This window comes from Astyanax mexicanus, chromosome 22 (assembly GCF_023375975.1).
Source record: "Astyanax mexicanus isolate ESR-SI-001 chromosome 22, AstMex3_surface, whole genome shotgun sequence".
NCBI lineage: Eukaryota > Metazoa > Chordata > Actinopteri > Characiformes > Acestrorhamphidae > Astyanax > Astyanax mexicanus.
The window spans coordinates 4,428,580-4,500,289 of record NC_064429.1 but is presented as its reverse complement, the minus strand read 5'-3'; the positions used below and the strand labels follow the sequence as shown (position 1 = coordinate 4,500,289).

Here is a 71,710-nt window from a genome sequence, read left to right as displayed (position 1 = left end):
TCTCTAAAAAGTAAAAAAAAAAAAATTTAAACGTGTTCTAAATCGCATTAAATTAGTAAAAAATAGTTGTTACTTTGCCTAAATGGCTCTAGCACTACTGTTATTCCAGTGCAGTAAAGAAAGCCACTGAGAGAGAGAACGAGAAAGAGAACAGTTTGGGAGATGGTACTCACTTTTTAAAATATAATTGGTTAGACAAACTTACTAAGTTGGCAACACTGGCTAATAACTCAATTGTTATTACTGCTGGTGAGTCATTATCATTTTATAGTTTAAGGCAGGAAAACCCCAGTCACTACAGTAAACACTCATTTCTAATTAGTTAAAGCCAGAAACTCTAAAAAAGATGGACGTCGTGTCGCCGTTCCCATTCATTCAATGAAAATGAAGCTAAAATCTTCCTCCATGTTGGCGATTCTGAAACCCGATTCTGCGCAGTAGAGACCAGAGGAGGTAGAAAGACTGTGGAGAGCAGCCTACTCATTTAAATAACCCCGCCCCTGAGGACTGCCTCATGGTCACAGACTGCAGAGCGGGGAGCGGAGCTGACTGGAGCTGACTGTCTGTTATTGGTCCCACCAATAACCAGCCCTTTTACAATAACCACGCCTTTTTTGAATAGAGCTGAATAACATTTTAAAAAACAAATTCAGTGGGGATATAAAAATTTGGCAATATAAGCAGAGGTTACACTAGCTGTTGCATTTAAATAATGGAGGTAGAATTACAGTATATTAAAAAAACGTGAAAGTTGTCTGTTTTGCCTGTTTTTGAAAGCCCGACCTGTGGTGGCTTCACTTTAGAGAGACGATGCTCCGTCCAGCTACAAAAATACAAATTTTGGGTAAGTTACTACACTGTGCTCAGTGACCCCATGCTATAAGCATAGTCGTCATTTAGCTATTTCTTATGTTTTTGCTAATTCTATGCTAAAAACTCATTGCTGTTACTTTTTATGTTTTGAGTAACAGGAATGAGTGCCAGTAACATGAGTGATTTTTTATTTTTTTTTTGTCATAAGATTTTTGTCATAAGATTAATTTATTTGATTAAATAAAGCTGCCTGAGACTAGGGCTGCCACGATTAGTCGACTAGTCACGATTATGTTAATAGTCTAATAGACTAATTTAATAGTCGATTAGTCGTTTTTTTTTTTTTTCTTTGTTTTTCTCTCCAAACTGCTGCGACTGCCTTTCTGTCCTGGACGCACATGCGCAGTAGTGGAAACCGGGGTAGGTAGTGGACGACATCTCAGGACATTATACAGACAGGCTCTGGTTTCATGGCTACCCCGCTACAGAACTCAAAAGTGTGGGATCACCAAGAAAATAAAAGTGAAACGCGTGCAATGCAATATCTGCAATGAAGAACTTGCCTTCCTCGGCAGCACAACCGCGATGCACGAGCACCTGAAAAGGAGGCATGTTGTGGCTGATTAAATGACGAAGAAGCTAAATTGCTATTTAGCTGCTAAAATTAGCGTAAACAGAGCGTTAACTTAGTACTTAACTTACTCATCTTGATAGCTTTAAAACAGAGGTCACTAATAGGCGGACCGCGATCCGGATCTGGATCCAGACGTTGTCACAAATGCCGTCCCAAACCGATAAACTACAGAGAAGGATTTCATTCTGACAGTGGCTTCTGTTTTCAGTGCTTTTCGGTGCAGTAAACTCACAGATCAGTCATGTGTGGTGTAAAATCACCAAACGCTCTCCTCTGCCAATCAGATCTGTGCAGACCGCTGCCCTGTGTACGGTAATGTACACAATATCTGGACAGAGAGGCATTTTTTATTAATATACTTTTTTTTCATAATAGTTCAAACAACCTCACGGTCAAGATGTTTCATAAATGCCAGTGCCTTATCCTTATTTTACACAGTTGTTTACACTTTATGCTAAACAGTAAAATAATTGTCTGTTACAACAAGCTGCATATTTCATTAAAGGTTTAATGAACTATGATTTTAATTGTTTTTATTTTTAGTTAGCATATAGCTGAAATCTAATGTTGGTTGTATAATAGCAGCTGCATTCTATTGTGATAAACTGTGTTTTATATTCAATTAACGTATGATCCGATTAGTCGACTAATCATAAAAAATAATTGGTGATTAGTCGATTATAAAAATAATCGTTTGTGGCAGCCCTACCTGAGACTGACCAGTTCATGTTTTGAAAAGTTAAATGTATGTGTTATTAGATTAAGAGTAAAAAAAAAAAAAGATTTTTGAAAATGATGTTTAATTTGGAAGAGGTACAACAAGAAAAAATGGCACTTATTCAATGGAATGGCCCTTAAATGAACTGTCTAAAGGATTTTATGCAACAAACTTCTATAAGGTTTATACTTAAGGTGTTTTATGCAGCCGGGCACTGCTGCTAAACAACACACAACCCTCAAATCCAGAGACTAATTCTCAGGGTGTACTCACACTAGGCCCGTTTTGGTTGAATCGTGCCGGAGCACGGTTCGGCCCCCTCCCCACTCCCCCGCAGGCCTGCACTCACACTGCGCTAAACGATCCGTGCCCGAGCACGCTTTCGTCAACAGGTGACTTTTGTTTTGAAGAACAGTATGCGCGCGCAAAACAATGGAGTTCAGGATTGTACTGTTGTTTTTGTTTCTCTGGAGTCGTTTTGGGCGTGCAAATACGCAACTGAACCAGAGATTCATTGATTGTGCAACACAACGATTTACTGCTAATCGTGCTGCACGTGTAAGAAGGTTTTTACACAAGCAGCAGACGTCCAGGGAGAAATTTGCAGCTTTACTCGCGGGCTACAATTCACGTTTATCAGTAAGGTAAGAGACGTACTTGCTATATACATAAATAGTGACCAAAGGAGCGAAACATAAAACTCAAGTAATAATAAAATGTGTTTGTTGTTTAGGACTTGTAGATAGTAGTCCTAATTTATTATGGGTAACACTAACCATTATGGTGCTCTTTAGAACCCTTTTCAAAAATATTATATGCAGAATTGTGTATAAAACGTCCTCCGTTTACAGTAGCGTCGCATCACTGACGTCATCTTGATCCGTGCCCGGGTCCAAGTGAACCGTGCTCGGGCCCACCTCTTCAAGCGGGCCCGGGCACGGTTCAGCGTACCGTGCCCGGGCACGGTTCGGAGCGATCACACTAGCCAAACGAACCGTGCTTTGGGAGGTAACCGTGCCCGGGCACGGTTCGGATTGCCTAGTGTGAGTACACCCTTAGAGACACAACAATTCTGCAGCTGTAGGCTCATCCAGCCATTTCTTTTTAGCCTTTTATTTTTAGTTTTGGATTGTAGCTTTTAATCCTAAATCCCCTCATGTTTTGGTGTGTGTGTGTGTGTGTGTGTGTGTGTTATGCAGGTGCTTTGCTTGTCTGGAGAGGAGCTTCTAGATGGTAAGCTTAGCATAGTTAAGCTAATTAGCAAAACAAAATAGTTTAAGGTTCACCAGCAAAAAACTTAGTTCTGTATTAAATTACAGTTTTCAGCAAGATTACAGCTTTTAATCACAAATCCCCTCATGTTTCTGAGGCTGTGTGTTGTGCAGGGTGCTGTGCTAAACCTGTAAATAAACCCCAGTGCTAAACACTGTAGCTACATCAAAAACATAATTAGCCGTACAGCTAGCCGTTTTAATAAAAACAAATATCTATTTTTGTGATTTCTCTAATGGTGGAATGTGCACTAAAGTGTTAGCTGGGTAGCTAAACAAAAGAAATACCCACACAAAAATCAATTTTAATAAAATGCTGATATACTATTTCTAAGTTTGTGTTGCTAGTACGTTAGCTTGGAAGCTAGCTAGGTAGCTAGGCAGTTCTGTTTGTTTGTGTTGCGTTATCAGAAAGCCCAGATTAAAATGAGCCATAGAAAAACTGAATTATCACTAAAAACACGTTAAAAAAAAAACATTTAAAAAATACTAGAACTCAACAGAACCCCCTGGCTGAGCTTATTTAAGCTGGACTGGTCAAAGTGTGGTTAGTTCTACTTACATTTTATATTAATATTTTTGGATAAGTCACAATGATAATTTAGTATACTGTATATACAAACACCTGATATGTATCTGTTAACACCTATTATATCCACTTTGTCAAGGTACAGTTTGTTTTTCTTTTAAAGATTTAAAACCACACTCACAAACCCATAAATTAGGTCCACAATTATACTTTTTTTTTTTCGCACTATAATGCATTGCAGCAGCATTAGCATTAGCCGCTAACTGTGCTAAGCACTAGCTCTTTCGCTATTTAGAGAGTATATTGGACTGTAGCCTGCACGTTTACCATGTTAAAACAAGCTACATGGGACAAAACTGCTAGCTAATATTGCCTTGGCTTAACAAAACCCTCAGTGTAGCACCATCAGGCGGCATTTACTAATGCTAACCATGGCTAGTGCTAGTGGTTAGCTGCTAATGCGAATGCTGCTACATCCAACCTTAGTGGAATTCTGGAAATCAAACCTTACTGTAAATAAACGAAAGCTATTTACTCACCCAAATAAACAGTTTTCAGGAGAGAAATCTGTTTAGATTGACATCCAGCGCTCGCTTGACATTGTTTGAATTACTGTTTTTTTTTTAAATATTTTATTTAAATTTTACAGCTTTGCATACAAATTAGAACTTTTACAAACAACCATCTTCCCATCTACTCTCCCACCCACTTATCTTCCTGCCCACTCAACCACCCACTCACCCCTACCACCCACACCCCCCCTCCCCACAGACCCCATCCCATTGGTAGTTCTTAAAAAAAAAAGAGAGAGAGAAAAAAGGCAGCACACTTCTTATGCGTTTTCCCTTTAGGCATTGCTAGTTTGGTCTTGTTGGTCATCTACATACGTAAGAAGGGGGTTCCAAATCTTCCCGAATTTAGCAAACTTCCCCTCACGTTCATATCTTATCTTCTCCATATGCAGTGTACTAAGTAGTTCAGAAACCCACGTCTCGTATTTGGGTGCCGTTTCTTTATTCCAGACCAGTAAAATTGTCTTCTTGGCTATAACCATGCCATGTTGGATTGCTTGTATTGTACAATAATCATCATGTTGTTCTATAGCTGATGACCAGCCAAGAATAGCGACTAGAGGATCTGGGGAAAGGGAGATTTTATATGCTGTGGCATAGCATTAAAACACTTGTAACCAAAAATTCTGTAAATTAGGACAGGACCAAAACAGATGGGCTAAGGTGCCATTTTGACTCTTGCATTTAGCACATAAAGGAGACACATCTGCATAGATTGAATGTAGTTTTGTTTGGGAATAATGTAATCTATGCAGTACTTTGTACTGAATTAACTGATAACTTGTATTTATAGAACATGACTGAATACTTTGTAATGATTTTGCCCAAAAGTCATCTAATATTTCCATTCCCAACTCTTCTTCCCACTGCTCTTTTAAGCTTTGGGTGGATGGAATGCCCATTTTTTGAAAGTGGTCAACAAACCTTGAAACCAACCCCCTGCTGTCTGGATCTATTGTCAAGAGTGAATAAAAAATATTCTGAGGGCTATATTTTTCAAAACACTCAATATTGGCCTTGACATAACTACGTAGTTGTAAATATTGAAAAAAATGAGATGCGGGTAGATCAAACTTCAATTTTAATTGAGAGAATGAGGCAAAAATACCGTCAACATATAGTTTTTCTAAGTTAATAATCCCTCTTGCTTTCCACTTTTGAAAGACTTTATCTGTTAGTGATGGGATGAAAGCATGATTATAAGCAATATGGGCCATAATACAGGTTTCAGGGAGAGCAAGTGCTTTTTTAATTTGGTACCAAATTTTTAATGAATTTGCTACTATAGGATTCTCTTTCATAATAGGACCAAAATGTTTTCTACCTGCAAACAATAAAGATGGAAGAGAAGCAGCTGTAATATTCTGCTCTATGACTAACCACGCTGGGGTGCAAACATGGGTCTCGTCCGGGAAAGCATTAGTCCAATAAATTAGCACCCTTGCATTCGCTGCCCAGTAATAACACTGAAAACAAGGTAAGGCTAGTCCCCCTATGTCTCTGGGTTTGCAAAGATGTTTTTTGGATATACGATGAACTTTGTATCCCCAAATAAAAGGCATAATCATAGAGTCCAAATTTTTAAAAAAGGATTTTGGTAAAAAAAAATTGGTAAATTTTGAAATAAATACAAAAATCTTGGAAGAATTACCATTTTGATTGCATTAATCCTACCCATCAAGGAGAGTGGGAGTACTCTCCAAGTCTCTGTGTTACTTTTAAGATTGTCAAACATTATCTTGTAATTTAAATCATAAATCATTTTAAAGTCTCTTGGTACTGTGATACCAAGGTACTTTATTTTATCCGTAACTTTAAAGGGTAGCACATTCAGAAAATTTAAATTGGCACTGTCATATAGCGGCATATATTGACTTTTTGCCCAATTCACTGTGTATCCAGACAGATGACCAAAATATTTTATAAGTTTAAGCAAAGGCGGTATGGACTGTTCTGGATCACAAAGATAGAGAAGGACATCATCTGCGTACAGAGAAATCTGATGTTCTATCCCACCAAGGCGCACAGGAGTTATGAGTGGGTGGCTTTTAATGGCCAGTGCTAAAGGTTCCATTGCTAGAGCAAAAATTAATGGACTCAATGGGCAGCCCTGACGTGTGCCTCAAAAAAGAGAAAAAGAGGGAGAACTATCATTATTAGTAAGTATAGAGGCCTCAGGGCAGAGGTACAACATTTCAACCCATGAGGTGAAGGTTTGACCCAGTTCAAATTTCTCTATGACAGCTAGAATATATTTCCATTCGACTTGATCAAATCCCTTGTTTGCATCTAAAGCTAGAATCGCTACTCTATCATGTTTTTCATGTTTTTTATATACAATATTCAGGAGTCGACGTACATTAAAAAAGGAAAATCTTCCGCTTATAAAGCCAGTCTGATCCTGATGTATAATAGAGGAAATGCATTCATTAAGTCTACCAGCCAGAATCTTGGTGAATACTTTTAGATCACTCCCAAGAAGGGAGATAGGTCTATACGATGATGGATCCACCTCTTCTTTATCCTTTTTAAGAAATAAAGATATATTTGCCAAGTAAAGCGTCTCCGGTAATTTATTATTTTTAATGGAGTCCTGAAACATTCTCAGTAAGAGTGGACTTATCTGCTTACAGAAGGCTTTGTAAAACTCAATGCTAAAGCCATCTGGCCCGGGTGCTTTGCCATTTAAAGAAACATTAATAGCTGTAGACACCTCATTTAATCTTATCTCTGCATTTAATTTTTCCCTGGCCACAGTGTCTAGTTTTGGTAGATTAAGAGATTTAAGGAGATTTGTAATCACTGAAATATCTGTAGTGCTCTTAGAGGTGTACAGCTCTTGATAATATTCCTTGAAGCATTTATTGATCTCTGAAAGTTTAGTGGTCAAGTATCCTGAACGGTTTTTAATTTTTAAAATTGCTCTGCTTTTTTGTAGGCCACTAAGCTGGTACGATAAGAGACAGCATGGTTTATTTCCTAGTTGAAAGTGCTTCTGTTTCACCTTCAGTAACAGAGTTTTTATCTGGCTTGATAATATATTATTATATTCGTATTTCAGTTTCATTTTACTAGCGAGAGTGGATTGGGATGCTGATTTTCGAAATTCCTGCTCAAGAGTAGAGAACTGCAACTCTATCTCTGATAGTCTCTTGCGTTTCTGTTTTTTCAATTCAGCTTCACAAGATAGAATGTGACCTCTCATAACTGCCTTAAAAGCCTCCCATAATGTTGAATCAGATGTTTCCCCTGTGTCATTGAAGTCAAGGTATTCCACAATACGCGCAGAACAATATTCCTGAAAACCCTTTTCGTGAAGTAAATTAGGATTAAAACGCCAAGAATATTTAGCTTTTTCAACCCCAAAGTCAATAGATACACTTACTGGGCAATGGTCGGATATCAGTATGCTATTATAGTCAGAGGAAGAGGCTAATGTTGCTAACTTAGAGTCAATTAAAAAGTAATCAATTCTGGAATGTGTCTTATGGACATTAGAAAAGAATGAGAAATCTTTGCCCGTGGGATTTTGAAGTCTCCAGATATCAACTATGTTCAACGACTGAATAAGCTTATTTAGAACAGTGGTTGAATTAGAGGGGCTACCAGCGGGTGGAGATTGTTTCTCCATAAAGGGATCAAGAACACAATTAAAATCTCCTCCTATGACTAAATGTGTTGTAGCCATATCAGGTAACAATTTGAAGACTGACGGAAAAAAACTGGGGTCATCAAAATTTGGAGCATATAAATTCAAAAAAGTAACATGCCGAGATAAAATAGTGCCAGTAACAATTAAATATCTACCGTTAGGGTCCTTTTTAGTGAGGAGATGTTCAAAGGGTATATTTTTTCGTATTAATATGGACACACCCCGAGCTTTTGTCAAAAATGTCGAATGATACATTTGACCGATCCATTTACACCTCAGTTTGTGAGCATCAGAATGTTTTATATGAGTTTCCTGTAGAAACATTATATCCGCGTGTAATGAGTTTAAATGGGAAAAAACTTTAGATCTTTTAAGAACACTATTTAACCCACGAACATTCCAAGTCACTATTTTTAAGTGTGAGTTAGGGTTCACCATTATAAACTAAGCAAGTAAGTTGTTATATTTGTAATAAGTAGCGGCTGAAAAAAAAAAAAAAAACCCTACATCCCTATCCAGTATGCCCAATTCAAACATAGAACGAGCACTACAACGACCCATAACAGCTGAGAGACTGCTGTCCAGCATAAACAGAAAAACTTGAAGCTTCCTCAGCTCCTCTCTCGCCTTTCAGATAAACATTAATACTTCACTTACAAAGCAGAAAAACGTGAAACACAGTGATCTTACTTTAAATCAGGTTCCAGAGGCAGTGATAATTTGGTGTGTTTTAGCAATCGTTCATCTCAAATAAACTGTCCGATGGTTTTCCCATGCACTCCTCAAAGTTCAAAGACAAATGTGAAGACACTCTTACCAAGATGTACCGTATACGTGAATGTTCAAGGTGCCAAATTGTCGACGTATTCCTCAGCATCACGAACCGTTGAAAATATCTTGGTCGTCTTTTCGTAGGTGAAGATGAGGCGCGCTGGAAAAAGAAATCCGTGCTTAATTCCTCTGGCCTTCAGCTTCTCCCTCACACCGTCAAACTGTTTTCTCTGGCTCGTTATTTCCTGAGGGATGTCGGGGAAGATACTGACGCGTACTCCGTTGAATGTCAGTGGGGTTTGTGCGCGCGATATGCGCAGTATTTCCATTTTCACTGAGTCATGATGTATCCTTGCGATCATCGTACGCGGCTTCGTATTCGATGGGGCTCCAATCCGGTGTGCCCTGTTTACTTTCACCCCGTGGGGGAAGTTTACCTGCCCAAGAACCATAGGTAGCATTTCGGACACGAACCGCGTTGGATTGCCCTTCTCGGCGTTCTCTGGAAGACCTACAATTCTGATGTTTTGCCTTCTCGACCTTCCCTCCAGGTCAGTGATTTTTGATTTGAGATTCTTATTCTCGCCCGTTAAGTTGGCACAGAGCTGTTCGAGATGGGAGATGCGAGTATCATGCCCGGAACAGGTCTCTTCCAAGCTTGTCAGACGGGATGAGTTTGTTTCCAGAGCTGTCTGAACTGCAGATAACGACACCTCTAGCACATTAAATCGAGCGTTCATAGAAGAGTCCAGCTTTTTAATCGCCAAAAGAATGTTTTTAGCAGAGAAATCTTCTCCTTCCCCCTGCGGCTCCACTGATTCGCCCTGAACACAGACTCAGTTAGCGGCGCTAGCATGGTCGCTAAAGCTAGTTAGCTTGGAGTCCGTTAGTGAGTCTTCCTCGTCGCTGGGCAATGTAGTTAGCGCTTTTTTCATGTTTTTCTTAGATTTACTCATTCCTGACGTTTCAGCAACTTGTCACCACTGCGTTCGTATAAAAAAAGTGAAAATTTCAGGATTTATTTCAGTAAAGGCGGAGAGGCTGATTAAAGTGCGACTTACTCCATGAGATGCTCACCAGCGCCCCCCGTTTGAATGATTGTTTAGCTTAACTTTACTTAACTTAGTTACCTTCAACCACCAGCACCCAGCAGTGAGACCTGCTGAATTAGAAGGAAAACATGGCAACACATCTGTTCCTTAGTTTTGCATAATTGCATTATAATCCGGTACGTTTTATGTATGAAAATAGTTGGTCATTGATAGTGCGCCTTATAATCCGGTGTGCTTTATAGTGCGAAAACAACGGTACTATACACACCCCAATAATAATATACACACGTGTTATGAACATTTAGCTGCTAATTTTCACCACAAATATTATTTGTGCCTAAATTTCCTTCGGGATAAATAAAGTATCTATCTATCTATCTATCTATCTATCTATCTATCTATCTATCTATTGGGTTATAAATATTAGTGGGTTATAATATTATTTATCACCACATGCTTTTGGATGTGCTGGAAGTGAATTGGTCATATTTTCGTAAAGGAAAAATCATGTAATAAAAATACAATAATCCCTAGGAAAAACTAATCCCATCCGAACAGGGCTTTAAACAGTCTAACAAGGCGGCAGTAAAATTGCCATTAAGGTTTGCATCCTTTTAAAGGCTCAAACTTCAATCTATTAACTGGAATAAAAAATAAACTGCCACTAATTAAAATCTATGCTAGGTAGGTTAGCATTTTCTACGGTATACAATGTATATGATATAGGATGTATATAAAGGGTCCTTTATTTAAAAAAAAAACATTTTGATGATGTAGAGACTGAGAACTGTGTTTTGGGACACAGCTACTGACTACTTTCGGATGTTTTCACACCTTAAAGTCTGCATTAAGGTGCCTTTGTAAGATTGTATATACGTTATTCATTCTGGTTAGTTTTGGTTTCACACTGCAGTTTAGTTAGCAGAACTTTACTAAATCCTGTCATCATCAGCTAAGTGGGCGGAGTCTCTAGATACTTCATACTAATTGGTTTGTAAAATATTGAGAGATGCTTTGTCAGGTGTTGTGCTGAATTTTAGCTCTATGTCAGAGTCTGAATCACCTTTGCATGTTCACTTTTACCCCGCGGCAGAATGAGTTAAAGATTCTCTGCAGATTTCTTTTAGTTTTTTATAAACAAGGTAAAAAAAAAGTTAATCTACTGTTACAGTAAAAGCTAAGCGTTTGTCTTTATACCGCTGTATGGTGCATCTGCACACTAGGGCCGCAACTAATGATTATTTTGGTAGTTGACTAATCTGATTTTTTTTTTTGATTAATCGATTAGTCAACGATTATTTATGCCATGTCCTTCATCTAATTTAAATGTATGGATGTTGTTTAAACGTGTAAAGTACTGATATTTGGTGAGTAAATTTTTAATCTTTGGGCACTTTTGTAGACACAGACTAAGTTGAGTGTAAACTGTGTGAGTGAGACATTTACCCTTCATCTCCCAATGCGCTTCTGTCCCCAGCACTTTGTAAAATATAGTACTGTTACAAATTAACGATTAGTCGACAATGAAATTTGTAGCCAACAAATTTAAATAATTGACATTGTATATTATATCGACTAATCGTTGCAGCCGTACTGCACACCAAGCGGAGTCGGATTTCAACATAACATTAGATCTTTGTTCTTCTGGTTTGTTTAAAGACTGACTCAACTGCCTGTAATTGGTCTAAATGTCTAAACCATCTATAAAAGTGTTTTTACACTGCAGAGGAACCAGACCATGCTTCAATAGATCCTGACCGAGAACACCTCTTTTGGTTGAACCAACTGTGGTGCTTTGCTCGGACCGTAGTTCACGCCTCCTTTCACACCTTCGACTTTGGTTTGGACCCCAAACTGAATAGTCTGTAAGTCCAGACCAAACAAGTTACTGTAAGTGTGAAAGCACACATACATTTTTATTATCTTAACCACAGTCCACAGAAACTACTTCACAAGTGGCAATCATCAGGGCCCAAGCATATTTACAGTTGACTGGCTGTATTTATGACAGAATTTTTTTTTGCTTCCACTGAACTCATTAATGACCACAATTAAATTAGCAATATGTCTTTACTGCATTTTAATATACTTTTCTTAGATATGCTTTTCTGATATTTTTTGTTTGTCATATATCTAAGGTCAAGAAGAACTGGTCATGAGCCCAATCATACTGTAACACCTTAGCCCATGTCTGTCTTCTGTTTCTCCCTTATTTGGTCTCTTGTGCTCCTGCCCCTCTGTTTACCTGTCATGTTTCCCAGCCATGTGCTATTGTTGTGTTTTGTACCTGTCTCCACCCTAGCTCCGCCCCAGCCCTGCCCTATAGCAATTAGTGTTCTCACCTGTGTCTTGTCTATAACCCCGCCCCCTTGTCATCCTAGCCCAGGTGTTTCTCACTCTCCTCGTGTATTTAAGCCCCTCTGTTTGAATGTTCAGTGTCGAGTCTTTTGTATCTTTGTCTCCTTGCTGTCCGTATGTCTCCTTGCTGTCCGTATGTCTCCTTGCTGTCCGTATGTCTCCTTGCTGTCCGTATGTCTCCTTGCTGTCCGTATGTCTCCTTGCTGTCCGTATGTCTCCTTGCTGTCCGTATGTCTCCTTGCTTGTATCCTTGCTGTCCGTATGTCTCCTTGCTGTCCGTATGTCTCCTTGCTGTCCGTATGTCTCCTTGCTGTCCGTATGTATCCTTGCTGTCCGTATGTCTCCTTGCTTGTATCCTTGCTGTCCGTATGTATCCTTGCTGTCCGTATGTCTCCTTGCTTGTATCCTTGCTGTCCGTATGTATCCTTGCTTGTATCCTTGCTGTCCGTATGTATCCTTGCTTGTATCCTTGCTGTCCGTATGTATCCTTGCTGTCCGTATGTATCCTTGCTTGTATCCTTGCTGTCCGTATGTATCCTTGCTGTCCGTATGTATCCTTGCTTGTATCCTTGCTGTCCGTATGTATCCTTGCTTGTATCCTTGCTGTCCGTATGTCTCCTTGCTTGTATCCTTGCTGTCCGTATGTCTCCTTGCTTGTATCCTTGCTGTCCGTATGTATCCTTGCTTGTATCCTTGCTGTCCGTATGTATCCTTGCTGTCCGTATGTCTCCTTGCTTGTATCCTTGCTGTCCGTATGTCTCCTTGCTGTCCGTATGTCTCCTTGCTGTCCGTATGTCTCCTTGCTGTCCGTATGTATCCTTGCTGTCCGTATGTATCCTTGCTGTCCGTATGTATCCTTGCTTGTATCCTTGCTGTCCGTATGTATCCTTGCTGTCCGTATGTATCCTTGCTTGTATCCTTGCTGTCCGTATGTATCCTTGCTGTCCGTATGTCTCCTTGCTTGTATCCTTGCTGTCCGTATGTCTCCTTGCTGTCCGTATGTATCCTTGCTGTCCGTATGTCTCCTTGCTGTCCGTATGTATCCTTGCTTGTATCCTTGCTGTCCGTATGTCTCCTTGCTTGTATCCTTGCTGTCCGTATGTATCCTTGCTTGTATCCTTGCTGTCCGTATGTATCCTTGCTGTCCGTATGTCTCCTTGCTTGTATCCTTGCTGTCCGTATGTCTCCTTGCTTGTATCCTTGCTGTCCGTATGTCTCCTTGCTGTCCGTATGTCTCCTTGCTGTCCGTATGTATCCTTGCTGTCCGTATGTATCCTTGCTTGTATCCTTGCTGTCCGTATGTATCCTTGCTGTCCGTATGTATCCTAGTCTTAGTTTCTTAGTCTGTGTTTCTTAATTTGATATTATCCTAGCCTTGTTCTTTGTAAGTTTATTGTTTTTATTTATATTGTTTGTTTAATAAATATATATATATATATAATTTGCACGTCCATCCCTTCTCCTATGGAGCCAGATAGCTGACAAAAGTATTTGAATCTGAATTTTGTATATTTGAATTATATTTACATGACATTTCAAAAAAATGAATTTTTTAATGGTGTAATTAATAAATTTGAATTTTGACAATGCATTTTGTGTTTTGAACTTATGATGTGGTGACATTTGCTGTTGAAAAAAATTCATTTCAAAATTACAACTTGCAATTTTCAGATTTAAAAAATTCAGATGCATACATTTCAAGTAGCTCAAATTCAGATCTCAGAAATACGAATTCAAACCGGAGTTCCAACATCCAAAGTAAATTGTTTAGAGCGATCGATCGCAGCATTAACGAGACACAGCGCCATCTCACGGCTGCACTCGAGTTCACGTCTGTGGAGGTGAAGCTGAGCAGATGAGCCGCGTTTGTACGGGAGAAAACTAAGGATGAACCCCAACGAGGTAAGTGCATACAAAGTTCTTCACGCCCACATAATCATCTAGGTAATTAATTAGAGTTCTAAATACTCAGTGCGCCACACGGCAAGCTTGATATTTTGCGTTATATACCGCGGGGTGACTAGCTAGCTAGCTTGTTGGTTGTGGGTAGCCAAGGGTTTTGGTTGGCCTGAGCTGGTCTGAGTTTAGGAAGGCATGGGTATTCTGTTGCTTGCACGTATTGAAACGGGGAGAAATACATTTTAAGCACTGTTATCAAACTTTTCACTTTAGAATTCAGTATTTACGGCACAGTCTAAAACGTGAAAACAGCTTAACACGGCTTAATGTATTTAAACAATGAGCCAGGAACACCAAACATCACTCACTCATTACTCTTCATAAGTACTCTCTAATAATGTAAGGATGAACCTGTACTCCAGTAGCAAAATGTTAAGCTTTTTCCACCCATTGAAACCAATTACTAGGAAACAGTTTATTGTATTTAGACAATGAGCGAGGAACACCAAACTTTAATTAACTATGCCAAATCAATGACCCCACCTTTTAATTAATATCTAACCAAATAGTTTTATTTAAGCTTTAATTATTTACAATTATGCATAATATTCAATTCGATAAAGTAAATTTAAGTTAAATGTCATTTTAAGTATTATGTATCATGTGCAATTGAAGGTCTTGATGATCTTTTATTTTTAACTAAATTCAAACCAAATAATGGTTGAAAGACTGGGGCTGAATTAACTGTTTAATTAGCAGGCAATGATTAATTGGCTGTGGTGGTTTTTAGTGTTAAATGAATGGGTAAGGGATGGTTGACTGTGGGGTATTTAGTGGTTAGTTGACTTTGGGCATATTTTATTAAAGTTTGGTGTTCCTAGGTTGCTGTTGTAATATATTAAGCCACATTAATCTGTCTCAATGGGAGGGGGGAAAAAATGTAACATTTTATTTTAACTTTACTGTTGTAGTACAGGTTCATCCTTACAATATTAGAGAGAACTAATGAAGAGAAATAAGTGAGTGAAGTTTGGTGTTCCTAGCTCATTGTTTGAATACATTAAGACACATTAAGCTGTTTTCACCTTAAGCATTCTGTCTACCACATTTACATAAATGACACGCCTGGTTTGACTCATATGGTCAGTTGAATCTCTGCAGAGCCTAGCAGTGGTCTGCTAGGAAGAATTTCATGTAAGATTTGACTATTGTTTGAGAGTCAACTGTTAGGAATTGGTGTGTTAAAATGACATGGTAATTAAAGCTTATTTTGTTCTTGTTTTATGTAACTAAGCAACTAACCTTACTTCTGGATCATGTTTGGGAGAGGCTTCGTTCGCGTCTGGAGCATGTCTTTGACAGGATGCCTTTGGATTTAGACTATATGGAATTTGTCTGTGCTCAAGAACTAGTTTTCCTCACTGCCATCTCCCCTCAGATCAGTGTACCCCATACCATATTGGAGGCTTTAACTGAGCTAAATAGTGCAATTAACATGGCAAAGCAACAGAATGAGACACACATGGTGGTTGTACAGATGGAACAAGGTTGCCTTGGACGACCAAAAGTGGTGATCAGTCAAGAATACCTGAAAAGTTTACTTGACATGAATTTGCCCATTTCATGCATCGCTGGTCTATTAGGAGTATCAGAAAGAACTGTTCATAGGCGCATGACAGAGTACAATCTCTCAGTTAGGGCACACTACAGTACTCTCTCAGATGAGGAGCTGGAGACACTGGTGTCTGATGTCACATCCAGAATGCCACACTCTGGTTATAGGATGGTGAAGGGAATCTTGCTGGCTGAAGGGCACAGAGTACAGTATGACCGTGTTAGAGCATCACTTCATCGTGTTGACACACTCGGAGTCCTGTCCAGGATGACGGAGATGGGTTGCGTTGTCAGAAGAAGATATTCAGTTCCAGGCCCCAAGTCAATGATGCACGTTGATACTAATCATAAACTAATTAGGTATGTGTCCTTCTATGCTCCTAAAGCTATTAAAATTATCGGAAGGTGTTGCCTGGTTTGTTATTCCTTGTTTTATTTGTAATTTATAGTATCCTCTGGGTTCAGCTTAGATTGTGCATTCCTATTAACGTCTGTGGACAGCTACTCCAGCCTAGTATTGATTATGGTCAGCTTTCATGTTACCTACTAAAAAGTTTTTTTTTTATCTTATATTAGATTCAACATTGTTGTGTTTGGTGGAGTGGATGGCTTCTCAAGAAAGGTGATTTTTATGAATAATTGTTTCTTGAATTACAGCACCTTTTTAAATATTGCACTTTTTATTTCTTTCTCTCTTTTTGGTTGTTAAATCATATTTTGCTCTGTCTTAAGTTTATTGTATAATGTTTTTAATTACTTTATTAAAATTGTGTTTGTTATACTGTTAAGAAGCCTGGACATATTTTTATATGACCTAGATAATGTACCTGGGAGCTGCCACGAACAACCTGGCATCAACTGCACTGACCTTCTTCCAGGAATCAGTAGACAGATTTGGTTTCCCTCTTAGGTATGTTATAATAGTCTATAAATTATGCACATAATGACTTAGGTTAATTATATTGAGTTAAGCTTTTTCATTGTGTTTCAGTAAATGTTGAGCATATTGTTATAATATTTTACATATTTCTTTAAAACACACTTTTAATTAAATCAGCTTAAATACTTTTTTCATTGTTTTAGCCAAACCCATGATGTTGCCATTGCTAGTGCTTTGTTTAGTAACTACAGGAATATGTACTTTTAAGTTAATAATTGTGCCAATCACAAATTGTAATATTCTGCAACCTTATAGAGTAAGGGGCGATCAGGGAGTTGAGAATGTCCAGATAGCACGCCTCATGTTCACAGTCCGTGGAACTGGGAGGAGCAGTTTCATTTCTGGAAAAAGTGTCCACAACCAGCGGTGCGTTTAATCAAAATAATACTTTTTTTAATTAAGCTGCTACAGCTGTACTTACTGTCTTGTGATAAATTCTGAGGTGCAGTACTTTTACTTTTTAGCATCGAGAGATTATGGAGAGACGTGTGGACCGCAGTGACCAGCATGTACTACGATGTCCTCCACTATCTTGAGGAAGGCAACTATCTTGACATTGCAGACCAAACACACATTTTCTGTTGCCATTACACCTTTGTACCAAGACTTCAAGATGACCTGGACATTTTTCGAGAGGGCTGGGACAATCACCCCTTAAGAACCGAGGGCAACATGACTCCAAACCAGCTGTGGGCAATAGGACAAGTTTATGAGCCAGTTCAGGAGCCCCAAAATGAGGAGGTACAAACTGTTACAACTTAAAATGGTTGTACAATTGTGTGTGTGTGTGTGTAACAACCTGCAAACAAATCAGTAGTATATTTTTTGGACAGTTCAATAGTTGTTTGTTCAAATTTTATATAATGATTTATAAATGAGCAAAACTTGAACATTTTTAATTTATTTTAAAATTTTAAACGATGTTAAAGATTTAAGGTAATGGATTTGTCATCAGAGCCTTTGACCTAGGTATGCCATGCTACCCATCATGTATCCTTATTAACTGTAATCCACTTGGTTTCAACACTGACCCTGGATTACCCGGACCTGCATATTTGTGTGTATGTAGCTGTTTGGTATGATGCATTTCCTTGATAAGTGAACTTTTTCTTTTATCTAGGTGTTGGGCATACCAGAGATTGATTGGGAGAGCAGTGGGTTACCTCACATTAGAAATACTGGAATTCATGTTCCTGCCACAGGCTGTCCACTTACAGCAGAGCAGTTTACAGCACTCAGAGACTTCATTGACCCCAGAGCAACATCACAGTCACGGGGTGCTGACATCTATATGGCTGCTGTGCAGTTCTGCCAGACTCTTTTGGAATGAGAAGTTTCTGAATGCATTTTAGAGGACGATGGGGTGACAGCAAGAAAAATACCACAGTGGATTCTTTTCCAATGGAAAACAGTGGAATTGTTAAGACATTATTTCCTTAAACATTTAAGTTTGTTTCATCCATGTCTGCTAAAATTAGTTACATTATGTTGATTATAGGGAGTACCAAGATACCATAAAAGCTTAAGAAAGGCATTCATTTTTCTGTAGACGCAACATTTTATTTCTAATTCACCAATTTTCTATTGACAAATAAAATATTTTACATCCAGAATTGCCATGTGTCCAATATTTTGTTAAATGAAAAGAGTGCATGATTACAAAACAGTCTATGCAAACAAACTTTCGAAGGCATATATAGTTGTAACCAACTATGTTAATACAGAATTAGCTGAGTGTAAAAACAGGTGGTAAAAATCTTCCACTTAGAAAATCGGTGAACACATCCTCCAGAGACACCCAACCTCTGTTTTAATGCATCTGTGCATTTACTGAATTTAAATTACTGGGAGGAGGGGAACAGAATGACCATTGCATGTGTAAATTGATTTTTTTTCCTTCCCATTATTCAGTAAATAAACTACACGGGTGTGCAGAATTTGCAATATGCAAATGTAAAATTTTAGTTTCCTGTCAAGAATGTTTTTACATTTCATTTTTACACTGAACGTTTAAATACACAATACTTGTAAATATTGTGTGCAGAAAATTCAACTGCATAGGAATACAATTACATAAAAATAAGTACAATTGCTTATACAGGTGCTGGTCATAAAATTAGAATATCATTGAAAAGTTACCTTATTCCAGTAATTCAGTTCAAAATGTGAAACTCATATTATATAGATGTATTAAACACAGAGTGATCTATTTTAAGAGTTTATTTTATTTTTGATTATTTTGGCTTACAGCTAATGAAAACCCAAAGTCAGTGTCTCAGAATATTAGAATATTATATAAGAGCAATTGGTACTTTTGTGTGCTGTGTGGGCAGTGTGCCAAGTCCTGCTGGAAAATGAAATCCGCATCTTCATAAACGTTGTGAGCAGAGGGAAGCATGAAGTGCTGTAAGATGTTCAGGTAGACACTGCACTGACTTTAGACTTGATAATAACACAGTGGACCAACACCAGCAGATGACAGACATGTCTCTCCAAACCATCACTGATCATCAGTAAATTTAACATTTCATTTGTAAATCAAGGGAGCAGAGTCTGGAGGAAGAGTGGAGAGAAACACAGTCCAAACTGCTTGAGGTCTAGTGTGAAGTTTCCACAATAAGTGATGGTTTGGCTAAAGAGAGACATGTCTGTCATCTGCTGGTGTTGATCCACTGTGTTATATCAAGTCCAAAGTCAGTGCAGTGTCTACCAGAACATCTTACAGCACTTCATGCTTCCCTCTGCTCACAACTTTTATGAAAATGCGGATTTCATTTTCCAGCAGGACTTGGCACACTGCCAAAAGTACCAATTGCTCTTATATAATATTCTAATATTCTGAGACACTGACTTTGGGTTTTCATTAGCTGTAAGCCATAATCATCAACAATAAAATAAATAAACGCTTAAAATAGATCACTCTGTCTTTAATACATCTATATAATATATGAGTTTCACATTTTGAACTGAATTACTGGAATAAGGTAACTTTTCAATGATATTCTAATTTTATGACCAGCACCTGTATGTTAACTTTATACTTAAAACAGGTTTATCTAACTTGATAACTCAAACATGGTGTATACATTTAACTGAACTTGATTTTCAAGCCATAGCACACATTAAGAGGCTTGCCTATGCTAAACTAAAACGTGCAGCTAAATAATCCCAAAACCAAAATCTGAGGTGCCAATACAGCTCAACAGGTCTTCCTGGAAGTAGCTGTAACTGGTGTAGTGACCTGGTAAGCGTAGTGCGCAGAAGCAGGTGGAAGACTTAGGCAGTAGGCCATTGATGATTTCCACTGCCATGTCTCCGCTGGGCACTTCCCATCCTATCCAAAACTTCACCAACTCTTTAAGGTGAGGGCTGGATGCTACATATAGTACACATACAACATATTGACATAATAGGAAAGAGAATACTCTTTGTTAATGTCAGGTAGCAAGTGCATACAATTAATGTGAAGTCAAATAAACCTCTAAATGATGATGTGGCAATGTTACTTAAAATGTGAACATGATTTATTTTTAGCAGAGCAAAAAGCAGAACTGTAGTAACATGGAAAGTTATATGTCTGTATAGAATCACCAGGTCTACAACTACACACTTTTTTAATTTAGACAAGGCTTATTCCTGGTCTATCAAGGTACAAATTGGCAGGTATACAGTACATTTAGGGCAACAGCAAATGTTATGTAAAAAAAATACATACCACCCTCAATGAACTGCCGAAAATATCCTGAGATGCGACACTTGTTTTCCAGTGGACAGTCATCATCATCGTCTTCATCTGCACTGTTTTCAGGGGGCCAGCGTATGTATGGGAGCAGTATCTTAAAAAATAACATCATGCCTGTAGATTAATGTTGTTTGTGTATAACTAGGTCACAATATATGTCTCTATATAATAAACACACCTGTGGCGTAAGTGAATATTCACTTTCCTTTGGAAAGATCTGCACATCTTTCCTTTCAATCAAAAGTGACCACACCTTGGTTTCCTTTAGTCCTTTCCGAATTTGTTTCAACTGACGTAATCTTCTACCAATGACCTGCAGATTTGGCAAAAGACTGTTACTGCTTACTTTAATGTATTGGTTACTTAAAAACTAAAAAGTCACACTAAGGCAGCAGTGTTAAAATTTGCAGGGAAAGAGGCTCATGTGTAGACAAGGCATTTTACCGCATGCCACAAAAGGCGTTCAAAGAGCCATCTTCTGTTTGTATTGGTTGGGCCAGGTAGATCCCAAGAAAGACACAGATCAAGGACAGCCTTGCGTTCATCATCACTTAGTTCAGCATCTCCATCAAGCTGGAAACAAAATTGAAGAATACAAACAAAATACATATGTGTAACTCAACTTCCTTTTTCAATAAAAATAGAAAGAAAAAAATTACAACACATGATGTACATACCAATTTGATTATTTCTCGTATGTCATGGTCAGGACAATCTTCTATCTGCACTGTGGCTGTCTCAGGTGAATCTCCTACAAGTACATGGACAATTGCTCTGCTGAGCCCAGACAGTCGAGGTCCCCCATGTAAGAACGAATGTCCCAGCATCCGTCCAGCTACTAGAAACAGGTCACCCTCAATGAGGAATTGGGATGATGAAGGGACCAGATGATCAGGTTCCCCTTCAAATAGGCAAGTACTTTCAGCATTTCCTGTAATTGAAAGATGGACATGAATGTCAACATTTCAGACCCCAAGAAAGGTAATAAACTTTTGTAACAATGACTATCATACCTAGGTTAATAGTGAAGCCTGCTTTAAGTCTTAGTGCTGAAAAGAAGTATCTTGTCACTCCTTCACCCACAGCAACATCTCCTAATATGGAGAACACCAATTAATAGACAAAACATACTAAAACAGCAAATTCCTATTCATCAATAATTTGGTGATTCTTCAGTTCAAACAACCAGAATGAACCTGACAATTAATAAGGTGTACTGGACTAATGCCCTCAAAGATCTGAAATTGAATTAGGGTCATCATCTATCATCCACAATAAAGAGCTTGACTCTTTATAAAGAGCTTGAAAGTGTTGGGGTTAAAAGCATTAACCATTAACTAATATATATATATATATATGCTACAGACTATTTCTGGAGCATTGTCCAGTTCTATATAAAAAATCTCTACAATTCCTGACTTGAAAAGGTCCAGAAACATCTAGCACAACACCTGTAGCATGAAGGTTGTCTTCCACTACAAGATCACTAAAAGATTCAACTGAATAATAATATAGTACTTTTTAGACCAGCTCAATAAAACTATGGGGCAATTATTTAGGTGATGATGAAAAGGGGGCTGACATTTCACTGTTAATGGCTGCACTTATTGCTGAAAATGAATCAGAAGTTATTTCTGTTGAAAAACAAACAAGAAGGTCTGATTTTCACTGATTTGAGCATTATTTGGTCTATTCTAATAAGCGACACAGAAATAACTATATATGGTTGGTATCTAAATCAATAAGAAATATGTTGAACAGCAATGTCAGACAAGAAATAAACACTGTGTAAATTTGCACTTGTATAGACAGTCACCTTGAAGTTTACATGTCACTGGACATCCCCATTCCACACTTGACTGCTTGTACAATGCAAGGAGTTCTCGGTCTTGATCCTCCTTGCTCATTCTCAAATCCATGTTCATGAAGAAGGGCTTCCCAGTCTCATGAAAGCGAAGAATCCCCTTACTATAAAGAGTTGCTGCTCTTTCAGGATCTGGATGAGTTTTCCAGTCTGATATGAAAATAGAATTTTAATATTATTATTTTTTTTTAAAGTGCGATCAAATATCAATACTGTAATTCTTTCATGATGCTGAACAGCTCAATTAAAAAAAACAATGTATAATAATTAAAATGTGTAGGCCACATCAAATACCATAATCATTCATGCATGTGTCATGAGTTGCATTTGAAGGTTCAGCATTACATGCAAGTAGAGTGACATTTCCTGAAGAAGTGTGGGGTATGGATGGTCCTGCCTGGGACAAGCTGTCTACAGGTGGTACCCTTAAACACATGCGTGTAAATAACAAGTGACATTTATGGTAACATTTTAGGAGCCAAGTCAGCAACAATGACACACTCTAAACCAATAGTTGTGAATTTACACAAAGGTCAATCAATAGAAATACTAAATACATCTCAGATCCACTAAACAATGTGGAGTTTCTGTGATTAGGGATGTTAGGAATGGAAAGTCCATTTCTCTTACCTTTCTGTGCAAGAACTTGCATGTATTTCCAGAATATCAAGTGGCATTTCCTCCTCACATATGGGACAGGTTACCTTAAAGTAAAGAAGTACAGAAGTAAAATGTTTTAAAAATAGGTTTTCCATTGCAACATGACAGTATATGCATAGTATCTATTAAATACACTGAACTTTCTTTTTAAGTTAGGATATAAGATTTACATCAGATTTGTTGAGTAATCAATTTTAGATGCTAATTTTAAAATGGTACAGAGACATCAGGATTCCTTATGATGTGGTCTAGAAACTGAATCAGTGGATTTCAATAAACTATTCCACAATACTATTCCACAATACTATTCCACACAATAAATGTAACTTTTCAGTTTTTGAATAATAAGTTAATTACATTCTGATCATCCTCTAGATTGATGACCTCACAGGACTTTATATGGGCAGGTAGGATGACAAGCGGGTAAAAGACACCACATTTCTGGCACTTCTCTTTTGGCATGCCGCTGAAGCTTCCCGAGGTTGGTGGCAGAGGAGAAGTATCAAGTTCCATTTGAAGAGAAAACTTGCAGTTTTCAAAAGCTTACTGCAGTATCCTCCATCATCAGGTGTTACAAGAGTGAGCTTTCGGGTACCCCACCCTCCTTAAAATGAAAACAACAATAATGAGCACAGTGTTTGCTGGCAATTTACAGGGTTACCACTCTTATCATGTTCTTCACATCTTAAAATCCCCCCCCCCCCCCCCCCCCCGACACACACATCCCTATATGTACCTGAGGCTTTGTAAATGAGCCAACCACCTGTCAGCTCCTTTAATTTTGGATATAGTTCCTTTAGTTGTGCACATATCTAAAAATGAGAAGAGGAAAAAACCCAAAAACAATTCAGAAAATGTTAAGGCCTTCTCATAAAACACTAAAACAATTAACTTTACTTGTGATTTTATTTTAGGAATTAGGTATTGATGGGCACCGTATAAAACAGGGAACAGAACCATAGTCTGTTTGTTTTTGTTTTTTTGTTGAATGACAAACAAACATACTTCCTCGTGTGTAGCATTTTCATCCATGTATGCCGTCCTACGCCCCAACCCGGCTTGCATGTGCAACAGTTGGTCCTCTTCCTTAGGTGTCCGATCATATTGGTGAGGTAGGAGGTAAATGGTCAATGGCATTATTTTAGCTGGTTTGCAGGGGACAGGTGCAGCAGCACAAAAACGTTTTTTCCCCCGTCCTTTGGTAAAAAACCCAGGGAAGGACCTGTCAAGAAATTACATTTACAAACCATGGCAATGAGTGTACTAAAAACTCAGCTTGTTATATATCTTCACTATATATCTTTACTTAACAGTACATAATCAAAATAGGTAGTAAAACCTGGGCATCTCGGTCTGAACAGCTGCTCTCTCACCCTGAACTGAAATGAACTGCTGCCTAAAGGATGTAAAACCATTAAAAGCAGTAAGATATTCACAGTTTAATATTTGTATTGTAGCAGGCAATGCACATATCACTGTTAAGACAAAATATTTAGTTCATTACATTAAAATAATAGAGACCTGGCATTTTCTTGACTAGGGCCAGCTGCACTTCCTGACTGTGAGGTCAACAAGGACAACAGGTGCCTTGCTGACCTGACAACATCAGCATTTCCCTATAAACACAAGCAAAACATTACTATAATTTGTAGAAAGTACAAATGGTTTAACAAGAATGAATGAGAAAACCGTACAAATGGTGGCATGAACTACTTATGGAACACACTGCTAACCACTTATTTAGCAGGTTAGTCTAATGCATTTAAATATTAACTGCCAACAGGATACCATTTACTACGATACTTAGAAACGCATTCCCTGTTTTACAGACTGTAGTTAGCTCCAACCATTGTACTGACGAAACGTTAACGTTCAAACGTCAGGGAAACGCATACTTAACAAACTATAATGTTAACCAATACACTTCAACATGCCTTCCTAAACTCAGACCAGCTCAGGCCAACCAAAACCCTTGGCTACCCACAACCAACAAGCTAGCTAGCTAGTCACCCCGCGTTATATAACGCAAAATATCAAGCTTGCCGTGTGGCGCACTGAGTATTTAGAACTCTAATTAATTACCTAGATGATTATGTGGGCGTGAAGAACTTTGTATGCACTTACCTCGTTGGGGTTCATCCTTAGTTTTCTCCCGTACAAACGCGGCTCATCTGCTCAGCTTCACCTCCACAGACGTGAACTCGAGTGCAGCCGTGAGATGGCGCTGTGTCTCGTTAATGCTGCGATCGATCGCTCTAAACAATTTACTTTTCCTGGGAAGCCCCGGATGTTGGAACTCCGGTTTGAATTCGTATTTCTGAGATCTGAATTTGAGCGACTTGAAAATGTATGCATCTGAATTTTTTAAATCTGAAAATTGCAAGTTGTAATTTTGAAATGAATTTTTTTCAACAGCAAATGTCACCACATCATAAGTTCAAAACACAAAATGCATTGTCAAAATTCAAATTTATTAATTACACAAAAATTCCTTTTTTTGAAATGTCATGTAAATATAATTCAAATATACAAAATTCAGATTCAAATACTTTTGTCAGCTATCTGGCTCCATATTCTCCCACGTAACACATACCACTAACACAAAATGTATTAATGGTGGCCAGCTTTAATACAATAGCAGCTATGAAAGCTGCATACTTTTTTTTAAAATTGTCATTAAAGCTGACTTTTCTGTCTATGTAGAAGAATTCCATTAAAGGCTTGCACGGGAGTACAAATGTTAACCCAGTTTTTCATTTAAATTCAAGGCAATCTATACATTCATTAAATATAGTTCATTTTAATTTATTTTTAATACATTTATCTCGTTTAGAGCTTTAAAAACCTAAATCAGTAATAGAGCTAGAAACAGTTAAGAAAAAAAAAACTCTGAATAGAGGGCTTTTATAGGAAACACAGCACAGAGTGCGCTGTTTTCAACCACCCTGATAACATTTATTCTACAATACTTGAGCCAGACTTGTCTCACAATGACTAAACTTTAGACCTTTTGTTGTAAAAATGAGGACATCTCATTAAATACCTTTGTCTTTTTTAACATATTTAAAGAAATTGACATTTAAACTTATTTTAAACAGTACTGAGATATGAAGCATTTATAACTGAAGACATAAAGCGTAAAAAAAAAGTTATAAAATGTAATACATGTACATTTTTTTTGTGGACAAAGTTAGGCCATTCTGTGCTCTAATAGCTGTTTTTTGTTTTTCGCTAAAACAAACTAGATGAGAAATTTCCTGTAGCCATCTACCAGTATATAACATGGGGTAATTGACTGGGGAAATGTTTTCCCATTTCTCCATGCAGAATTCTTTCAGCTGTGTGATGTTTGAGGTTTTTTTTGTGTTTTTTTAAAACTGCACCTGGCAACCCCTTGCATTTTTTGTTTTTCGGTCATTCTTGATGTGACTTACATGCTTCAGCATTTATGTGATTTTTGGACTTGGATCAGATAGGTTGCACTGCTAGGGGTCTTGAGAAGCACACTTTAACAAAATTGCAGTTGTAAAAATATGTCTAGAGGGTGACCAATGGTGTGTCACCATAGTACAAATTCTGTTTGTATACATGTATATATTTAAATAAAAATATTACTGAAAAGGACAGGAGTGCAAAGGACTTCACATATTTGTGCATATCTACACAACATGCCCAAGCATGCGTTAGTTCTAGACAAAACAAAGCATTGTTTTGACTGTGGAAGGGTTTAACAACTTGTGTAACACGGCTTTGTGTAATACAGCTTTGGGAAGTTTTCAACATATCCTGAACTTTCTTATTTTTTAACCAACTTGGAAGGCCAATGGCCCACTCTCCATCTATATGAGCCCCCACTATCACTAGCAATGCCCCCAACACTTGGGTAAAACTTTGTGTCAGATGCAGTGATGTAAATCAGCCACTGGACTCAGCACTAGAAACATGGAGACATAGTGGTTCTCTGAAGTAACAAATCACGCTTCTCCATCTGGCAATCTGATAGACAAGTCTGGGTTGGGCAGTTGCCAGGAGGAGAACTCTACCTCTCTGACTGCATTGTGCCAAATGTATAGTTTGGTGGAGGGGGGATAATTATTATTATGGTGTTGGGTTGTTTTTTCAGACATTGCTTCAGCATGCTAAAAGATTTTGGACAATTTCATGCTGCCAATTTCATGCAGGAACACAAATGCCCTTCTGAAAGAATTGTCAAAAAATCTTAAAAACATACTCCAAAAATATGTGGAAAGTCTTCCCAGGAGAGTTGAAGCTGTTATAGCTCCAATGTTTGGGCCAATATCTTAATAAACACTATGGGTTAAGAATGATTTGCCACTCAAGCCAGACGAGCACGTACTTTTAGCAATATAGTATATGTTAAGCCAACCATCACTTCTTTTCAAACTTGTAGTGATGTAGCATTACTTTGCAATCAGCTAACTCGAAGAAAAGCACCAGGTCCCCGGCTCTGATACACAGCCAAAAGATGCCTGTGCTGACCAACATCACAATGGGAGGGATGTGGGGAGAGAGCGTCATCTACCCACCCAGAGAGAGCTAGGATTCAAACCAACAATCATCCAACAATTCAAACAGTGCCTTAGTCTGTACCACACTGTACCTACTTTTGTCTAAGAGTAAAAGTGGCTTTGGTTTTGTTCAAAGATAAAAAACTGAAAACATGTTTTTCTATTGTGCCTTTTTTTAAATACATATTTTTATCACTTAAATTTTTCTCCCAATTTAACTAGACCTTTAGCAATTGAACTACTGTTGATTTAGGATTGCAGAGTAGCCAGCACTCTCAGAGGAAGTCGGTCCCAATACATCAGCTCACAGATGTGCTGATCAACATCATCCTAGGAGTGATGAGGGGAGAGAGCGGCATCTACTGTACCCACCCAGAGAGAGCAAGACCAGTTGTGCTCTCTAAGCTCCGGCAGCTGACGGCAAGCTATATGACCGGGATTTAAACGATTCAAACGCTGGACCAATAGGCGCCCTATTGTGGCACTTTTGCAAGAATCTAAGCTACATACACTGATACTGGTAAGTGGTTCTTCTTTATTACTGTTCTTTTTGGGTATATAGTTGTATAATTTTGATGTTGTTTCCTTTTTGATAGTCCCTGAAAACTTCAAACAGCAGTTGAAAATCTTCTGTCTCCAGAGGTGGTGATGGAGGTTCCTCGCATTGTGCTCCTGCCGTCCTCATCGATTGCATTCTCAATCTTTGAAAGAAGAGCGGAACATTTCCTCTTAAAGTCCTTCCCCATGAACGCATACAGAAACGGGTTCAGACAGCTGTTGGCGCTGGCTAAAGTGACACCAATCACTTGTCCAACATGAAGAATACTTTCATATTTCTCCTGGTTTAGTTCCATCAAAGCAAAAATGTGAAAAGGTATCCAGCAGATGAAGAAAGTAATGATCAGTGCCGTCATGATCTTGAAGGGCTTTTTGGACTTTGCAGATTGGTTGATCTTCAGCTTTCCTATGATGACGACGTAACAGGCAAAAATAATAAGTAACGGGATCACAAATCCAAAAACACACCGACACACCACTATAGAGATATGGTCTTGGTCATTCTTATAATCATTAAAACAGACTTGCGTTTGCATTCCGTGTTTAGGCTGAACAGCACGGATGATGAGTGATGGTGTGCTGATTCCTGCCGAGATGATCCAGACCAGCGTGACGATCACAGAGGCCTTTCTGATGGTGCGGTGATTCTGAGCCCACACTGGAAATATAACAGCTACACAGCGGTCCACACTGATGATGACCAGGAGGAAGATGCTGCTGAACATATTGAGGAACATGATGAAGGAAATTAATTTGCACATGAAGGGTCCAAAGATCCAGTCTTCTCTGACTGTGTAGACAACAGTGAAGGGCAGGGAAAAGCAGAACAGGAAGTCGGACACAGCCAGACTCAGGTACCAGGTGGTGTTGACCGATTTCTTCAGCTTAAACCCAGCGATCCAGATCACCACAGCGTTTCCAGCAGAACCCAGGATGAAGATGATCACAAGGACTGTTGTCATGAATATACAAGTTGCATCGCTGCAGGTTGGTGAATCTGCAGTTGTTGCTTTGGTTTGGATGTCATAGTTGAAGAGATCATAGACAGGATATTCTTCATTTTCTTCAGTTGAATTCATGATGCCTCTTGATCCTGTAAGGCAAACAGAAAAAGTGTTGCTTTAAAGAATTAAAAAAAGGATGACTAATTATTGCCACAAAATTTTGCATGCAGTAATGTCTCTCTAAACCTTAAAGATTGTTGATTGATAGATATGCCTTTAAAGACATTTAGCCCAGTTGAAATATTTACATTCACACATTGATATGTTCACATTCACAGTGAGGGGGGGGGGGGGGGGGGGGGGAGTATGTGAACCCTTAGGGTAATTACTTTTCTAAGAGCTAATTGGAGCGAGGATGTGATAAGATTGGATGGTTAAAGTTGTCCTGCCCTATAAAAAACACCAGTTTTGAGTTTGCTGTTCTTAAGAAGGATTGCTTGATGTGAATCATGCCTCGCACAAAAGAGCTCTCAGAAGACCTACGTTCAAGAATTGTTGACTTGCATGAAGCTGGAAAGGGTTACAAAAGTCACTCTAAAAGCCTTGAAGTTCATGCGTCCACGGTAAGACAGACGCTCTACCAATGGAGAAAGTTCAGCACTGTTGCTACTCTCTCTAGGGGTGGTCGTCCTGTAAAGGTGACTGTAAGAGCACAGCACAGAATGATCAATGAGGTGAGGACGAATCCTAGAGTGTCAGCTAAAGACTCAACAGAGGATGGATGATGCAACAGGACAATGACCCAAAATATAGAAGTAAATCAACATCCGAACAACTTTAACAGAAGAAAACACTGGGCCTTCTGGAAAAACCTGACCTCCTCAACCCAATTGAGATGCTGTGGCATCATGACCTCAAGAGAAGATTCACACCAGATATCCCAAGAATATTATAGCTGAACTGAAACAGTTTTGTGAAGAGGAATGATCCAACATTCTTCCTGACTGTTGTGCAGATCTGATCTGCAACTACAGGAAACGATTGGTTGAGGTTTTTGCTGCCAAAGTAGGATCAACTAGTTATTAAATCCAAAGGTTTCTTTGTTTGTCTGTTGCTGTAACTTGAAGATCAGAACACATTTAATGACCAATTTATGCAGAAATCCAAGTAATTCCTTAGGTTCACATACTTTTTCTTGCAACTGTCAGCTTCAGAAACCTTCAAGTGTGCAGGATCTGAAGGTCCATCTACAACATCGTGGATGCCAAAGAAAACCTGTCTTAGTGCCCAACCATACAGTGGTATGAATACGTTTGGGCACTCCTGATAATTTTCATGATTTTATTTGTAAATTATTTTTTGTTCAGATTTCAGCAATTTCAGTTAAATGTATCAAATAGCAGACGAACACAATGATATTTGAGAAGTGAAATAAAGTGCATAGGATTTACAGGAAGTGTGGAATAATTCTTTAAAGGTCTCCTTCTGCTAAAATCGACTTTTTCTTTTTCTTTGTGAAATAAAACAGGTCTCTCTGATTTTTAAGGGTTGATAGTGTGTCCAATAGCATCCCACACAGTCAGGGATAGGTCTCGCAATGCTTCTGGCCAGGGCACAGAAGATCATCTATGTCTTAAAGGCAAGCTTTTGAGACAGCAGCAGGATGTGGATGTTTTATAACGTTTATAACGTAAAGCTATAGCGTTAAGTGCCTGTAATAAAGACCAAAGGGGACCCTGCTACTAGTGGTCGAACTTTTCTGAACACACACTCCAGTGATCTTTTCCAACAGGACAATGCTCATCCACATACTGCTGCCAACTCAAGAACTTACCTTGAAAACACAGATGCTATGCATTGGTCAACTGCATGGCCAGACCTACCTCCACTGCAAAATCTGCATGAATAATGAAAATGCATGGGATGGGTTATCACAGCAAGAAATGTCTGCATTAAACACTATTTCTGAATGTGCATCTCAGTAAATACTAGACATATCAGTCTAAATTTGAAATAATTTATTGTTCTTGGTAACTTTTACCTTACATTCAAATATTTAAGTATTTAATTTCAACTATAATTAAAGCAAAAAGTTCCAAACTGACCAGATCAAATTAACAAAATTTCAGCAGTGTATCAGCACATGCAATACATTGTCCCAACTACTTTAAACAGTAGTTGAACATCTTCTGTCTCCAGAGGAGGTGATGGATCTCCCTCGCATTGTGCTCCTGCCTTCCTCTTCAACGGCATTCTCCATCTTCGACAGAAGCACAAAACATTTCCTCTTAAAGTCCTTCCCCATGAACGCATACAGAAACGGGTTCAGACTGCTGTTGGCACTGGCTAAAGTGATGCCAACATGAAGAATACTTTTATCATATTTCTCATGGTTTAGTTCCATCAAAGCAACAATGTGAAAGGGTTTCAGCAGATGAAGAAAGTAACGATCAGTGCCGTCATGATTTTAAAGCGACTTATGGACTTTGCAGATTGGTTGATCTTCAGCTTACGTATGATGACCACATAACAGGCGATGATGATCAGGAACGGGATCACAAATCCAAAAACAAACCAACAAGCCCCTACAGTGATATGGTTTTGATTATACACATATTTATTGTGACAGACTTGCATCGGCTTGTTAAAGTCAGGCTGGACGCCTTGGAAGACGAGTGACAGTGTGCTGAACACTTCTGAGATGATCCAGACCAGCGTGACGATCACAGAGGCCTTTCTGATGGTGTGGTGATTCTGCGCCCACACTGGAAACAGGTCTACCACACAACGGTCCACACTGATGATGACCAGGATGAAGATATTGCTGAACATGTTGAGGAACATGATGAAGGACATAAACTTGCACATGAAAATCACAAAGATCCAGTCATCTTTGACTTTTTGGACAACATTGTAGGGCAGGGATAAGCAGAACAGGAAGTTGGACACAGCCAGACTCGGGTACCAGGTGGTGTTGACCGACTTCTTCAGCTTAAACCCAGCGATCCAGATCACCACAGCATTTCCAACAGAACCGACGATGAAGAAGATCACAAGAACTGTTGTCAAGGATATACATGCTGGATCAGTGCACGCTAGTGGAGTTGAATTGGGTACTGCAATCTTGGTGTCATTGCCAGCTATAATTTCTTCGGTTGTACTTCTGGATTCTGTCATGCACACAGGAACAAACAAAGTGTATACAAAGCTATGCTTACTTCAAACAAATACTGGATGATATGTAGTTACAGTATAAAAATGCAGACAGGACAATGCATTAGTTGACAGTTCACCAAAATACATACACTGACAATTCTAATGGGACATGGTACCAGTATTGTGAATAGGCCACATCCCACCAAAGCTCAAGAAAACTGCACTGATCTGTGGGATATGTGTTAAAGCTAGAGCTGCAATGTTTAGTTGATTTAAAGGGAATGGGGTATCTTTCCAACTTCTTACTTAAAGACAAATTATTATAATTGCAGGAAGGTTTATTTTAGGAAATGTAATTAAAGCTTCACAAGGTAGGATTGAGATTTTGTGCTTGTGTGCTCAACCTACCAGTGGTGTGCAGTTAATATAGTGGGAACCCCTTCTGCAACACCAACACCCACCACACCCCACCCGCAGGAAAGACAGGAAAGGGCCGCTATTCCTCCTATTACACCTCAATGCAGCGCTGCAGTGAGTTTCAAGCTGTAATTTCACTTCTTTAAAAAGATCAATAATCAAGGAAATCCTACCTAGTGGGGCTTTAAGTAAATGTTTTTGGCTTGAATATTAATTTAGTAAAACACATTTGCTTTCTGTAATAATACTTAAATATCATAAAGTAATGAAGTGTGATTAAAGTACAAATGATAAGGAATTATTTTGTATTATTTGCATTATTTCAAACCTAATTTTATAGTATTTTGCATTATTTGAGCTTTTAAAGGCCAAATTGCAAAAGAAATTGCACTGACGTGATAGCAATATGTAAACTGATTATGAAGAGTTACCTCAGGGGATGGTTTTGGAATGCCAGAACCTGTATATCTTAAGAGGTGCTATCTTGTGAGTGAGGTTGAACACTGGCCAGCGTGATCATGGTAAGTAGACCTAATTATATTTACTGACATATCTTTTGACTTGATTTAACTGCTATGAGAGTTCAGAGAACAGTAGAGTAGTCAATTATGTACATGTGGTAGAATGAAACCTTTATCAGATCAAGTGGGTCATGCAAGTCTGTGGAAAATGTGGAAACCCACAAGCTTTGCAACATTTAAATCTAGAAGATAACTCAAATCTTTGCAGTAGTGAATGCTTGGTCCCCTAAAACCACAAAGTAATAAACTGTTGCGCTGTGTACAACTGCAACTCCAAAAACAAATGACACTGTGCAAAACTTTAACAACAAAAAAATATGTTACCCCACTTCCTTTGCAATACTAAAGTCGAAATAGATAGCTGATATTAGACTTCCTTTATTCACTGCATTCATTTTGCACAAAACCCACATATCTCTTTATCTGTCACTTTTTAACAGATAAGTGTAGCATCAAACGGAGAGACGAGGCATGCAGAAACATGAGTGCACGTGTAGATAGAGAAAATATGAAGATATGATAGTTTAACAAAGTACAAAGTGTCTCAAAAGTAAGGAAGGCACATATAAACTTTAAACCCAAGATGTGGGGAAAAGAGGAAGCCTGTTGGGCCATGTCTCCAATAAAGCGGCTATTTTTACAGCTTTTTTTCACAGTTAGGTACGTGAGACTTTTAACTGTTAGAGAATTTCACCAGAAAACTGTGGTGTGCTTCATGTTAACATAACTTTTCTCATTCTCCTGTTCAATTATGTGAAGATGTCCTTTTTTTTTACAGTGAAAACATGTTAGAAGATTTCAGCCTTCCCCTTAAACAAGCCTTCTATTACCAGTGCAGTCGACAGTTCAGTTAAAAAAAACTTTGGGCCAAATTCTGAGAAACATCTTCTTTTACGAATAAACCCAAAGCTGGAGGACCAAAAACACTATGGGTGTAACATCATCAAATGCAGTTCTGGCCTTCATCACCAGAGTGCACAATTTTTTTTTTTTTTTTTGAGAATGGTGTCAAGAAGTGAATAAACAGGATCACTTATACTAGTCAGACTCAGACCATCACTGGACTGATCCAGTTACCTCACCTCAAATACATGATCACGGTACACTGTGTATGTACAGACTTAATATTACCATATTTTTTGACGGACTGAAAGACGCACTATCAATATATGTCTATTTTTGGGTCTATTTTCATACATAAGGTGCACTGGATTATAAGGTGTATTATGCAACACTAGTAAGGAACAAGGGTGTCACTCTGGAGGAGCTGCAGAAATCCACAGCTCAGAGACTTGCAGCTTTAATTGTGTTGAAAGGTGGCTCTACTAAGTACTGATATACTTTTGCACATCACACTTCATTTTTTAAAAAACCATACATAATTTTCACCACCAACACAAAATAACACATACTGTATTTGTGAATTGAGGTGACAAACTATAAACTCACTCAACAGACAGATACAGCATACCTGTCAAGTTTTAGACTTAAAAATAAGGGATTTTTTCCGTCGCCCCAACAGTCCAACCGAGGGCTAAAAATTAATATGTATATATATATATATATTTTCTATTTAATAGATTTAAAATTGAAATTGAAGGGTGCACAAATTTACAAAAAGGACATGGATCAGATATATTCCATAAGTAAATAATAGTCCTAAGGGGCCTACACAATTACTAATCTTTCATTAATACTTCTTTCTATCGTTCAGTCCACTCCTGATCAATTCAGTTAATTTCAGCCCTCTCCACATTTTCTCTCTCTCCAGCTCAACCATCTCTTCTACCCCTTCTAAATAATACATTACATTACATTATAATACATTACCACAATACTTGAGATTTAAACAAATTCTAACAAACCCTAAAACTAGCCCTGAACTAATAGAGTTTGGAAATTATAGTTATTGGCTGATCAGGCACATTAGGGCAGGGCATTATATATATATGTGTAGATTTTTCTCAAACCCTGAATATCTATCTAGCTAATTCTAAAGTTAAGCTAACTGAGTCACAAGCTGTATTTTATTAAACACACAGTGGGTTTAATTTATGTTTTGATTCAGAGAAGAGTCTTTTTAACCAGCTATCAGAAACAATCTCATCACAGTTTACATGGTTAATTACCTTTCTTTTAGAAAAATCTCCGTATATCCAGATTATTTTTAACGACAGCTGCTCAGACTAGCTGCCTGAACTCACAGCGAGGGGAGGGGCGGGGCTTCCCGCACACTAAACTACGCTCTGCAAAACCAGCTAGCTGATTGGCTGTTTTTCCTGAAAGGCGGGACTTTCTCCTTGAACCGGCAACACGATTGGTTAAGAGACACACAGCGGTCAGTGCATTGTCGCCTGTGGCCTATACATTTTTTTATTTAGTATAATACGGGAAATTTACGGGAAAATACTAATACGGGAGGACGGCAGGAAAGAGGAGTAAAATACGGTAGTTTCCCGGCCAAAACGGGAGACTTGACAGGTATGAGATACAGTGACTTGCAAATTAATTTAATACCCCCTTGAATTTTTCACATTTTGTCACCTCACTTCACAAATACAGTATGTGTTATTTTGTGTTGGTTTATCACTTAAAATCTCAATAAAATACATTTAAGTATGTGGTTGTAAGGTGACAAAATGTGAAAAATTCAAGGGGGTATTAAATTAATTTGCAAGTCACTGTATCTGTCTGTTGAGTGAGTTTATAGTTTGTGGACTGGACTGATCCAGTTACCTCACCTCAAATATATGATCACGGTACACTGTGTATGTACAGACTTAATATTACCATATTTTTTGAAGGACTGAAAGACGCACTATCAATATATGTCTATTTTTGGGTCTATTTTCATACATAAGGTGCACTGGATTATAAGGTGTATTATGCAACACTAGTAAGGAACAAGGGTGTCGCCATGTTTTCTTCTAATTCAGTAGGTCTCGCCGCTGGGTGGCAGCTAATGCTAATGGTGCTCCAGCAATGCTAGCCTGGGTTAGCAGCAGTCTACAAACCAATAATACTCACCTCTCAACGGCGAAAGAGCAAGCGCTTATCGCTGTTAGCGGTTAATGCTAATGCTGCTCCAGCAATGCTAGGCTGGGTTAGCAGCAGGCTACAGGCCGATAATACTCACCTCTGGAAAGGCAAAAGAGCTAGCACTTATTGCTGTTAGCGGTTAATGCAAATGCTGCTCCAGTAAGGCTAGCCTGGGTTAGCAGCAGTCTACAAATTAATAATACTCACCTCTGAACGGCGAAAGAGCAAGCGCTTATCGCTGTTAGCGGTTAATGCTAATGCTGCTCCAGTAATGCTAGCCTGGTTTGCAGCAGTCTACAAACCAATAATACTCACCTCTAGACGGAAAATGAGCTAGCGCTTAGTGCGGTTAGTGGGTAATGCTAATGCTGCTCCATCATTGCTAGCTGGGGTTAGCAACAGACTACAGGTTGATAATACTTACATATGAACGGCGAAAAAGCTAGCGCTTAGCAGGGTTTGCAGCTAGTGTTAATGTTGTTAGAAAACTAAACTGAAACTCCGGTATGATGCTGTACTTCAGCAGAGTGGCTTTACTGCTCTTTATAACCTGACTGGTAAAATTCATACATACATGCACTGGATTAAAAGGTGCACTGACTATTTTGGGGAAAATTATAGGATTTGATGTGCATGTGCAAAATATGGTAGTCTTGGTAAATTAATACATTTTTATAAATAAAATACTCATTAATATAGTTGAATAACTTTTAATCAATTTAATTCTTAATTTCACTTATGAATTAGCTGCTGTTGCTACAATTAGCTGCTGTTGCTACTGTGTTGCATGCATTTTATTGGTACAAAACTCAAATTTGAGAACCTAGTGCATAACCACTGTACAAACACCCACCAGTGTAAAAACTCTGTTTTTTTTCTGGGCCAATTAGATCTAAGATAATACAAATAAGTCCTGTTTTACTAGCATTAATTGTGTTTTATTTTTCATATTATAAATGATAGAAGATTCCTAAACTCTGTGTTTAAAGTTTAGTATCGGTCCAACTTCTCACACAGACAAATTATTATAATTGCAGAAGTTCCATTTTAGGAAATGTGATTAGGTAAATGTTTTTGGCTTGAATATTAATTTAGTAAAACACATTTGCTTTCTGTAATAATACTTAAATATCATAAAGTAATGAAGTCTGATTAAAGTACAAATGATAAGTAATTATTTTGTATTATTTGCATTATTTCAAACCTAATTTTATAGTATTTTGCATTATTTGAGCTTTTAAAGGCCAAATTGCAAAAGAAATTGCACTGACCTGATAGCAATATGTAAACTGATTATATAGAGTTACCTCAGGGGATGGCTTTGGAATGCCGGAACCTGTGTATGTTGAGAGGTGCTATCTTGTGAGTGAGGTTGAACCCTGGCCAGCGTGATCATGGTAAGTGTACCTAATTATATTGTATCTAGTATAACCACTGTACAAACACTCACTAGTGTAAAAACACCAAATATTTATCAGCTTAAACGCAGAAGAATATCATCTCATTCACACACACACACACACACACATACACACAGAAATTCAGTGGAAGTCAATGATTTTATAATAATAAATTATTTAGAACATTCCTATTGGTCTTTTTTTTTATTTGTTTGTTTGTTTTTACAAAATTATAAAACATTTTAGGGAACAACCTTCAAATCAAAAGTCTAAAAATAAAAACAAGTGGAACATTTTTAAGCTGAATTTTAAATTGTAAAGCTTTTGTCCATCAAGAATATTTTCAAAGGCAGGGAAGATGCAGCATCAAACGGAAAATAGCTTATAAAAAGTATCAAGAGTATTAAAAGCACAGAAAGTTACATTTAATTAGGTTGTCATGTCTGGTGCTGAAAGCATGTCTGAGTCTCCCACATCCAGCTCTATCTGCGATTCCCACAGTAACAACTACAATACCCAGAACGCACCACTCCATGACACAACACACACTCCCGATCACATGACACATCACATGACGCCTCCAGGAAGCCCCGAGTACTGATTATCCTCAGTATTTAAGGACCATGCTCACGCTCACACCTCGCCGAGTATCTGTTTGGTAATTCCTACAATACAAAGCGTTTCTCTTGCCCTTGCCTTTATCCGTGTATGATCTTGTTTTTGTTTGCTACCGACGTTGATTTTTGCCTACTCCCTTGTGTTGGATATCCGTGTATGACCTGGACTGTTTCTAGTACTTTGGATTTTTGCCTACCCTGTGATACTGCCTACCTGTGTATGAACTCTGGACTGTCTTCCGGTTATGGTATGGTTTCTCTACACTGTGCATTTTTGGTACTGACCCTGTTTCCGTTGACTACCCCTGTCTGCTCTATAACTTTTAATAAAGTTATTTTATTGTATCTGCACCAGTCTCATTCCTGTCTGGCCCTGACAAGATACTCGGCCGTAATGACAGAGACTGCGGATACAGAGTCTATTAAGTCTGGTTTGGCTAACCAGGGTCGGCTTTTAGGTCAGCACCAGCAAACGCTCGCTGGTGTGACTCAAGCTGTTGACGAGCTAGCACGCCACCAGGTTAACCAACAGCCGCAGCTAGCCGAAATTACATTTCTGCTCCAGTGCTCCCTGTTTTTTAGCAACTCTCCACCTGCATCTGATAAAGCTAAAATCGGGTTTATAGTTTCTCGACTGTCTGGCAAAGCTTTGGACTGGGCTACAGCTATTTGGGAGAACATTTCTGAATCCAGCTACGACACTTTTTTGTCTATTTTTCGCAGCGTTTTTGATCATGCATGCTATGGGCAATCTAGTTGAGAGCTCCTGATTAGCTTAAGGCAAGGTAAACTATCTGTAGCAGCCTTTGTTCTGGAGTTCCGTACGTTAGCTGCTAGCAGCGGTTGGAACGACCCTGCTCTCATTACCATGTTTCGACACGGACTTAACCCCGAGATTCAAAGAGAGCTTGCATGCAAGGACGACTCACTCACCCTGGATCAGCTTATCGCTCTGTCTATCCGTCTGGATCAGCTCCTTTCCCGAAAACCCAAAGCTGTTAGCCCCACTCCTGTGGTTCGCCCTGTGCTACTCCAGTCCGGGAATCCAGTTCCGGAATCTGCGCCTGCACCCATCTCTGAGCCCATGGACATCAAACGATCCAGACTATCCGTCACTGAGAGGCAGCGTCGCATTCGCCTTCACCTGTGTCTCTATTGTGGTGATCCAGGTCATCTGAGAGCTAACTGTGACCTCCGGCCCAATTCTGCTCAAGCGTCTGCTCTGGGACTCTGGGAGAGTACTCCACGCGCTAACGTGGTATGTACCCCTGTTTCTGAACTCATAGAAAAATGTTTCATGTTGCCTGTTATTATTACCACTCCAACGGATGTGTTTTGTGTCTCAGCACTTGTAGATTCTAGGTCGGAGGGGAACTTTATCAGCCTGGACCTGGTGGAGGAGCACGCTGTACCCACGAAAGATCTCCCTAAACCTATCTCCATCCATGCCATCGATGGAAAGACTGTGCGCTCCAAACCCGTGACCCAGCAGACTCTTCCTCTCACCCTTCAGGCCAGCGCTCTACATGTAGAACAGCTCTCTCTACGTGCTCCCACGCACGGAGCATCCACTGGTTTTGGGAGCACCATGGCTAAAGACACACGACCCCGTCATTTCATGGAGCCTGGGAGACATCACTGCCTGGTCTCCTTTCTGTCGTGAGAACTGTTTGTCTTTAAACTCTCTCTCTGTGCAATCTACCTCTGTTGAAAGCCCTAATTCTGTAGATTCCACTGTTATTCCCTCCGAGTACTATGATTTTTTAGTAAATCTAAAGCTACTCAGTTACCTCCGCATCGCCCCTATGATTGCTCCATTGATTTAGTGGAGGGTTCAGTTCTGCCCAAAGCTCGTGTGTACCCACTCTCTCGTGATGAGGAGAAGGCTATGGAAGAGTATGTTAGTGAAGCTCTTGCGCAGGGTTTCATTCGCCCATCCAAATCCCCTGTTGGTTCCGGTTTCTTCTTCGTTAAGAAGAAGGATGGGGGTTTGAGACCCTGCATAGATTACAGAGGCTTAAACGACATTACTAAAAAATTCGCTTACCCACTTAGGTTAATTCCAGCAGCTTTAGAACAATTGCGTAATGCCGTATACTTCACCAAACTCGATCTCCGTAGTGCTTATAACCTCATTCGCATCAGGTAGGGTGACGACCACCAACGGCCACTACGAATATCTGGTCATGAGTTATGGTCTCGCTAACGCCCCAGCCATCTTCCAGTCGTTTATGAATGACATTTTTCGTGACTTAATTAATCACTCCGTTGTCCTTTTTATAGACGACATCCTTATCTACTCCCCAGATCTCCCCACACACATCCAGCAAGTCCGCCAAGTTCTCCAACGCCTGAGAGAACATAGCCTGTTTGCCAAAGCCGAGAAATGTGAGTTCCACACTCAAAGGGTCACATTTCTCGGCTATGTTATCAGTTCCTCCGGTGTCCTTATGGACGATGATAAAGTAACTGCCGTTACTAATTGGCCTGTGCCCCAGACCATAAAAGAGCTCCAGCGATTCCTCGGCTTCGCTAATTTTTATAGGCGGTTCATCCGTAACTTTAGCTCCATTGCTGCGCCCCTTACTGCCCTCACTAAGGGGGCTACTAAAATTCTGAAGTGGTCATCCGAAGCTGAGCGCGCTTTCTGTGAGCTGAAAGCTGCGTTCACTTCAGCTCCTGTACTTAGGCACCCTAACCCCGAGTTTCCCTTCGTAGTGGAAGTGGACGCTTCCGAATCGGGAGTTGGCGCGGTTCTCTCCCAGCGTAGTGGGTCACTACCCAAATTTTTTCCCATAGCCTTCTTCTCACGCAAGCTTTCCCCTGCGGAGCGTAACTATGGGATAGGGGATAGGGAACTTCTTGCTGTGAAATTAGCTCTAGAAGAATGGCATCACTGGCTGGAGGGGTCCGTCCATCCGTTTACTGTGTATACTGATCACAAGAATTTGGAATACCTCCGCACGGCTAAACGACTTAATCCTAGACAAGCACGTTGGTCTCTTTTTTTCTCTCGGTTTAACTTTTCGATCTCGTTTCGTCCGGGAAACCGTAATACTAAAGCTGATGCGCTGTCCAGGGTTTACAGCACTGTGGACAGCACATCCCAGCCCCAGGAGGCTGAACGCATCCTTCCTCCCTCTGTTCAGATTGCAGCCATTCAATGGGAGTTAGATGATCAGATTCGCCAAAGTAACGCTAATCAACCCAATTCTGAGGACTGTCCTCAGGGTAAAACTTTCGTACCCGTCCAGTTTCGAGACAGGCTCATCACCTGGGCTCATTCTGCTTTAACCTCCGGTCATCCCGGTGTCACACGCACTTTACAGCTACTCTCTGCCCGTTACTGGTGGGATTCTATGCGTGCTGATATTCACTCTTTCGTTACCTCCTGCTCTGTCTGTGCGCAATGTAAAACGCCTAAAACCCTTCCGGCCGGTAAGCTACTTCCTCTCCCTGTACCTGAGAGACCTTGGTCGCATATTGCTGTTGATTTTGTTACTGATCTGCCTGTATCTGAGGGTTATACTACTGTTCTCACTGTTGTTGATCGTTTCTCTAGAGGGGTTAAGTTTATTCCATTCCCAGCTCTGCCTACTGCCTTCCAAACTGCTCAGGCTATTTATATGCATGTATTTAGACACTTTGGTATCCCCGAAGATATTTTGTCTGACCGTGGTCCTCAGTTTACCTCTCGTGTGTGGAAGGCATTTTTTGAACATCTAGGTGTACATGTCAGTCTCACTTCTGGGTTCCACCCTACATGTAATGGTCAGTGTGAGAGGGTTAATCAGGAACTCGGGAAATTCCTCCGTACATACTGCTTCAAACATCCCACTGATTGGTCACAATATCTCATTTGGGCTGAAATAGCACAAAACTCATTAGTTAACACTACTTCTGGTCTCACCCCCTTTCAGTGTGTTCTGGGTTTTCAGCCTCCTCTAGCTCCTTGGACAGCGGTGTCCACTGATGTGCCAGCTATGGATGAGTGGATGAAGCGTAGTGAGCAGGTGTGGGAGGACACGCATCGTAAAGTCTCTGAGGTACTGCGAGTGTACAAGGAGCGTGCTGACAGACACCGTGGTGACAACCCTAACTACCAACCAGGAGATCGGGTGTGGCTTTCTACCCAGGACTTTAGGTTTGAGGGTAGTTGTAGGAAACTTCAGTTTATTGGCCCTCTTAAGATTTTGTCGCATATTAATGAAGTCACTTACAAGGTGGAGTTACCCCCTCAGTGTCGTATTAATAACTCTTTTCATGTATCTCTCCTCAAGCCTATGGTCCCGGGTCCGCTCGCTGACGCTGCACCGGCTGATGTCCCGCCCGCGGCTGTGGAGGGGGAGGGGTCGTCCACGTATGCTGTCCGGGAGGTGCTGGATTCACGCAGACGTGGGGGTGTACTCCAATACCTTATCGATTGGGAGGGGTATGGTCCGGAGGAGCGTTGTTGGGTGGCTGCCAAGGACGTGCTGGACCCTGCCTTGCTCGTGGAGTTTCATGCTCGTTTTCCTGGTAAGCCTGCTCCTAGGCCCCGTGGACGTCCCAAGCGTCCTCCGACCTCCTCTGCTCCACCTCGTCGGGTTCCACGCTCTGGAGGGCCCCGTCCAGAGGCTACGACACCTGCGCCTCCCGCCGGTACTCCCTGTCCGCCGGGTGGTCGTCGCCGGGGTCGGCCCCGTTCTGCCTCCGCTCCGGGTCCTTTGGGGGAGGGTACTGTCATGTCTGGTGCTGAAAGCATGTCTGAGTCTCCCACATCCAGCTCTATCTGCGATTCCCACAGTAACAACTACAATACCCAGAACGCACCACTCCATGACACAACACACACTCCCCATCACATGACACATCACATGACGCCTCCAGGAAGCCCCGAGTACTGATTATCCTCAGTATTTAAGGACCATGCTCACGCTCACACCTCGCCGAGTATCTGTTTGGTAATTCCTACAATACAAAGCGTTTCTCTTGCCCTTGCCTTTATCCGTGTATGATCTTGTTTTTGTTTGCTACCGACGTTGATTTTTGCCTACTCCCTTGTGTTGGATATCCGTGTATGACCTGGACTGTTTATAGTACTTTGGATTTTTGCCTACTCTGTTATACTGCCTTCCCGTGTATGAACTCTGGACTGTCTTCCGGTTATGGTATGGTTTCTCTACACTGTGTATTATTGGTACTGACCCTGTTTCCGTTGACTACCCCTGTCTGCTCTATAACTTTTAATAAAGTTATTTTATTGTATCTGCACCAGTCTCATTCCTGTCTGGCCCTGACATAGGTTTTTAGCCTACTTGCTAATAAGGAAATGCACTGAATGTTTGAGCCCTACCAATGAATTTTCCTCTGATCCAAATTTAAAAGAAAAAGATAGAATTTCTCTCAAAACACAGAATAAATGATTGATATGTTTGATATACTTTCCAATACGATAATTCCAATTAATTTGATAATTTGTGCAGCTCTGCTTGATTATATGCTGGTTCCTGGTTGCTGGTTGATTTCCATGCAAACATATTTTTGGCTTCAAACGTCCACTTTTGTCTGAGTACAATTTTGACAAAGCATCAGTCTGTGCACCTAAGTACATTCTCCTAAATTGTCATTTTAGAGCATTCCTATGGGTTCGATCCTCACAAAATTTTTAATACAATATAAGGAACAACTGGCAGATTCACAAAAGTGACAAAAAAGATAAATCTCGTCTCTTTTTTCCATCAAGAAACTTGAATGCATGCAAATGCATTGCAGAACAGCATTTAGTCTATTTTCAATTAATATTAAAATATAATGAAAGTATGGAAAGTTTAATTGAACTAAATTGTTTGGCTAATTTGCTGTATTTAAGAAAAGTGATGAGCTTTGATATTTTCTGTTTAATGCTGGATCTTCTCGACTTCCACAAAAATGTATTTTCGGCTGCACACTTCCACTTTTATCTGAGTATAATTTTAGCACAGTCTCAGTACTTTCACTTACTATGATTAATTTTTTCAATTCTTTACAACTTTAGTACTAGTTTTTATTATCATGCAGAGATAATATTTATATCCTCCACAACTGTGTACAGACACAGAAAGATACAGTGGTGATACAGTAGTGATCTATTGCACATCGGTCAAATGCGTATACACCAAATGTGGCTTAAAACAGGGTTTCTCAACCGGGGGGCCGCGAAGCACCCTCTAGGGGTCCGCAGGCTCATCCTCAGAGAAAGACAGTAGTCTATAGTGAGCGCTTTAAATTAGGGGTCTCAAACTCACGGCCCGCAGAGCGATATTTCAATCAATCAATCAATCAACCTTTATTTTCACTTGGGAAAACATTGAGGGTGACCCTCATTTACTATGTTTCCGAGCTTTTATAACATCAAACATCTAACCCTAACCTTAACCCTTAATCAACCATAAAATCTAACCCTACACCTAACCCTAACCCTTAATCAACCATAAAATCTAACCCTACACCTAACCCTAACCCTAACCTTAACCTAAACCTAAAACCTAACCTTAAACCCAATCCTAAAATATTAAGATAAGCGTTTGGGTTAGAGTTGAATGTAGGGTTATATTCACTAGAGAATCATTTACTTTCACCTTTTAGTTCATTTGCATTTAATAGACATGCAGCTGAACGTTAGTTGAATGTCAGTTGAGCATCAAAGAGGCCATCAAATGGACCATCCAAGTAAAGTGTTACCATAAGCTTTTTTACTAAGCTAATAACAGGGTTTGTATGAAAGTCATGAAAAACCTAGAAAAGTCATGGAGTTTGAAAAAAAAAAGCCAGCTCTTCTGATTCTTTGTTGACATTTTCAGGGCAGCGCTGCTGTTGTTTAATAAAAAATAAAAGGTTTAAAAATGAAATCACAAAATAAATGTATTTAGTACCTATGTAATAATAAATCTGTGTCATTTTACAGTATACTTCTTTTATTATTCATAATTTACAGTGTCAAATAAATGCAGTTACATGTTTAAAGTACTCTAATATTTGATGTAATAAAATACAGCAGCCCTAATAATTACCCTAATAATTACAGTGCTATTTTTTTTTATAATTGTAATAAATGTCAATATTTTATTGGTACTTTGATTTACATCAAATCTACACTATGTATACTGTAAAATGTACTACAGCAATTAACAGCAACTAACTGTACACAGTTCACAGTGTTCTTTATACAGAATACTCAACACAAATCAAGTGTTTTTTTTATCATGGCTAAATAAGCGAAGGCACAGTTTGTCTGTGGTGTTTCATCAGATATATTAATGTGTTAATTAAAATCTATTTTCAGATGCAGCCCTTTGCACAACGTTTTGGTGTAAAATACATTGATAGAATAGATTTTTCTTGAGGCAGATGCGCAGTTTATAGTATTGCTAACTTTCCTGTTAGCAATGACTGACTGAATCAGCGTCATATCAAAGTTTATTATTTATTGTTAGAATTAATGTTGGAGAAAGAAAATAAAAGAAAAAAGTAAAAAGAGAAAACTGACAAAGACATGAACACTCTACAAGTTTAAGGGTAGGTTAATTTTAACAGTGAGAGATAGATCATCAAAAATAAAATCTAGAAAATCACATTGTATAAATAATATACATTTATTTGCGTTTTGCAGAGAAAAATAAGTATTTGATCTCCTACCAACCTTTAAGAGTTCTGGCTCCTACTGACCAGGTAGACGCTCCTAATCAACCTGTTACCGGCAGTAAAGACAGCTGTCTTAAACTATCACTTGTAAAAAAAAAAAAACTCCTGTCCACAGACTCTTAATTAATCAGTCAGACTCTAACCTCTACAACATGGGCAAGACCTAAGAGCTTTCTCAGGATCTCAGGGACAAAATCATAGACCTGCACACAGCTGGAATTGGCTACAAACCCATAAGTAAGACGCTGGGTGAGAAGGAAACTGTTGGTGCAGTAGTAAGAAATAAAAAAAAGACAAAATGACTGTCAATCGACATCAATCTGGGTCTCCATGCAAAATCTCACCTTGTGGGGTATCCTTGGGCATGAGGAAGGTCAGAGATCAGCCTAAAACTCCACTAGGGGGAATCTTGTTAATGATCTCAAGGCAGCTGGGACCACAGTCACCAAGAAAACCATTGGTAACACATTACGCCGTAATGGATTAAAATCCTGGAGTGCCCACAATGTCCCCCCTGCTCAGGAAGACAAATGTGCAGGCCGTCTAAAATTTGCCTAATGAACACCTGGATGATTCTGGGAGTGACTGGAAGAAGGAAAATTTAGCTCTTTGGCATTAACTCAACTCGCTGTGTATGAAGGAAGAGAAATGCTGACTATGACCCAAAGAACATCGTCCCCACTGTCAAGAATAAAGTTGGGAACATTATGTTTTGAGTTTGTTTCTCTGCTAAGGGAACAGGACTACTTCACCGCATCAGTGGGAGAATGAATGGAGTCATATACCGTAAAATCCTAAATGACAACCGTGGCTAGGTCTTCCAGCATGACAATGACCCAAAACATACAGCCAAGGCAACAAAGGAGTGGCTCAAAAATAAGCACATTAAGGTCATGGTCTTAATAAATTAGAGAAGCTTCAGAGCAGAGAGGACCAAAATTCTTCTTGACATGTTCGCAAACGTCATCATCAAGTACAAAAAACAAAGATTTGCTACTAAGTATTAAGCCTTGTTTGCCAGAGGGATCAAATGCTTATTTCTCTCTGCAAAGTGCAAATAAATGTACCGTATTTTTCGGACTATAAGGCGCACTTAAAACTTTTAATTTTCACAAAAATTGACAGTGCGTCTTATAATACGGTGCGCCTTTTGTATGGATTTTACTCGTCAGGTTGTAAGGAGCAGTAAACACACACTCCGTGCAGCGTTATAGAGAGTTTCAGTGCTATACAGAGTCCAGAGCCGTGCAGCTCCGAGGCTGGAGCAGCAATAGCATTAGCTAGATGCTAACCGCTAAGCTAGCTAGCTTATTCACTGTTCAGAGATCAGTATTATCTAAATTTTACTCGTCAGGTTGTAAGGAGTAGTAAACACACACTCCGTGCAGCGTTATACAGAGTTTCAGTGCTATACAGAGTCCAGAGCCGTGCAGCTCCGAGGCTGGAGCAGCAAATAGCATTAGCTAGCTTATTCACTGTTCAGAGATCAGTATTATCTAAATTTTACCCGTCAGGTGTAAGGAGCAGTAAACACACACTCCCTGCAGAGCAGCAATAGCATTAGCTAGATGCTAACCGCTTAGCTAGCTAGCTTTTTCACTGTTCAGAGATCAGTATTTTCTAAATTTAGCACTTTTAATACTGCTGGAGCAGTATTATTAGAGTTAGATGCTAATCGCTAAGCGTTCACCGTTCAGAGGTGAGTTATCGGCCTGTAAGTCTGTGCTGCTTTGCCTGGCTAGCATTAGCTAGATGCTAAGCGCTAACTCTCTCAGAGGTGAGTTTTATCAGCCTGTAATCTGCTTGTTTACCGTGTTAAAACAAGCTACGGGGGACGAATCGCTAGCTAATATCTCACTGTCTTACCAGAACACGCAGGATTACTCAGTGTAACGCTGTCGTTTAAGTTTGGGTTAACTTTACTAGTTTAGGTGACTAGCTAGCGTGCTAGCGGATAGCTATGCTAATGCTGGTGCAGCAAGCCTTAGTGGACATCTGGAAATCTAAGCTTACTGTAAATAAACTGAAGCACGTTACTCACCCAAATAAACAGTTTTCAGGAGAGGAATCTGTGTAGATTAATATCCAGTACTCGTTTGACTTTGAAAGAGCTAGTCCGAAAAATACGGTACACTGCTCAAAAAAATAAAGGGAACACTCAAATAACACATCCTAGATCTGAATGAATGAAATATTCTCATTGAATACTTTGTTCTGTACAAAGTTGAATGTGCTGACAACAAAATCACACAAAAATCATCAATGGAAATAAAATTTATTAACCAATGGAGGCCTGGATTTGGAGCCACACACAAAATTAAAGTGAAAAAACACACTACAGGCTGATCCAACTTTAATGTAATGTCCTTAAAACAAGTCAAAATGAGGCTCAGTATTGTGTGTGGCCTCCACGTGCCTGTATGACCTCCCTACAACGCCTGGGCATGCTCCTGATGAGGTGGCGGATGGTCTCCTGAGGGATCTCCTCCCAGACCTGGACTAAAGCATCCGCCAACTTCTGGACAGTCTGTGGTGCAACGTTACGTTGGTGGATGGAGCAAGACATGATGTCCCAGATGTGCTCAATCGGATTCAGGTCTGGGGAACGGGCGGGCCAGTCCATAGCTTCAATGCCTTCATCTTGCAGGAACTGCTGACACACTCCAGCCACATGAGGTCTAGCATTGTCCTGCATTAGGAGGAACCCAGGGCCAACCGCACCAGCATATGGTCTTACAAGGGGTCTGAGGATCTCATCTCGGTACCTAATGGCAGTCAGGCTACCTCTGGTGAGCACATGGAGGGCTGTGCGGCCCTCCAAAGAAATGCCACCCCACACCATTACTGACCCACTGCCAAACCGGTCATGCTGAAGGATGTTGCAGGCAGCAGACCGCTCTCCACGGCGTCTCCAGACTCTGTCACGTCTGTCATGTGCTCAGTGTGAACCTGCTTTCATCTGAGAAGAGCACAAGGCGCCAGTGGCGAATTTGCCAATCCTGGTGTTCTCTGGCAAATGCCAAGCGTCCTGCACGGTGTTGGGCTGTGAGCACAACCCCCATCTGTGGACGTCGGGCCCTCATACCATCCTCATGGAGTCGGTTTCTAACCGTTTGTGCAGACACATGCACATTTGTGGCCTGCTGGAGGTCATTTTGCAGGGCTCTGGCAGTGCTCCTCCTGTTCCTTCTTGCACAAAGGCGGAGGTAGCGGTCCTGCTGCTGGGTTGTTGCCCTCCTACGGCCTCCTCCACGTCTCCTGGTGTACTGGCCTGTCTCCTGGTAGCGCCTCCAGCCTCTGGACACTACGCTGACAGACACAGCAAACCTTCTTGCCACAGCTCGCATTGATGTGCCATCCTGGATGAGCTGCACTACCTGAGCCACTTGTGTGGGTTGTAAAGTCCGTCTCATGCTACCACGAGTGTGAAAGCACCACCAACATTCAAAACTGACCAAAACATCAGCCAGACAGCATAGGTTCTGAGAAGTGGTCTGTGGTCCCCACCTGCAGAACCACTCCTTTATTGAGTGTGTCTTGCTAATTGCCAATAATTTCCACCTGTTGTCTATTCCATTTGCACAACAGCAGGTGAAATTGATTGTCAATCAGTGTTGCTTCCTAAGTGGACAGTTTAATTTCACAGAAGTTTGATTTACTTGGAGTTATATTGTGTTATTTGAGTGTTCCCTTTATTTTTTTGAGCAGTGTATATAATTTATACAATGTAATCTCTCACTGTTAAAATGAACCTACCCTTAAAATTATAGACTGTTCATCTCTTTGTGTCTTACTTACAAAATCAGCAAGGAATCAAATAATTATTTTCTCCATAAAATAAGGGGGGGGGGGGGGATGGCAGACAAAAAAAAGAGTATTATTTTCTACTTAATACAAAAAGTTTGAGTGACTTGGCCTTGATGAATTTTATCGTGTTGACTGAGCAATAATTTTAAATTGCGTCAGCATGAAACAGACAGCATGATCATTTTTATATACCAAGGTACATTACATAGTTTAAGACATTTATAAGTGTTTTATTTCATCTTTTCACAAGCATTTTATGTTGAACATTGTTTAAACATACATTTTACAAATATTATTTCAACTTTTTTCCAGTGCTAAAGGTTGGCTAAGTGTGCCAGCTGCCAAAAAGCTATTCAGTTCAATTAATCAATCAGTCAGTTGCAGAGACAAACTGACAGGAGCTACTGTCTTCAAGTTTAGGGTGATGGTTTGTAGTGGTGCGATGGAAATGTAATGAAACACACCCAAAAAAAGATTGCAGTCACACAGCTGACTGTGTTCTCTATCTCTCTCTATGTTCTGTAGAATATCTGCAGTTCATGCACCGAAATACACAAAGCCCTAAATGCCAGCCGAATGAAAAGTGACTCACCTGCCAGCGGCTGCTTCAGTGCTGCTGAGCTTGTAATTTTGCGACTTGTGATTGGGACGAACTTTTGCTATCAGTAAAGAGGGACCTTCAGTTCCTCTCTCTGCATTTGGTTCTCAGAATTTAAGAGCAAAACCACACTTTAACACACCCCCTCTCTGAGCTGCTGCACCTCTGACGCCCTTTCAGCAACAGCCCTCGACGAGTTCCAAGCAGGGTCGCGGGTGAGGAATGGTGAGGAATGCAGCATTTATCTGTACCATCAGCCAGTGCCACTCTCCGCCCCTCAGATGTGTGTGTGTGTGTGTGTGTAGAGAGAGATTGGTTGATGTACAGTGACTTGCAAACTTTTTATTTATGTATTTATTTTTTTTACATTTTGTCACCATGCAAAACCACAAACTTAAATATATTTTATTGAGGGTTTTAAGTGATGGACCGACACAAATGAGCACAAACCTATGAAGTGGAATGAACACTATATATATAGTTTTCAAATTGTTAATCAAATCAAAATTCATCCCCCCTTTACTAACCAAAACCACTAAATGAAATCCAGTGCAATCACTTGTTTAGTAAATACAGTCCTGCAGCTGTGTGTAATTTAGTCTCAGTATAAATACAGCTGTTCTGTGAAGACATCACCTGGTTTGTTAGTGAACACTAGTGAACAAACAGCATCATGAAGACTAAGGAACTCACCAGACAGCTCAGAGATAAAGTTGTGGAGAAGAATTTTAAAGCAGGGTTAGGGTATAAAAACATATCCAAAGCTTAAACATCACAAGGAGTACTGTTCCACAATCCATCATCCAAAACTGAAAAAAAAAAGTATTTTACAACTGTCACAACAATCCTACCAGGACATGGCCATGGTGCACCCAAACTAACAGATCAAGCAAGAAGAGCACTGCTCAGAAAGCAGCTAAAAGGCCCTTGGTCACTCTGGAGGAGCTGCAGAAATCCACAAACAGACATACCCAGGAAGACTTGGTGGCTCTACTAAGTATTGATATATGGGGGCTGAATACTTTTGCACGTCACACTTTTTATTTGATAAAAATTTTGATAACCATGTATCATTTTCATTCACCTTCACAAATATGCGCTTCTTTCTGTTTGCCTATCACTTAGAATCTTAATAAAATACATTTAGATCTGTGGTAGTAAGGTGACAAAATGTTAAAAGTTCAAGGTGTATGAATACTTTTTCAAGCCATTTAAAAATGATGTGTCACCCTGTTGAAAAAATGCAAAGTTATGGTAAATGATGTTGACTCGTTATGCATCCAGTAAAGTGGCTATATTTCTGGTTGTGTAGACATCACAACCCCTGTGGTGAGAGATAGCCTATACTTTCCCGGCTTGTTTGGCTTTGCTCTTGCACCAACAACCGGCTGCGTCATGAACAAGGGCTGCACGATATTGGAAAAAAAACTAATACATTGCGATATTTTGTTCTGAGATATTTATTCTGATATTTTTTAAATCACAGAAATTTTCAATGTCATTATATTAGTGGTGCACTCTCATTGAGACTAAGAGACTTAGTCAAGAAAAGTAAATTTTTTTTATGTCAAACACACACCATTGCGTGGTAGGCCTGTCACGATTACAATTTCGATATATTGCCCTGAAATTATAGCGATAAACGATATTATTATCTTTTTAAGAGCATTTAATTGCAACTGACTTAGTGATAATACTATAATATCACAAATAATGTATACTCTTCTCTTAAAGACAATAAAATTTAAATTAATCATAGATAGGAAAAAATATACTTTTTTCTTGATGCTAAATGCTAACTGCTAAGCTTTGGCCTGTGTGAGTGCCATACGCTGTAGGGCACATTTATATATATCATAGATTATGCAGCAGTAAACAGTACGGTACGCAGAAGCATAAGTTGGCCTTAATCATAACTATCCATATACTTGCCTACATGCTATACGTGATCCTGGAGGCTTCCACTAGGGGCCTCCACTTGCTACAGCGGTAAGGATACCTTATCACACAGAAGCAAGTTGCCGTTCTTTAAAATGTTTCATCATGTTGATGCGGATAAGTGCTGCACTGCCCCCTAGTGTTGTTGTGTTTACTGCACTGTAATTGCATTTATTTCTAAACAGGCATAGATTTCTCTACAGTTAACGGTTTATTTCAAACATTGACTGGCTTTAAAAAGACATTTACAAGGATCCACAATACACCCATTCACAGTAGTATCACACAAAAGTGCTTTTCAATGTGCAAGAAAAAGAAGAAGCATAATTTCTGGACACAAACTTTGATCTTAATTGGCCTAAATTTGCCAAGTTCAGTCTAGGCTGGACACAATCCTTAGAACCAACTCAACTTAAGTCCATATCTGAAGAACGTTCCTAACTTCTAGCGAAATGCAATATCAAATATACAATCATTTGTGGTTTTAGTCTTTTTTTTCTGGAATATCTTTTTAAAATCTGATATTTACAAGTTTGTCAAGGTATGATTTCATGTCACATATATAGTATCAGTCCAGAAATTGCACAAAATTGTTGCTGATCAGTGATATATATGTACATAAAAATACAATTGAGAATACAACTTGGAGACTACCAGGCTTTTTTTTACATTCTCCTCTGCTTTGGTTAGGTTTTCCTTCTCCATAGGGTTAACATTTCAACCATGAATATATATTTCACTACCTTCACATCTTCACCAGCCAATCTTGAGTTAGCTGGTAGCTGTATAAAGTCACGGTTGTGGTTCTCCATGTCCGAAGCAAATGTAGTTCTGTCACCTGATATTACCAAGCTGAAGTGTTAGATATGAGTGGAAGCTCTGGCGTCCATGGAGCTGGAGCGGGACAGATATCGGCTCAGCGTTCGGCCTTCCTCTCCCATCGCGTTCTCCACCTTTGACAGAATGGAGCTCTTGAACTTCCGCCTGAAATCGTTGCCCATGAAGACGTAGAGAATGGGGTTGAGGAAGCTGTTGACCGAGGCGGTCACGGTGCCGATTTTAAGTCCGAGTTCCATGACATCATTGGGAAGGCTTCGGTTCAGCTCGACGAGAACAAACGTGTGGTACGGCAACCAGCAGAGGAAGAAGGTGATGATGAGTGCCGTCATGACCTTGAAAGGCTTGGTGGATTTGGCCATCTGGTTGCTTTTCAGCTTGAAGATGATGATGGAGTAGCAGAAGATGATGATCAGGAATGGAACGATGAAGCCGAGAACAAATCGAGTTGTGGCTACAGTTCCGTGGCTGTACTCGCTCGTGGTGTAGTTGTTGAGGCACCGGCGCACACCAAGGTGCTCCTGGACTTCACGGTAAATGACTGAAGGAGCGTTCAAGGCTGTTGCGAGAACCCACGCAAGGATGACCATCACCCACGCCTTGCTTATGGTGCGCTGGTTCTGCGCCCACACAGGAAACATGACCGACACACAGCGGTCCATGCTGATGACGACGAGGAGGAAGATGCTGCTGAACATGTTGAGGAACATGACGAAGGACGAGAACTTGCACATGAAGTGTCCGAAAATCCAGTCGGCGGTGGCCATGTAGATGGTGTTGACCGGCAAACTGGCGCAGAAGATGAAATCTGACATGGCCAGGCTCAGGTACCAGGTGGTGTTGACTGACTTCTTCATCTTGAACCCAGCGATCCAGATCACCACGCCATTTCCCACAATGCCCAGCACGCAGATGAACGCGTTAACAGCCAGCAGAAGCATACACATCACTTCTCCAGAACAGATAGGGCGCACTCTGTAGAGGTGTACCTCCTCGGATGTTGCATTTTCTGCTATGTAATTGCTGTAGTCCACACCAGAGTAATCGAAATTGAAATCAGAATCCATTGTGAAACGTCCAAACTGTGATCTGTGATCCCTGTGAAGACAAGAATTCTTGTTATTTTTATGGTCAGGTTAAACATATGTAGAGAAAAATGTATCAATCCTACATGGTATAAACTGGTTTAAACTGGTATAAACTATTGCCTGACTCTGCTTTCAGAATGGCAAGTCCTTTGTGTCGCCCAATGTTTGTCTCTTGTAGTTGTGTTTGAGTTGTGTATATTGGTCTGGCCAGTTAGCATGCTGGCTAATTTAGCAAGGTACCTATGAAGCCATCTAGAACAACTTTTTTTCATTCAATTTTGTTCCTTTTCTCTACACTGTAAATAACGAGTATAAATGAAGACCATAAATGAACACATAAGGAATCATGTAGTAACTTAAACCAGGTAAACAAACCAAACTACTCTGCATTACTAAGCATTTAGGTGCTCTTATCTGGGGAGCTGTTAACTTGTGGTTTCTGAGGAAACGCTTGTTCTTCCATTCCTGCGACATTCCTGATGAGTGCCAATTTCATTATTATATTTCTAATGTTTTTCGCGGTGACTGCACTTAAGGATACTTTCAAATTTCTTGAAATGTTTCAGATTAACAGACCTTCATTTCTCAAAGTATTTTGTCTTTACTTAGTTGAGTAGTTCTTGGATTAGATCATAGATAGATAGATAGATAGATAGATAGATAGATAGATAGATAGATAGATAGATAGATAGATAGATAGATAGATAGATAGATAGATAGATAGATAGATAGATAGATAGATAGATAGATAGATAGATAGATAGATAGATCCCCGAGGGGAAATTCCAGATCATTACTCAAGTAGAGCTATTCACTGTATACCAACTCTACCTCTTCACTACTTTACAACTGATGCTCTCAAACACTTAAATTAAGAGACAAGAAATTCAAGTCATTAACTCTTGATGAGTTCAGCACAGCTGTTAACTGAAAGCCTGAACTCCAGGTGACTCTACTGTGTAAAGCTGACAGAGAAAATCCTGCCAAGAGGTGCTGCTTTGAAGAATATAAAACGTAAAGCATATTCTGGTTTGTTTAACACTTTTTCATTTGTTTAATTCCGTATGTTTTTCTTCATAGTTTGTATGACTTTAGTATTAATCTAAAATAAAGAACATTTTAAAAATAATGAAGCCACTGAATTTAAAGTGTCTGCAAACTGTTGACTGGTGTATTTTGGTAGTATGTGCATCTATAGACGCATCTATAAAACAGGAGAAAATGAAACAACACTAATACACCTAACTTCCTTGTTCAGAACCACAATGCGAAAAAGTACAAAATGAAATTTCGTAGAAACCGAAGTTTCAGACAGTTGAAGCTGTAAGCCTCACATATGTCTAAGATTGGTCTAAAGAATGTGTGTATCCAATCGTTTAGACTTTTGTATCACTGTATCATAATTTATTTGCATAAATCTGGTGAAATCTTAACTCAATCTGTGACTTGTTGCTATGTTCTTGTGATGTCAGCTGCTTATTGCCAAATTATGCCAAATTCTATACTCATTCTCTCTTAAGAAATCACTGGTGGTTTGTCGCTCTGTTGCCTTTCTGTGTGAACACAGGATATGTCAGGGTTGGGCAATTTCAGACCCAGAAGGCCAAATGTGTGTAAAATATTTAGGTGTTGACTAACTAACATGCATTAGTGCATTAGTTCACCTGAATAAAACATGAGCTTATACATTAACAATGCTTAGGTAATGTTAATTAAACACGGAACTACAGCATTAATTAATGTTACTTTCACATTAACTAACATTAGAAGTGAAGCATTTGTTAAGATGAACAATAAATAAATCATACACTTCATTAATAATGTTAATAACTAATGTTTATTAAACAAGTAACAACTGCTCTTCTTGTGATTTGATTATATGCTGCAGCAGATTATATGCTGCAGTCATTGGTAAATATTTATTAATTAAATATTAGTTATGGCTGTGATAACACTTATGCAGTGGTAGCCAGTTACTTGTTTTATTTACTGATATGAGTTAACTAATATAATATAATATATTTTACATTTTTACTGCAACTGGAAGTACATCTCTACATGGATTAGAATTATTTCAATTTCACTTTATATCAGGTATATTTATTTTACTGAACAGAGCTAAATAAGTGCTTAGTAATGTTTAACAGATGTTAATATTTCTGCTTTATATTTACAATTTCTACATGTAAGTTGAATTACAACAAGCACCCCCCCCCCCCCACACACACACACACACACACATATATATATATATATGATGAAATGAAGCATAAGCACCATCCACACGAATATTTACTTAAATATAAATATTTAAAGATTACTGTATGCATAACTGCAGTACACAAGTACACATATGACAAGAAAATTAACTAACACAGTTTTTACTTGTTTATCTAACATTAGTATAAGTATATGATAATAAAGTATAGGATTTATTGTTCATCTTAACAAATGATTCACTTGTAATGTGAAAGTAACATTAATTAATGCTGTTTTTCCGTGTTTAATTAACATTACCTAAGCATTGTTATTATATTACCTCATTTCTTATTCATGGTAACTAATGCATTAATTCATGTTAGTTAGTCAACACTTAATGTAAAGTGTTACCAATTCTTTTGCTTTTCCTGCTCAAGCAGACCTGAATCCCCTTCCAGGTTTGGTTTAAATCAGGGAAATCAGTCCCCCTGTTTACTCCTGGCCTTAGTAGATCTAACTAAGCTTTCCTGCAATAGACCGGGATTTTTTGTCACCACAGGTACCATCCAACACACTTCATACTTTCAGTGTCAATTCCTGATTGAGGTTCCTGAACTGCCATTCAGTTTAAGTAAACAATGAACAAGAAATTCAACATAACAGTAAAATGTTCCAACCAATCATGTTGAGTACAATGCAAAACATTATGTACAGGCAAGTGCAGTCATGTTAAATTCAGTCTAAAGAAAAAAAACTTTAGTTTTTTATATCCTTATACTAAAGTAAAGGTGCTATATTATTTTGATACCTTATTTAATGAGCTGCCATTTAAAAAAGGCACATTCTCTATATTTATTTTTTAACACAAGTAAAAATGATGACGTTAATCTTGAGTTTTTACAATGCTTTTAAATATGGCAACAAATATTAGCAATTTCATCTAATTTGATTAGCTTGAATGATTTTATGAACACTTTATTTTTTGTGTGGACCTTTGTAAATGTTTAATAAACCCTTAACTAAGTGTCTGTAACTCATTAACAACATATCATTAATGCAGCAAGCAGCAGTGAAGCATCTGAATACTTTGAGGTACATCCAGTGCCCTGCACAATTCTTGGCAGCCCTGGGTAAAATGTGTAAAAAGCCTTAAAATAAATTAGATTTTTACTGCATATGCATAATATTATACTGAACATTGTGGTAAAATGCAACTTTAAACTCAAGTCAATTAAAAAAATAAATAAAAAAATAAAAATTCATAGAATCACCTGTTCCTCAGTGAGGAACCCTAAGGATTCCTAGAAAATAAATGTAATAATAGCCTTTCTGTCATTTCTTCTGTAGAAATTAGTTTCTAGTAACCATGAAGTATGTAATTCATCACTTCCTGTTTCTGTGGAGTATACAGTACCTGTCACAAGTTTGGACACATATTAAGTGTTTTTATATAAAAAAAAAAAGTTTACATTGTAGATTAATACTAAAGTCATCCAAACTATGAAGAAAAAAACTATGGAATTATTTAGTGAACAAAAAAGTGTTAAACAAACCAGAATATGTTTTATATTTTACATTCTTCAAAGTAGCACCTCTTGCTTAGATGACAGCGTTGAACATCTTGGCTGGATTTTCTCAGTCAGCTTTATGAGGTAGAGTCACCTGGAATTCAGCTTTCAGTTAACAGCTGTGCTGAACTCATCAAGAGTTAATTACTTGAATTTCTTGTCTCTTAATAAAGTGTTTGAGAGCATCAGTTGTAAAGTAGTAAAAAGGTAGAGTTACAGGTATACAGTGAATAATAGCTCTATTTGAGTATTCTAATCCAGATTATGAGAAGCAACAACTACTCAACTAAGTAAAGAAAAAAATACTTTATAAAAATTAGGTCAGTCCATCCGAAACATTTCAAGAACTTTGAAATTATCCTCAAGTGCTGTCACCGCAAAGACCATCAAAAACATTATAATGATGAAACTGGCTCTCATCAGGATATCCCTAGGAAGGGAAGAGCAAGAGTTTCCTCTATTGTACAGGATAGGTTCATTAAAGTTACCAGCCTCAGAAATTGTAAGTTAACAGCTCCCCAGATAAGAGCACCTAAATGCTTCTTTACAGAGTATTTTGGTTTGTTTAACTGTTGCTACATGATCCCTTATCTGTTCCTTCATAGTCCTACAATGTGGGAAAAACAATAAAAAAAAAAACAGTGAATAAGAAGTTGTGTCCAAACTTTTGATTGGTACTGTAAATATGATGTTACACAGAGGCCTATTTCTTCTGTCCAATTTTTCGACATGGGAAAGACAAAAAAACACACTATTCAAATAAGGCAGATGTGTGTTTACCCCTAATCTAATCCTTACTGTCAATATAACTCTAGTCCTAAAATTAATCTCAATCCCAACCCTAATCCTAACCCTAATCTTAACCCTAGTCCGAAACTTAATAAAAAAAAAAATTATATAATTTTATTTCTAATTTTTCCCATTTTCTCCCCAATGTACACAGCCAATTACCCAACCCATTCATTAGGACTCCCCCTATCACTAGTGATGCCCCAACACACCAGGAGGGTGAAGACTAACATATGCCTCCTCTGATACATGTGAAGCCAGCCACCGCTTCTTTTCGAGCTGCTGCTGATGCAGTATTGCTTAGTATCATCACAGCACACTCGGAAAGCGCAGCGTCTTGTTTCCGGTACATCAGCTCACAGATGCCCTGTGCTGCAGACATCACCCTAGGAGTGATGTGGGGAGAGAGAGCGCCATCTACCCACCCAGAGGGAGCAAGGCCAATTGTGCTCCCTCTGAGCGCCGGCAGCTTGATGGTAAAGCTGCATGAGCGGGGGTTTGAACCTGCGACCTCCCGCTCATAGTGGCAGCGATTTAGACCGCTGGACCACTCGGCACTCCCGAAACTTAATTTTAATAGAATCCTAATCATTATCCTGGCCCTAGTCCGAAACTTAATATTAATAGAAACCTTATTCGAATCATCCTAACTCTAGTCCTAAACTTTATCTTAATACAAACCTAATTCTAAGCATCATACTGGCTCTAGTCCTAAAGTTAATCTAAATACAAACCCAAATTCTATCCATCATCCTGGGCCTAATCCTAAACTTGATCTTAATACAGTACCTAATCCTAATCATCCTAGCCCTAACCCTAAACTTAATCTTAATGCCAAATCTAATTCTTACCATCATCCTGACTCTAGTCCTAAAATTAACCTTAATAAAGAGCCACTAAACCCAATTTATAGCTTAAATGTGTTTCTTTGAAGTAATGAAACATACCTGTCCTGCTTACAATTGTATATAATATATAAATATATAATATAATATATATTTCCTAACGTTTAAAAAAGCTTTTATTGTGGTATTTTCTGCCTCTGCGGCACTAGTTCCAAATCTAATTGTAACCTAGCCCGCTCCAGTTACAGAGTAGTATCAGTAGTAACAATTTCTCATGTTATTATCTACAGATATGATTTTGGACACTTCAAATAAAGTTAAGCACAGCTAAATTCAGTTTAGTTATTCAGTAAAAGCCTATTGATAATCTAATGAATATTTAGCTGCTGCTACATATGTCACTGAAAGTCTGAAAATGTATTTAATTGAATATGGACCCCTCCAAAAAAAAGTGTCATTTTTTTGTTTATTTGTTTCTAAATGGATTGTATAGAAATGTTTAAAAATTGTAAAAAGTTTAAAAGAATGGAAATCTGTCAGTTGTGTTTCAGTAAAAGCATCTGTTAATGAAATAATATTTTTACCAGAAAGAAATTCATTAAAATTTTGAGTGCTTTGGTACCATGAATGATTAATAACTTTGTAGTGTACTGCCACCTAGCAGTAGAATATATTGAGCTGCTGTCTAGTCATAATGTGTTATATAAAAATCAAATAAACACTGCCAGCCCCTGTATCCACATCAGAAATGAATGAAATGTCAGTAATAGTAATAGTATTCAGTACTATATCCTGTACAATACAGTTCTGAACTACAATACTGGACAAAAGTTTTACAACACCCCCAGCTGGTCTGTAGCAATGAAAATAAACTGAGCTTTGGAAATGGATGCAAAAAAAAAAAAAAAGTCAATTTCCAAATCCTTCCAAATCTTTATCTGTAGTAAATCAGCGCTGGAACAGATTGGGTTACTGCTGTTACTCTCTACTGCAGCAGCATTTACACACTTAAAGCACATTCACACTTTCATCATCATAATAACTAGAAAAAGAAACCCAGAAAAACAAATAACTCTGTAACTATTAAAACCTCTACAGGAAGAGTCACGTCTGGCTGACCCACATGGCAACAGCTTTAGACTTTAGCTCAGATTAGCATAATTGGACTAAGTCTCAGTTTCAGCATCTGACAAGTAAAGTGAAAAGCAGTAATACAATTATTGATAAGATGAGAAAATGTATTAAAAAGGAGCTTGTCTGGGTCCTGTAGTACATCTAAACTGTAGGGGTGTTCTAAAACTTTTGACTGGGAGCGTATATGCTCGTCTTTCTTTCAACAGACATTGGCATTTTGGTAACACTATACAAATAACAGTACTTGTGACAGTAATAGTAATAAACATTATTAAATGGTTAAGTAATAAATCTCAATTATTAATTGGCACTAGGCATTGAGACATTGCATGTGTGATGATTGATAATTAGTCTTAATTAGTGTCAATTAATAATTATGTGAGATATTCTGTCATTTGGACTGTTAAATAATCTACCCCTGTTATAAAATGTTACCAGCATTTTTAACTCATACTATTTGAAGACTGAACCAAAAATTGGAAACCTAAACTTACTAAGCTAAAAGTTTAAAATAAATCTAAGCAAAACTGTGAGGAATTTTGTTAAAAAAAATAGTTAAAAAATATAAATCGATATAAAAGAAAGAAGAAAAAAAACACAGCAATGACTTACCTTAAACAGAAACTAGAGCCTGTGGCATGCTTGTACACAGAGGCCTTTAACAGCTGTTCTGTCTAAAGCATTTATAACTGAGTCAGACGCCCCTTTTGGTGTGATGACAGATGGTTTATTTGACCACAGAACCTCTGACGCCCTCAAAAAACGCTTCCACTGTATTTCTTTAAGTTGTTTTCTTTGTCAAAAACATCCCCGCAGTTTCACTTCTCTTTTCCTGATTGTGGTAATAACACAGCAGTGTTGCAATACTGAAGAAGGGCCTTTCTAAGGCCTTATATGCTCGATTCATAAGAAAGTGTGTATGCAGATGACGTTCATTCATCTAAGCTAGTGTTTCCCACAGTCTGTTTGCCTCAACAATGCTCGGCTGGTAATTACAATTTTTATACATAGGGTGGAATATTCTGATACTATTTTAATGCTAATGTTGTGGTAATAAAACATGAAGTTTAATTTTTGTCTCTTTTTTTATAAATGGATTCTATAGAAATATATAAAAATCAGAAGTGGAAGCGTGGAAATGTATCAGTTGTGTTTCAGTAAAAAACACATTAGATGGAATGATCATTTTACCAGAAAGAAATTCATTAACACAAGTAAAAAACTGGGAAAAAAATACTAAATTAACATATTCTGACAAAATGTCTAATATCTGATTTTCTGTAGCCTGTATGAATTTATTTCAAGTAATCAAATAAACCCTGCTAGTCCCTGCATCCACATCAGAAATTAATGAAATGTAAATAATAGTAATAGTATTCAGTACTATATCCTGTACAATAAAATTCTGAACTACACTACTGGTCAAAAGTTTTACATCAAACTACCTGTTCACAGTGCTATTTACACAGCGTTATTCTATTGTCCATGTTTGCCTACCTGTTACAACCTTATTTTTGATTTCCCTCGACTCCTCGTACGATCCCTGGACTGTTAATCGTGTTGGTAAGTTTATTCTATCTGGCTGTTCTGCTGTTTGCCAGTATTGACCTTGCTCGTTTTGACCACCCCTTGTGCTGTAGCTTTATTTAATAAACGCATTCATTTTCATCTGCGTATGTCTGAGTCCTGTCCATAACAATTAAATATTACTAAATTTAAATGCTTAAGAATGTTGTTACAAATGTTATAATGAATTTATACATTAGTTAAACATTTTAAAATGATTAAAAATGTCTTGACTATGTGAAAACACAATTTATAATTAGGCATGCTGAGCTATTCTGCAGTAAGTATTGCTCATTAGTGTACGCTTATTATTATCTAGTGTTACCCAATGTTGTTAATGTCCAATTAAAATAACAATCTGTAAATTTGGGGGACTTGGGGATTTAGAGACCTCTCTGGTGAGAATGTGTCATTGCACCAAGCATGTGGAAAGATACTTTAAATATAGGTTTATGTAAATAAAATGCTGTGTGAAATTCTGTGTTTTTGAGTTTATTGTTTTGTTTATTTTTGTAATTTATTAAACATTTAAAAAAGGCAGAGCAATTACATACAAGCATATAAACCTACCTATATGAATATATTAAATGCTGCAGGGATGTTTATGCCAGGACACTGATACTATTAATTAACATATTTCATCTTCTTCCCAAATCATGAATACTACTGCTTTCAAAATAAGCTAAAAATAATCTTACAGACTGCCACTTTAATATAATACTACTGGAGGTTACTGGCAGTTCTAGTGGCTGCGTCAAAGGGGCATTGGCCCCAGCTGAAATCTGATTGGCCCCTTGAAGTACCAATGTCCTGTCAATCATCTGTCTAAGCCCAAACACTAATGAGAACAGGACTGTCCTGCATGATTAAAGCTTGTGTATGAGATGTTTTATACTGACCATATTTGTAAATTTGTAAAAAAAAAAAAAAAGAATGAAATGCTGAATTCCCTCACATGCTGTGTGTTTAAGACTTTTTTTTTATCAAGGTAGAGTAAATATACATGTAAAATTAGGATGTATGAGTTAATTTTGTGCCAAAAGTTTTATACAAAAATATAAAATCTGCAATCAAAATTGCAGGTTATAAACATATAGAAGCAAAAAAAAGGCTACAAATGGTCCAGCGGGCTAAGCGCTGCCACTATGATCAGGAGATCACCGGTTCGAATCCTGTTCATGTAGTTCGTCATTGGCTACTAGAGCCCTGAGAGAGCACAGTTGGCCTTGCATTCTCTGGGAGGGTACAGTAGATGGCGCTCTCTCCCCACATTACTGTCCCCAGCACAAGGCTGCGTCTGTGAGCTAATGTATCAGAACTGAGTCGCTGTGCTTTTCTCCAAGCGTTAGTGCTGTGATGCTACTCAGCAATGCTGCATCAGCAGCAGCTCAAAAAGAGGCGGAGTCTGACTTCACATGTGTCAGAGGAGGAGGCATGTGCTACTCCTCACCCTCCTGGTGTGTTGGGGCATCAAAAAATAGGTGGTTGACTGTCTGTCCCGAAGGGGCTATACATTGCTTAGTGTAAAATGGGGCGCATGCTGGATTAGTTCAATAGTTAGCTAACTATAATAGAATTGCGACTGTAATTCAGACAGATTTTGTGTCACATCATATTAAAAAGCCTTTTTAAAGGCTGTCCTTTAATGTGAAACTAATTCACAATAAAAGACCGTCTGACTGGTGACTTTTTGTGTGTACTTAATGTTTTGGCTGACCTGGCATCTTGTAGGCACACAAATGAGTGATATTAGTTTGCCGGCTGTCCTTGTAGGAAAATTTAGCATTGATGTCGTCATTTGTAGTTCTAATATAAATCTGTGTGTAGGTCGGCGGGGGTTGTTGCAGAACGGGTACCCACTATATTAACTGCACGCCACAGATATAAATAGACAGGAAGTGGAAACACCTGGTCCAATGCTGTTGAGTTTTATTTATTTATTTTTTTTGTAGATTGAAGAAAATGTAAGTATACAACAGAACTGACATCTCTAGCTTAAAAAAAAGCAGATTAAAGAATAATAAGCATTATTATTATGCAATAGTGCACTAAATAATATTGTAGCCTCATTATTAATCAGTATATTTAAAGAGTGCTTTTTTGTATTTATTAAACTTTAATTGTATAAAAGAATAGTACAAAAGTCTTACTTAAATTGTGCTAAGTTTACTCAACTGTACTAAAATGGAACTATTTTCAACATACTTAAGTCACATTTAAACATATTACTTAATGTACAGTATGTAACCCCATATTTTAAATATACTTAGAGTGAAAGTATGATACATTTAATGAGTATTAAAACTGTATCACTGTTTAGAGTACAAATACGCTTTTGTAAGTAGCACACTTGTAGTGTAGTTCATTGGGCATACAAATGTTTTATCATACTGTACTACAATGTTTATAGTGTTACAAATTTACTTAATATTTTTTATTTAACATTTAAATGTGTTATTTTACACTGTATTTATGTACTTTCTAAAAAGTTACATGATACATTGTACTTTAAGTGAACTACTGTAACAGCTGTTTTTAACACACTTTGCTAAAAATATACAAAAGTATATTTGGAAGTATTTTAGAAGTATACTGAATTACATCTAACTAAAACTGTACTATTTATTTAAAATACACCGTATTGTAAAAAAGTATGATCAAAGTTTACTTTCAAACATTTAATGAAAGCGTAATATTAATGTACTTTTAATATATTTTAGGTAAGTACCTAAATCTGTATGTATATTTACAGCGTTCTTAGACATTTCTCAATTTGTTTTAAGTAAAATTAAGTATATATTTTTTCTGTTTCTCCACCTTTGGTTAAACATACTAAGATTCAGATTTTTATCCGACAGACACTTACCTAGAACCGCCAGTGCTGAAGATTATCACAAAAATAAATGGAAGAGCTGATATTAGTTGTTGTATAACACAGACTGCGGCTCTGCAGGGTTTAAGTGTTCAAACCACTGAATGCTATTTTCTACAGAAGACTCTTTTTGTACTGAAGGGCACAGCTTTAGCTGGTGTCTCAGTTAATACTGCAGTTCTGTTTGGGGAAGCTAAACAGTTCTGCTAATGGGCTGAACTGTGTGTGCAGTAAACAGGATGCCTGCAGTATTTAAAGAAATTAATATTTAGCACTTGTTTAGCTGTTTAAACAAATGCCGAAAACAATATAGATGACCCCTATACCTAGCCAAGTGCCATCATCTAAACTATACTAAAATCTAGACTAAGGACCAATCCCATTTCACCCCTTGGCCCTACCATTTTCCCCTACCCCTTGTTTTTGAGTGTAAGCCTTCCCCTTGGAACAGAGTTAGAAGGGGAAGTGGTAAAATCCTCCCTCTCAGAATTGGGAAACCCTTCATGCACCTGATACGTCATCAGGAGCGCTAAAGTTCAGTGCTGCTGATTAACTACATAACTCTAGGGCTTTATTGTATGTCTTCAGAAAAGGAGGCAGATCAAGTCAAGTCAAGAAGCTTTTATTGTCATTACATCTGAGTACAGGTACAAAGTTTAACGAAATTACGTTAAGTATAGTAAGTAAGTATAGTATAGTGTAGTACAGTCTTTGTGTGTGTGTGAAAAGTGGTGGTGGGGAGGGTGTTCATTTCAGTTCAGTGTGAGTGTGTTGGGTGTGTGGTGATGGTGGGAGGGGATCAGCTCTGTCTCTGTGTGTTGGGGAGTCTGACTGCCTGGTGGATGAAGCTGTTGCAGAGTCTGGTAGTGGAGGCTCTGTGTGTTGAGGAGTCTGACTGCCTGATGGAAGAAGCTGTTGCAGAGTCTGGTAGTGGAGGCTCTGTGTGTTGAGGAGTCTGACTGCCTGATGGAAGAAGCTGTTGTAGAGTCTGGTAGTGGAGGCTCTGTGTGTTGAGGAGTCTGACTGCCTGATGGAAGAAGCTGTTGCAGAGTCTGGTAGTGAAGGTTTGTGTGTTGAGGAGTCTGACTGCCTGGTGGATGAAGCTGTTGCAGAGTCTGGTAGTGAAGGTTTGTGTGTTGAGGAGTCTGACTGCCTGGTGGAAGAAGCTGTTGCAGAGTCTGGTAGTGGAGGCTCTGTGTGTTGAGGAGTCTGACTGCCTGGTGCATAAAGCTGTTGCAGAGTCTGTTAGTGAAGGCTCTGTGTGTTGAGGAGTCTGACTGCCTGGTGGATGAAGCTGTTGTAGAGTCTGGTAGTGGAGGCGCTGTGTGTTGGGGAGTCTGAGTGCCTGTTGGATGAAGCTGTTGCAGAGTCCTTGCAGAGTCTTTGTGAGGGATGGGTGAGGTCCTCCACAAGGCTGGTGCTTCATTTGAATTAAAAAATGTCATGGATGAGGAGCGCTGAGTGGTCCTGCAGTCTAATGCGCTGCCACTATTAACAAGAGGTTGCAGGTTCGAATCCTGTTCATGTAGCTCTGCAATCGGCTTCCGACGCCCAGAGGGAACAAAATTGAGTAGATGGCGCTCTCTCCCCATCACGCTTAAAGGTGGTGCTGGGCGGCATGAGGCATCTGTGAGTGGATGTATTGGAACCATGTGGCTGCGCTTTCCTTGAGCGCACTAACTGCTCAGACAATGATGCATCAGCAGCAGCTCAAAAAAAGGGTGGCTTACTTCACACATGTCGGAGGAGGCGTGTGCTAGTCCACACCCTCCCAGGGGTGCAGGTGCCACTGGTGATGGGGACGCACAAAGGGGTCGGACAATTGGATAGTTAAATTGGGAAAAATCAGAAATTAATGGCGAAAAAAAAAGTCATCATTAAAAAAGTCATTTTTTTGTCATGGACATGCTCACACGGCGAACTGAGAGATCCGGCAGGTTTAGAATGCGATAAAAGAAAAGTGCTAGTGGACACGTACCGTTAGACTATATTATACACTCATCCTCAAAAAAGTAGACGCATCAACAAGGAATCAACCAACAGTAATGAAACTTGGTAGGTAGTCATGTCAGACTGACTCAGACTGGTCCCACTTTTGTCTTGTTAGAGACGACCAATGAGTCTGTGTGTGGAGGCACCGTGGACAGCACCAAGGTCAACAGTTTGTTGTCACCCACCACACGTCCAAAAGCCCTGGTGTAATGGTGTGGGGTACAATTTTAAATTTTCAGCGCATTCAAAAAGAGTTATTTTTGCTTCCGACCATTCCGAAACCACTCGCTGCAGCTGGAGACGCATAACTGGGGTCTTCCTACCAACTTTCTCACTGGCTCTCAGTTCGGAGTGCGACATCTCGCGCCACTTCTCTCCGGTCTCTTCCATAAGGCTACATGCATCTGTGATGGATCAAATACAAACCAATAGAGGGTGTGAATGGTATATGTTTTTACTTGTTATCCAACCACAAGCTTTCCGGATGGCGTGATTTATCTGTTTGTTTTTTTATGTTGCCGGAATAAAATATGAGTAAAGGGGCTATTTTTAAAAATATAAGAAGTAGAAAGTCCCGATAACTGCGTTATCTAAAGTATAGAAGTATAGATGCGTCCTCTAAAGTATAGATACCCCAGATTTCTACTTAAGTAAGGTAACAAAGTATTTATGCTTCGTTACTTGACACCTCTGCACCACGGTATTTAAAATCAATATAATGCGTGAAGAATTAAGTGCCAGTGGACATGTACCTTAAGCTTACTTTACTTTAGTCTCTTTTTTAATTCATTTAATTCAGACATCTCACTTCTCCAGTAAACAACAGGAGTTTCATACACATAAATAGCGGCTTACTAATGCCTGAAAATAATATACAAAATTCCAGAAATCACCACATTGTATATTGGACCGCTTGTGAGCTAGACAGAACGAGTGAGTGAAGGACAGATATAGTGAGAGTGTGGCATACAGAGCATTCTAGACCACTAGGATGACCACCAGACCTATCGCTGTGCTCTGTGGGCTAGATTTACACTTGTCTGCTCTCTTTGTCAGCAGTACAGTGTTCAGTTTAGGTCTATGGAGGGTTTCAGTGATCCAATCGTAATGTTGGACTAAACAATCCAGCAAGAATATGAGTTTTTTTTTTCTGATCGTTTTTAACTAGTTTTATGTTAAATTGCAGAAACTAATCAGTAAAGATTTTAGGTTTTTATCTTAAGCCTCTCAAAGTTTACAGTCAGTTTTGTTGTCAAGATGATGAGAAAGTAGTGAGGAAGATTAATTGGCAACTTGGAGCAAGGGCCTTTATACAGGTATAGTTCACAATTCACAAACTAAAAAGGGAAAGTTAGTAAAAAACTTGAAGTTGGCTTGAAAAAATGTGCGCTAATAATGTTAAAAAAAGTTAGGCTGCTGAGCTGCTTGTGTTTGAAGATTGGTTGCTATGCTGTTATCTTTTGACCTAATACTAAAGTCCAAAAAATGTTGGCTTAAGTGGTGGAATGCTAATACTTTTGTCTAATATAGCGATGGCCAAAAACCTAAAATCTAAAGTTCAAAATCTGCTGAGTAAAAGCTAAAGTCCTAAAATCTTTGGCTAAATGCTAAAGGCCAAAAACACGTTTGGAGGAGAACACTAACTGCCAGTTCTGTTACATGCAGCGAACTGATGATATCTGCAGTGGAAAGCACTTTGGGTAAATGGCCAGGTCAGAGAAAGGGACATCATAATCACCTGGAGAGAGTAAGATCATTTCTGCTATCAGTGGCTGTGCTGTGTTAGTAATAGTGCAATATGTTGTAATCAGTGGTGTGCAGTAAGGCCCTTCTAACCCTTCAGAGAAGGGGTGACAGTAGGTGCATGTAACTCACTACATAATATTTAATCAGGAAATATATATTATAGTTATTGTTAACTATAAGCATATATTTTATAAATTAACTAAGCAACTAATTCAAAGCATTAGTCTGTGTTTTTCAGTTGCTACAGGACTCTTATCTGACTGACAGCTGTTCTAACCAATCAAAGCTTTTTAAAATGGTTTCTGCTCGCGTGTGTCTGCGTGCCCCTTCTGCTGATTTTGAGAAGGGTGTAGTAATGAGTATATTAGCAAAGTTGCAGGACAGCGCTCTGATGAAGGGGCTACGTTCGCATTGCTTAGTGTAAAACGGAGCTCATGCTGGATTAATTTAATTGTTAATTAACTATAATGGAATTGCAACAGTAAATGAGACAGATATTGTTTCATATCATATTAAAAAGCCTTTTTAAAGGCTGTTCTTCAATGTGAAACTAATTCACAATAATAGGCCACCTGACTGGTGATTTTTTGTGTGTACTTAATGTTGTGGCTGCTCTGGCCGGCTGTACTTGTAGGAAAATAAAGCATTGATTTTGTCGTTTGTAGCTGTTGTATTTGTGGGCTGTTAATGCTGTGCATTAAAGCTCATATAACTTAAAGTCGAGACAGAGAATATGTAGTTCAAATATAAGTCTATGTAGGTCGGTGGGTGGAGGGAACGAGTTGTTGCAGAAGGGGTACCCACTGTATTAACTGCACGCCACTGGTTGTGAAGTGTTTTAGTGCACAAACCACTGAACGCTATTTGTACAGAAGACTCCAACCACAGGGGCAGGAAGAGAAGGGCACAGGTTCTGCTGGTGCCCCAGTTCATTCTGCACTTCTGTTTGAGGAAGGAAAATGGTGAACTTCTGTTCAGACAGAACTAATTGTGCAATAAGGAGGACTTCTGCACTAGTTAAGAAAGGGTCATTTTGTACACTTTCAGAAGCTGCTCGAAACTCAACAAGTCAAACCCATACAGCCACTTCCTTCAGCGACCCCTCAAAACCACAGCACATGCGCTGCCTGAGCTGACTCAGTGATGACTCAAAACAATAGCAGCGAAGGTAATTGTGTAACTGTGCAAAGCAAAACCACGGATCACTTTAACTATGTAAAACATTCAGAGACCAATAAAACATTAAGAGATTAGATAAGACTGCATTGGAACATTTAACAGACACCTACAACACCCGTATTTTATGCACTATTAAGGCACACTTAAGAGCCTTAAATTTTCCTAAAAATTGTCCTAAAATAATAAGCCTTATAATCCGGTGTTCCTTATGCATGAATTTTAGCAGTCAGGTAGTAAAGAGCAATAAAGCCACTGCACTGAAGTACAGCATTATACAGGAGTCTCAGCTTAGTTTTCTCTAGTTAACTCTAGTTAACTCTTCGTTTCCTGATCTGTCAAGTGAGAGAGATACTGAGGCAAGTTAGCTAGCACTTCAGAATTCTTGAGACGCCCCTCAGTAATCCCATGAGAAGGACAATTAACACAATCAAACTCTGGGGGACTAACAAGATCACCACATCCCTGTTCTTCCCCACTAAAATTACCAGGTGACGATTTCTGATTGTCTAACTGCAGATGTGCACAACTCACAGGACTCAGTACAGGTGAGAAATAGGGTTTCAACAAATTAACGTGACAAAATTTGTCCCCGAATCTATTCACACACCCTCTCCCAAAAAAGAAGAGAAGGAAAAAAAACAACCCAACCAATGGGTATTTGAGTGTTCTTACTACTAGTTTAGAGTAACTCTGGACCTAACATTCCTAACAAAAATAATCTAACTAAACCTTGCTAGTCTTCAGAGGCTTACCAGGCTCAAGGCCACTTTAAACGCTGAACCGCATTACTACTGGTCCCTTAACTAGAACCAGAAGCTTCAGTGCGTACCCCCAACAGAGAACCAAGTCTCCACCCGGGATTACCTCCAAAAATAATAAAGACAAAATAACAAAGCAAAATAATAAACAGTGCTCTGAAGAAAGGGCTAGAGACTAGCTCAGTTGGAACACCCTAACTAACCAGAGTTACTCCTAATAACTAAAATAAACAAAAGAAAGAACACTCAAACATGACTCACCCAGTTGTCTCACTGCTGGATCCCATTTAAACAGCGTGATCAGTAGACCCGGGGGGGGGGGGGGGGGGGGGGTCGTCACAATATCAGACTCTAGTCTGCATGTTAAAACAAGCAACATGTGACGAACCACTAGCTTATATCACCCTGGCTTACCACAACACTCAGTGTTCCTCAGTGTAGTGCTGTCTTGTGACATTAGCTGATAACCACGGCTAGCCTTAGTGGAAATCTGGAAATCTACAGTTGTGGTCAAAAGTTTACATACACTTGTAAAAAAAACATAATGTTATGGCTGTCTTGAGTTTTCAATAAGTTCTACAACTCTTATTTTTCTGTGATAGAGTGATCGGAACACATACATGTTTGTCACAAAAAACAGTCATAAAATTTGGTTCTTTCATAAATTTATTATGGGTCTGCTGAAAATGTCACCAAATCTGCTGGGTCAAAAATATACATACAGCAACAAAATTTGTCAATTTTGGTGATGTAGCGAGTTGTGTCAATCAAATTAGCTTCATGTCATGGCCTCTTCACTTCTTGTAAGTGATTCTGATTGACTACAGCTGTTGACTTCTCATGAGCCCATTTAAATAGGGCT

At 39.0% G+C, this 71,710-nt stretch overlaps 4 protein-coding genes and 1 pseudogene across 7 annotated transcripts; 1 reads left to right on the top strand and 4 right to left on the bottom strand.

Moving 5' to 3' along the window:
* The first annotated feature begins 14,136 nt into the window (after positions 1-14,136).
* Positions 14,137-18,529, top strand: LOC125787010 (uncharacterized). 2 transcript variants are annotated; one of them, XM_049470751.1, is made up of 6 exons: positions 14,137-14,272; positions 16,460-16,505; positions 16,702-16,793; positions 17,079-17,189; positions 17,288-17,564; positions 17,944-18,529. In XM_049470751.1, exons 3-6 carry the CDS (start codon positions 16,705-16,707, stop codon positions 18,151-18,153), a joined length of 687 nt encoding a protein of 228 aa, XP_049326708.1. In that variant the 5' UTR covers positions 14,137-14,272; positions 16,460-16,505; positions 16,702-16,704; the 3' UTR covers positions 18,154-18,529. The 2 variants fall into 2 exon arrangements, with proteins under 2 accessions (XP_049326708.1, XP_049326709.1); XM_049470752.1 differs by lacking the exon at positions 14,137-14,272 and having other exon boundaries at positions 16,016-16,505.
* Positions 18,530-19,798: 1,269 nt separating this feature from the next.
* LOC111189634 (uncharacterized) lies at positions 19,799-26,548 on the bottom strand. 3 transcript variants are annotated; one of them, XM_049470636.1, is made up of 14 exons: positions 24,611-26,548; positions 24,429-24,485; positions 24,095-24,311; positions 23,826-23,901; positions 23,447-23,693; positions 23,060-23,133; positions 22,724-22,854; positions 22,382-22,579; positions 21,579-21,659; positions 21,243-21,496; positions 21,010-21,138; positions 20,744-20,878; positions 20,539-20,659; positions 19,799-20,199 (listed from the first exon to the last, which is right to left on the bottom strand). In XM_049470636.1, exons 5-14 carry the CDS (start codon positions 23,600-23,602, stop codon positions 19,982-19,984), a joined length of 1,497 nt encoding a protein of 498 aa, XP_049326593.1. In that variant the 5' UTR covers positions 23,603-23,693; positions 23,826-23,901; positions 24,095-24,311; positions 24,429-24,485; positions 24,611-26,548; the 3' UTR covers positions 19,799-19,981. The 3 variants fall into 3 exon arrangements, with proteins under 3 accessions (XP_049326593.1, XP_049326594.1, XP_049326595.1); XM_049470637.1 differs by having other exon boundaries at positions 24,429-24,705; positions 25,214-26,548; XM_049470638.1 differs by lacking the exon at positions 24,429-24,485 and having other exon boundaries at positions 25,214-26,548.
* Positions 26,549-26,552: 4 nt separating this feature from the next.
* Positions 26,553-50,575, bottom strand: LOC103036236 (chemerin-like receptor 1). Its single transcript, XM_007241466.4, has 2 exons — positions 50,332-50,575; positions 26,553-29,269 (listed from the first exon to the last, which is right to left on the bottom strand). Exon 2 carries the CDS (start codon positions 29,253-29,255, stop codon positions 28,227-28,229), a length of 1,029 nt encoding a protein of 342 aa, XP_007241528.3. The 5' UTR covers positions 29,256-29,269; positions 50,332-50,575; the 3' UTR covers positions 26,553-28,226.
* On the bottom strand, positions 31,231-32,922 carry LOC103036844 (chemerin-like receptor 1; annotated as a pseudogene).
* A 1,221-nt stretch (positions 50,576-51,796) lies between the features above and the next one.
* On the bottom strand, positions 51,797-61,448 carry LOC111189642 (chemerin-like receptor 1). The gene is made up of 2 exons (XM_022663305.2): positions 61,348-61,448; positions 51,797-54,210 (listed from the first exon to the last, which is right to left on the bottom strand). Exon 2 carries the CDS (start codon positions 54,177-54,179, stop codon positions 53,136-53,138), a length of 1,044 nt encoding a protein of 347 aa, XP_022519026.2. The 5' UTR covers positions 54,180-54,210; positions 61,348-61,448; the 3' UTR covers positions 51,797-53,135.
* Positions 61,449-71,710: the final 10,262 nt, after the last annotated feature.

What these genes read in the sequence shown, in the direction of transcription:
- LOC125787010 (XM_049470751.1), top strand. Translation starts at nt 16,705, where the DNA reads ATGTACCTGGGAGCTGCCACGAACAACCTGGCATCAACTGCACTGACC. An exon ending in AGATTTGGTTTCCCTCTTAG is followed by an intron (nt 16,794 to 17,078) that starts GTATGTTATAAT and finishes GCAACCTTATAG; the next exon opens with AGTAAGGGGCGATCAGGGAG. An exon ending in AGGAGCCCCAAAATGAGGAG is followed by an intron (nt 17,565 to 17,943) that starts GTACAAACTGTT and finishes TCTTTTATCTAG; the next exon opens with GTGTTGGGCATACCAGAGAT.
- LOC111189634 (XM_049470636.1), bottom strand. Translation starts at nt 23,602, where the DNA reads ATGGAACTTGATACTTCTCCTCTGCCACCAACCTCGGGAAGCTTCAGC. An exon ending in AGGCTTCACTATTAACCTAG is followed by an intron (nt 21,497 to 21,578) that starts GTATGATAGTCA and finishes TTTCAATTACAG; the next exon opens with GAAATGCTGAAAGTACTTGC. An exon ending in AATATTCACTTACGCCACAG is followed by an intron (nt 20,660 to 20,743) that starts GTGTGTTTATTA and finishes TTATTTTTTAAG; the next exon opens with ATACTGCTCCCATACATACG.
- LOC103036236 (XM_007241466.4), bottom strand. Translation starts at nt 29,255, where the DNA reads ATGAATTCAACTGAAGAAAATGAAGAATATCCTGTCTATGATCTCTTC.
- LOC111189642 (XM_022663305.2), bottom strand. Translation starts at nt 54,179, where the DNA reads ATGGATTCTGATTTCAATTTCGATTACTCTGGTGTGGACTACAGCAAT.